The following is a 63,131-nucleotide window of genomic DNA, read 5'->3' on the forward strand; positions in this document are numbered from 1 at the left end:
AGGAGGCGGGGAGAGGCCGCTACGTAGCCACGCACATGGCTACTTTATATTCACTGCACTTGCAGTGTTTACTCTTTGGAGCGGCCGCTGATTGGCTGGCGGGACCACGTGATGCGGAGAGCTCTGCTCACATGGTCTCCGCAGCGCCTCCAACAGAGCAGGCGCACCAAGAGCTGCTTGTAACGTGGCTCTTGGTAGCGTCCTGCTCCAACAACACCAGGCGTTGTGTTAAGAGCACGTTATGTGCCCTATAACGTCCCCTAAACGCAACGTCTTGGTGAGAAAGCAGCCTTAGGGAAACAAATTCTCACCACCTAAATCCAGACAACTGATAAATAATAAATGCAATACAGAATTGGAAGGTGGGGATATCGTCACTAAGGAAGCTCGTTCCGATTCTGTGTAATTGAAATTTCTGCATTTCTGCTCAGAAATCTGCATTTACAATTGGAACTCGGAAATGAGAAATTGAATTTCTGTGCAAATCCAATTTACTACAACTTGGTAATTTTAACCCAATCAACCCAAGAGAATGTAGAGTTTTTCTGTGAAAGTCAGATTGCCGCAGTAATTTTGGACCAAGCACAAGACGCTGATACTACTGTCATAAAATTTGTGCTATTCCAATTACCGCGGTAAAACTCTGCATTCTCTGATTGGTGGGGCCAGATTTACCAGAAGGCACTGTAGGAAAGTGCCTACAGGCGTCTGATGATAGTAAGGCGGCTCACTCCCCTCCCCATGCAGAGTCCTGATGAGAGTGTAAATGAGAAGTTACTCCACCCGGCCTTCCGAATTCCACTGACCAGATCATTATCTCCCTCCAGTCGGGGGCACTTCTAGCTAAATACTGAGGGTACCGCTCGCTACCTTACACCACAAGGCACCTATAGCTTCCTATGACAGGCAAGGGAAGTAAGGGAGAAGTGACAGCTGGGCCAGCACAATTGCGGTGCAGTTTGGTGGGTATTTGTAGGTTCATGGAAGGCGAAGTCTAAGGTGCCAACCAAATAATGCAAAAAAATGACAAAATAAAGCCTCTTTGAGAATCAGTAATCGGCTCTGCCGGAAATTGGAATTGTAGCGGAATCAGAAATCTGCATTTCTGACCATTCCGAATCTTCACAGGGAGCCTCAGGAAATATTAGTAAATTCAGTCCAGATTTAGCAGCCGCTCAGGACTCTGTACTCTGCTGTATCGCTTTAGACTGAGTGCCATTCTTCTCCCCACTGCCAGTTAATTTAACCAAAAAGAACACAAAAGAATCATTGCTCCCAACCTGCCGCGGATGTAAATAGAGGCTGTACATTGAAGCTGCTGTAAAGCGCGTCACCGCCACTAGGGTAGAAATAACACAGACACAATGACGGCAGGAAAAACAGAGAAGTTTCCATTTCCCATAATCCCCTCCTCTCACTCATTTGCTTTCTGTCAAACCCTCCTTTTATTGTACTGTAGCGGCACGTGGATTGCAAATATAATGAAGTTGGCTTGTTCTTGTTGGACTGCAGCACCCTCTGCTGGATTTTTGGTGCAGCTGCACAGCACTTTATGCCAGCCTGCAGCAAGAGGGCGATTTATATACAGATCTGATCATATTTGCAGTATTCTCCCAGCAGGTGGCACATAGCTAGCCATGCAATGTAGGAGAAAGCATAATGAAGCTGTACTTTTATACAAGTAAGCAGGCACAAGGCTGGATTAAATTTATACTTTTATCGCCTCTAGGCCAAGTATGTCGGGGCTCCCCTTCTATGCAGCACCCTCTCCCTGTGTAACATCCATGTACTGCAATCCTCTCCTTCATGTACAGCTCCCTGGGGCATCAGCTTCTATTGTCATGTGTTGCTCCCATTTTGCAGTATCCTCTTTATGTAGCAACCTCTATTTCATGTCCAGGTGCCCCCTTAGGCTGCAGCCGCCCAAGGCCCAAGCCTCTGTGGCCTTTCTAGTTATCCCGCTCTGGGGGCAAGTATAGATTTGTTGGGTCTAATGGTGCACTTTACCGGTACAATATTTTCATCAGATGATTAGATTTGCAGGATCGAAGGTAATTATCGATTGCTCACATAAATCGGGACAATTATGGCACTTTCCCTCTTTAGATAGGATTGCAAAATCCAACATTTTGACCTACAAAATGATCCTTTGCAATCGACCACAGAATCATTTTACATCGATTTTCTTCACACACCATGTGATTTTCTGTACAATTGAATTGTAAAAATCTGATCGAAAGATAACATCTGAGGAAAGTATTGTACTGTAGTAAGTATTGTACTGTTAATGAGCACCTTTAGGCCAGAGACCCACTATAGCAGTGATAGCTAATCTTGGCACTCCAGCTGTGGTGGAACTACAAGTCCCATGAGGCATTGCAATACTCTGACAGCTTTTAGCATAACTCGGGGAGGCAGAGGCATGATGGGATTTGTAGTTTTGTCACAGCTGGAGTGCCAAGGCTAGCCATCACTGCACTATAGATTGCTGATTGATTGCACAAATGCTCAAAGTTTTTGGTAGCGTTTTATACAGCAATATCCATCGCTTAGAAGTGATTTTTTTGAGGGGGCTGGTGATTTGAAGAGCAATTTGTGATTTCCATGTTTGTGTGTGTGTGGTTTAAGCAGTAAAATCTCAGCAAAATCGCTTTTGTACAGCGGAGCCTCTATACTTACCAGTAAATCGCAAACACTCCAAAAATGCTGCAGGAGCTGCGATTGTGACTAAGCCTAATCGCTCCAGTGGGGTCACCTGCATACACTTTCATTTACATAGAGCTTTTTGTGTGTCGCTAAAATCACTCAAGTGGGCAATCCCAAAGCGAAGCTAAAATCACTCAAGTAGGCACTTGGCCTAAGGGCCCTTTTACACTAAAGGTGGCCACACACGATACAATAAAACGATCCAATTTTGTGGCAATTCAATTAAAATGATCGGTTGTACAGAGAAATTGAAAGCTTTTTTTTTTTTTTTCATTCGAGAACTCGAATTTCCCATTTTTCATCAATTAAAAAAAAGGATCGGGAGTGTTGGATTTTTCTGATCAATTTTTACGAAAATGGAATAGTGTGTGGTAGATTGTCGGTTTCTTGATGTACAGACACCAGCAATTTTTTTCAGAGTTTTTAATGAGTTTTTTTTTTACAATTGGGGGAAAAAAATTGAACACAAGTGTGTGTGTGTGGTACATTGGTCGAATTTTTAAAATGTTACGATCAGTCAGAAAAATTGATTGCAATTCTAGAATTGAAAAAATATTTAAAAAAATTGTATACAGTAAGTATTTATTGCATTTATGAAGCGCCATCATAATACGCAGCGCTGAAGGCAGTAGGCATAGGCTGCACCCAGTGTCACACCCCTTTACATTAGATCTGTAGCTAGAGATATACAAAAGAATAGACACTATTAAGTGTAAATTATAAATGCTTTAATAAAAATACTATAGTGAACAAGCACTCATAAGTGAAGCAGAAGGCATTCCCCCATGGAGGGCAAGTGAATGAGGGAGACTCCTAAACACCGCACATTGCATCAGCGGATGTTACAGGCCTGGTTCTTCCCCCACTATTCAGACACATACTGTAGTGATGTAGTGAACGTGCACTATTCATGTATAATGTTTAATGCACTTCCCATCTGTACCTTTTGCAGGGATTGTTGCATTTAAAGTGGTCTGACAGTCAGCATTTCTACATTGCTCTAAAAGATTCCTCACAGCTTGAAAACTACTATCCCAGATTTTTTTCTTTTAGCAGAACATCACTGAAATGGTTAAACAAAGCACGTTATCCTGCTAGTCAGCTTCAAATCCGCATCCAAACTGGAGATAACTGTATTTTTGTTTACATTCCAATGTTGACACAATGTGTGTAAACACGGTGTACTGTAGGCGCTCGCTGTGTGTGCCTGAAGCACAGAGAGCTTCACACAGTTCAGAATAGCTCATTAGAAGATGTTAATAATAAAAATCAGTTTGAATAAAATGCAATGACAGCTTTTAGGGCACAAACTACACTTTGGAAAACTTGTAATTTCAGACCACTTTAATATATGGCTGTAAGAGTCCCAAAGCTTAATTTCCTGTTTAGAGGAGCAGTGCAAAGAAAGCTGTCCAGACTCCTCCTCCACCTATCCCATCTGTCCAGACTCCTCATCCGCCTATCCCATCTATCCAGACTCCTCCTCCACCTATCCCATCTGTCCAGACTCCTCCCCTTCTATCCCACCTGTCCAGTCTCCTCCCCCTTCTATCCCACCTGTCTGGACACAGTTACTGATTGTCTGAATTGTATGCAGCCCAGGACTGGTTGAATCAAAATGAGCAAAGACTGCATCTGACTTTCCCAATTCCAAGCAGCAAGCAGTATATGCCTCAGGGTGTGTATTAAAAATAACTTGTTACAAAATTTAAAAAAAAAAAAAAAAACTTAAGTTACTTACCTCCAGAAGTCAAGAGACTTCCCATGTCCTTCTCGACCCCACTGCTGCTGGCCGGAGCCCGTTTCTTATTCACAGGAGCGCTTTCATCCTTGCACAAGCGGCTTTGTGCTACCGCACAGCACAGGCATGGACCATATTTGCGCATGCACAGTACAGCTGCACTCATACATGGATGGGAGTGCATCCATGGGAACCTATTCAATAAGCTCTTGATGAATATGTTCAGAGGGTCCCTGCGCTGCCACAGCAAGGTGGAGGAGGATTGGGGGGGCCTCTGGAATATCCAGAAACCTCCCTCTACTGATGCATCCCACTTTTATGGTATTTTTCCTGGTTTCAGTCTCAGAATCATTTTCTATAGTGCTGTAAATTGTTATGCAGCCCCGCCCTCCAGTGATGTCACAGCCTAGGCTATTTAGCAAGGTGGAATTCTCCTCCCAGAGCATTCTGGGAGACCAGGTATTAGTTGCACTGGCTTCAGAACTCTCAGTCAACAAACATTTAGGGCTTGTTCACACCTAAGACTTTTTCACCTTTTTTTAAAGAGACTCTGTAACAAAATTTTCAGCCTTATTTCTTCTATCCTATAAGTTCCTATACCTGTTCTAATGTGGTCTGTCTTACTGCAGCCTTTCCTAGTTGCACAGTGGCTGTATTATCTCTGTTATATAATCTAATGTTCTTTCCTCTGACGGCTTTGTGGGGCTCAGGCACTCAGGCAGGAATGTGCTGCTCTCCTTGTGATAGGATAGAAGCTATACACACCCTTTCCACACCCCCTCCAGGCTATGTATGAGTCACAGACTGAGCTCCTCTCAGCCTACCACACTCTGGTTAGCAGCCATGTCTTTTGTTTGTAAACACTGCCTAAAACTGGGAATTACAAGCCAGGTTTGCAGCAGAGAGTGGCAGAAACAGCACAGAGGGGCCCAGGAGAACATAATGAATAGAATGGTATGCATTTTATTGTAAGAATTTTAGAGTACAGATTCTCTTTAAGTGCCGGCGATTTACAAAAACGCCCTAAAGCGATTGTGCAATGATTCCCTATGAGAATGTTCACATCGGAGCGATTCGATTGTGATCCGCTCACCAAACGCTGCCTGTACCATTTTGGGGGCGATTTGCCTCAATGGAAGGTATAGGGAAATCGCAAAGTGCTTGAAAAAGCCCTTTGTATTTGTTTTGTACATTGTACTTATTCATTACCGGGTGAAAGAGTTAACTTCACAACTTCCTGACTGACGTCAGGAGGTGAAAAAATGGAATTGCTCTGCAAAAGTGCTTTACGCAAAATCAAAGCGTGCAGGTAAGCGCCGGGAGGGGGTAAATATGCGCAAATCCCCCAAACCCCCCCCCCCCCCCCCCCCCATCCCCAAAAAGAAAAAAAAACTGCTACCGTCATCGATTTTGCTTTTAGATGTGAACAAAGCCGTACTCAGAGCTGCACCTGACAGGACTAAAGATGATGCCACCTGAGATAAATTTCTGAATGTAAATTAGGGTGAGGAAATAAGTTACAAGCTAATGACTCAATTTATAAATGAATATTGTAAAAAAAAATAAGCAATTTTATTCCTTACATAATTTTTTTTACTACAGGTCCTCTTTAAAGGGGCCCCGAGCTCAGACCAAAAACACAATTTGGACTTACCTTCAATTTTAAATAACCACGCATACGCAGAACTCTCACGGCAGCTGGCAAAATGATGCGCAGCGTGCGGTGGGGGCGTGCAGGCTGAAGTGGTCGATTAACGGAGCTGCCAGCGGGACCAGGAGGACGCCAGGGGACCTTGCGGCTACGGGGGGCTGGAGGAAACCCCAGGTAAGTTCAAATTGCAGTTTTAGCTTGAGCTCAGGGTAACGTTAAGATGTCATGTAAGTAGACAGCAGTGAGTTGCAGTTATGTCTACTTTAAGTTGCCATCCAGGCAGGTTTGCAGTAGATATTATAAGCTCCCTTTTCCTCACACAGCGCACTCATTTGGCTGCGGCGTGCTCATAGTGTCAGCAGTCCTCCACTGTTACTCTATACTGTGCTCTAGAAGTGTAGGATCCCCTATGAAGCCTGACATCTGTTCTCCCTCTGTATAGCTGAGTCAGCTGACTTCCTGCGGCTGTCACGTGACCCCTCCCTCAGGGTGACTCTTCAGTTTATGGAATTTGACGCTATCCGGCTTCTCAAAGAGTTTGCCGCACTGCTCGCAGGAGAAGCTGTACTGGATGGCGGAGCCGTGCTTCTTCATGTGCCAGTTTAGAGATGCTCGCTGCCGACACTGGTACCCGCACACTTCACACCTGCAGGAGGAGGGGGCTTATTAGTGCGCAGCCAGGGACACAAGAAACCTGTACATATCACACCAACGTAAGTCATACAAAATGGTCTGCTGACAAGTAAACCTGCCGCTAGGTCTGAATGATTTTAGGAAAAAATGGAATTGCACGATTTCTATCAGAAATCGCGATTTTCTTCAAATCAAGCTTTAGGACCAATTTCACACTGTACACAGTAACATTTACAAACGTACTGACAGAAAATGACGTCATACTATCAAATTTGATAGTATGAAGTCATTTTCTGTCATGTTTATAAATGTTACTGCATTATGTGAATTTATCAAAACAATGGGTCAGGGCTCATTCACACTAAAGGCGTTTTTGGCCTTTTTTCAAGCACAGGCGATTTTCAAAATCACCCTAAAAACGCTTCGTTTCCGATCCGCTTTCCAAATCGCTGCCTGTACCATTTTTGAGGTGATTTTGCCTCAATGGAAGGTATAGGAAAAACGCAAAACACTCACAAAAATCGCTCTGTGCATCAATTGCGTTCGCGTTTTTAAGACTAAATACATTGCATTTATTCTTTGCCGGGTCAAAGAGTTCACTTCCTGACTTGCATCAGGGAGTGAATGCAAAAACCGCTCTGGAAAATTTTTACAAAAACGCTAAAGCGCAGCCAGACGCTTAAAAAAAAAAAACTTGCACAAAACACTTGCGATTTTAGATGTGAATGAGGCCTTAGTGAGGTGTTCTGACGACGTGGGGTTCTGACGACGTGGGAGGAGGCGGCACTAGGGGGAAGGAAGGAGGAAGTGAGACCCGCCGATTCGCCGCAACTTGTACATGGAGCGGCGAGCGGGAGTGACTGTTACTGCTGCACAGCGGGAGGGTGCAGAATAATATCGCCAAAAAACGGAGCTTTGCGGATCACGGAATCGCCATTTCCGTGAATGCGATTTCGATCTAAAAATGATAAATCGTTCAGGCCTACCTGCCGCTTCCTCCAACACAATAAAAGCTCCGTGACGCATGGAGTAACATGCTCAATTTACAAAGATTTTGATTGGACAATGATCGGCCAATTTTACCACTTCCAGATAACATGAGGCCCAACAGATTTTGAATAATATGAACAGATTGCGTGGGTAAGCTCATGGAGGTGGTAAAATTGGAAAGTCAAAGTTGGATGTGTGTAAAGGCCAATGTTTGTTTGCCTTTCTCATATGTGTACGTCCAACATCACTTAAAATTCAACATGTTGGATCCTTAATCACCGACGCCTGAGCATGCCAGATCCCAATGTTATTTTTACTAGCCACGACCGATAGCTGATCTTCATCCCTCCTCCGCAGTGTGTGGAAGAGGGGGGGGGGGGGGGGGAGGAGAGAGAGAGAAAGAGAGAGAGAGTGTGTGGAGAGAGGGGGGGGGGGGGAAAGAGAGAGAGTGTGTGGAAGAGAGGGGAGAAAGAAAAAGTGTGTGTGGAAGAGAGGGAGGCGAGAGGTGGAGAGGGAGTGGAAGAGAGAGTGTGTGGAAGAGGGAGGGGAAGGTGGAGAAAGAGGGAGGGGAGAGAGAGTGAGGAAGGGGAGGAGGGGGGGAGATCACGCGAGAGAAAGAGAAAAAGAAAAACGGGGAGAGAGATAGAAAGAGGGGAGAGGGAAGAGAGAGGGAGATGGGATAGAGGGAAGAGAGAGGGAGATGGGAGAGAGGGAAGAGAGAGGGAGATGGGGAGAGGGAAGAGAGAGGGAAGAGAGGGAAGAGAGGGGGAGAGGGAAGAGAGGGAGATGGGAGAGAGGGAAGAGAGAGGGAGATGGGAAGAGAGAGAGAGATGGGAGAGAGGGAAGAGAGAGGGAGATGGGAGAGAGGGAGATGGGAGAGAGGGAGATGGGAGAGAGGGAAGAGAGAGGGAGATGGGAGAGAGGGAAGAGAGAGGGAGATGGGAGAGAGGGAAGAGAGAGGGAGATGGGAGAGAGGGAGATGGGGAGAGGGAAGAGAGAGGGAGATGGGGAAAGAGGGATGGGGAGAAAGGGAGAGGAAAGAGAGAGCGCGAGAGAGAGCGAGAGAGAGAGAGAGAGAGCGAGAGAGAGAGAGAGCGCGCAGAGAGAGAGAGAGCGCGAGAGAGAGAGAGCGCGAGAGAGAGAGCGCGAGAGAGAGAGAGCGCGAGAGAGAGAGAGCGCGAGAGAGAGAGAGCGCAGAGAGAGAGAGAGCGCGAGAGAGAGAGCGCGAGAGAGAGAGAGCGCGAGAGAGCGCGAGAGAGAGAGAGCGCGAGAGAGAGAGAGCGCGAGAGAGAGAGAGCGCGAGAGAGAGAGAGCGCGAGAGAGAGAGAGCGCGGAGAGAGAGAGAGCGCGAGAGAGAGAGAGCGCGCGAGAGATATAGATATGGGGAAAGAGGGAGAGGGAGAGAGGGAGAGGGAAGAGAGAGAGAGAGAGAGAGCGCGCAAGAGAGAGAGAGAGGGAGGGAGAGAGAGAGAAAGAAAGAAAGATGGAGAGAGAGAGAGAGAGAGAGAGAGAACAAACAAGATATTTTTACACATGACACCCAAGCCTGGCATACTGCAATTTGTGAAAAATTTGAAAAAAGCATTAAAAGAAATGGTATCACGAATGGGAGACAAATCAGAATAAAAGACAAGGAGGACCCAGATGTTACTACACTTACAGTAACTGTATACCACAATGGCAGTGTCTTGATCCAGGGGGCAGAACGTTACTTAAATATATTTGAAATGCTTTATCCTGATATTGAAAGACTTGCAATTAACTTTAACCACTTGATGACCCACCCTTTACCCCCCCTTAAGGACCAGCGTGGTTTTCAGTGATCTGTGCTGGGTGGGCTCTACAGCCCCCAGCACAGATCAGGGTGCAGGCAGAGAGATCAGATCGCCCCCCTTTTTTCCCCCTATGGGGATGATGTGCAGGGGGGGGTCTGATCTCTTCTGCCTGCGTGTGGCTGGCGGGGGGGGGGGGGGGCACCTCAAAGCCCCCTCCGCGGCGAAATTCCCCCTCCCTCTCCTACCTGCTCCCCCCCCCCGGTGATCGAGGCTGCACAGGACGCTATCCGTCCTGTGCAGCCAGTGACAGGACGTCCCCTGTCACATGGCGACGATCCCCGGCCGCCGATTGGCCGGGGATCGCCGATCTGCCTTGCGGCGCTGCTGCGCAGCAGCGCCGTACAAATGTAAACAAAGCGGATTATTTCCGCTTGTGTTTACATTTAGCCTGCGAGCCGCCATCGGCGGCCCGCAGGCTATTCACGGAGCCCCCCGCCGTGATTTGACAGGAAGCTCGCGCGAGCTGCTGCTTCCTGATTAATCAGCCTGCAGCTGGCGACGCAGTACTGCGTCGCTGGTCCTGCAGCTGCCACTTTGCCGATACGGTATAAGCGTGCGGTCGGCAAGTGGTTAAAGAAAACCAGACAAACTCTGTCAACACAAACAATGGTCGTAAATCATCTGCAAGGACTGTTCCCAGAGAGAAGGCTGAAGACCAATCTCCAAAACAACACAAACAGCTCCTCTCCAGAGACCAAACACCAGGCTTCTCACACCCCTCCCTGGAGACTCTCAGAGACTGTCTGTCCCATTTAGAAAGAGACTTCACCCTTTTCAGGGAAGAAAGGAAAAGCAGCCAAGGTGTGAAAAATGAAAATGATCAACTGAGAGAAGAAATAGCCAGGATGAAAGCTGAGCACACTGCAGCCTTGAATGAGATCAACATTTCCCTACAAAAACTACAGGAGGAAAGCTCACAACTTAAAGAGGAGATCAGGAAATTAAAAATATTAAAACAGCCTCAAAAGTTAGAGGAGACAACAAAAAGCACAAAGGCCCCCACAAAACCTATGCCGACCAAAGACAGTGCTCCGCACAACACACAGGATACAATAATCACCCAAGAGACTAGTGACAATCACAGCCATCCAGCCCCCTCTCCAAATACTGCCAACACAGCCTCATCCAACAACCCACAGCCCAAGCCTAAACACCAAGCAAATCGCTCCTATAAACATCGCAGTCCTGACATTGTGCTGGTTATAGACTCTAATGGAAAATACCTGGACATAAGGAGACTCTTTCCAGGGATGCATGCCATCAAAATCATCACTTCAACTATTGAAAAAGTAACACAGGTCATTAATGATCCTCATTTCACCGACCCAAAACATCTCATCCTGCACACCGGCACCAATTACATTATACAAGAAACCACCACAGACCAAGAAACCATCACATACAAATTGTCACAACTGGTTAAAAGGGCACAGCAGAAATTTCCCAGCGCAAAGATTATCCTCTCTTCCCTGCTCCCAAGAAAAGACATTCCTCACCAGACAATTACACAGATCAATGCAGAGCTGGCCTCCAGTCTCAGATCCTCACCAGACATACAACTGGCACAGCACACCACAATCACAACCGACCATCTGTACAACAACAAGCACCTTGACAAACAAGGAGTCAGCCGCCTAGCAAAGGAACTAAAGGACATGGTGCTAAAAAGACCCCAGAGACTCCAAGAAAGCCCCAACTCAACAATCAGACAGCAAACCACAATGTCCCAACACCAGAGAGAGAGCCCACAAGCATGGCAAACATGTAGGAAACCGCCTGCCCCACAATGGCATCACAAAGCGACAGAGGGTAGCATCATGGCGGAAATCAGAACTTTGCTTATCAATATACAAAGCAGATTGAGGTGACACCCACAACAGTGTCCACCCTCCCCCTGAAAATACTGAGTCCTATGAAAATTTCTGCTCATTACAAGGTAAACCGACTCAAAATGACATCCCTTATCATCAGTAGCTGGAACATCCAAGGGCTGAACGCCTCAGCTTTTGGATCCAAAACAAATGATCCAGACTTTAAAAAGAGACTTGAAAACATTGATATCCAAATCCTCCTGGAGACATGGACCCGGGCAGAGGATGAATCTTTCGTACCCATGGGGTACCGGGAATTTTCCATATCTGCCCAGAAAAACAGGAACATTAAACAGGGCATTAATCTGGTATAATCTGGTATAAGGAGGAGCTTACAGAGCACATTAAAGCAATCAAACGAGGAGACAGCCACATCTGGATCAAAATAAACAGCTCCATCCTCACCTCTCAGCCTGACACGTACCTGTGTGCAGCATATATCCCCCCAACAGAGTCCCCTTACTACAAACCTGACATCCATGAGGTCCTACAAAGAGAAGCCAGCCACTTCCAGTCTCAGGGCAGAGTGCTCATCTATGGAGACCTCAACGCCAGAACAGGCACAGAGAAGGACTATCTGACCTCTGAGGGAAACGCATACATACTTGGAGGAGAGAGCTACTACCAGGAACAAATGCAGACAGCAAGGAATAGCTATGACAAGACAGTAAACAAAAGTGGGAAAGCCCTGCTGAACCTGTGCCGGAGCCTCGGCCTACACATAATGAATGGGCGAACTAGGGGCGACTCTCTTGGGAGATTTACTATGAACTCACATGTAGGCAGCAGTGTGGTAGATTATGCTGTCACAGACACAGACCCCATAAACATCAATGCCCTCATAGTCAACCCTGAAACACACCTGTCAGACCACAACCAAATCTTTCTGTACCTGAAATCCACCGATAAACCAACTGCACAGCAACCTCACCAGACCGGTCTCTACAAGCTGCCACCATCCTTCAAATGGCCCAAAGAGTCTGCCATCAAATGCACCAACATGACCAACGTTGCCAAAATCCAAGAACTGCTGACAAACTTTCATACCAACCTATATGAACCAAACCAACAAGGTGTCAACCATGCAGTGAAGGACTTCAGCTTATCTTATATAACATGGCAGTACTCGCCGGCCTCAAGCAGATCAACTTTAAGAGATCCACAAATAAACAGTCTCAAAAATGGTTTGACAGTGAGTGCAAGGCTCTACGTAATTCTCTAAGGGTAGCCTCTAACCAAAAGCACAGAGACCCCAACAACCAGGACCCCAACAACCAGGGAAGCCCATGAACACCTACAGAGACAATACAAAGACACCCTCAGGCGGAAAAAACAGAGCCACATCTCCCACAAACTCCAACAGCTGGAGGACTCCCTCCAAGACAACTCATTCTGGGAGACCTGGAACCACATTGGGACAAAGCCCAAGAAAAGCCCACATCCAAAATGGCCACATCTGGCTCCACTACTTCAGGGACCTCTACAAAGACATCCCAGAAAATGCCCAAACCCCGGAACAGAAACAAATAGCCGCAAAGCTGATGGACATGGAGGAGACAATCAAGGACTTTCAAAACCCTCTGGATACACCAATCACGATGGAGGAAATAAGAGAAAGAACAAAGCTGATAAAATGTAAGAAGACTAGCGGTACCGATGGCATCCTGCCAGAGATGATCAAATACAGCCCCCAGGAAATACATGAGGCACTCGCAAGACTTTTCAACCTTATCCTGAGGGCGGGCTCCTTTCCTCAGGCCTGGAGTGAAGGCCTCATAACACCCATCTACAAGAATGGAGACAGATATGATCCAGCAAACTACAGAGGAATCTGTGTCAGCAGCACACTGGGGAAACTGTTTAACAGCATCATCAATAAAAGGATCCTCTCCTTCCTCACACAGCAGGACGTACTCAGCAAAAGCCAAGCCGGGTTCATGCCAAACCACCGCACAGCCGACCACATCTACACACTGCACAGCCTCATCAAGACCCATGTCCACAGCTCACGTGGCAAAATACACGCTTGCTTTGTGGATTTTAAGAAGGCGTTTGACTCGGTGTGGCACCCAGGCCTTTTCCTAAAACTCCTAGAAAGTGGAATAGGAGGTAGAATCTATGACATCATCAAGAGTTCATATACTGGGAACCAATGCAGTGTGAAAGTGGACGGGAAGAGAAGCGCGTTCTTCAAGCAGGGTCGAGGAGTCAGGCAGGGCTGCAGTTTGAGCCCAACGCTCTTTAACATATTCATTAACCAACTGGCTGTAGCCCTGGAATCCTCCCCAGCACCAGGCCTCCTCTTGCATGACCACGAGGTGAAGTTCCTGCTGTATGCAGATGATCTCCTGCTGCTCTCCCCAACAGAAAGGGGCCTACAGGACAGCCTGGCAGTACTGGAGAGTTTCTGCACCACATGGGCACTGCCCATCAACCCAAAGAAGACAAAAGTGATGGTGTTCCAGAGAAAAAAAATCTAAAAATGCCCACCTCCTCATTTATATTAAATGGCTGCCCACTGGAGACCACAAACAGTTACACCTACCTGGGGCTGGAAATTAACCAAACGGGGAGCTTTAAACTAGCAGTAGAGGCCCTGAAGGAAAAAGCCTGCAGAACGTTTTATGCCATCAGAAGGCAACTTTACCACCTAAAACCACCGGTGAGAGTCTGGGTAAAGATATTCAACAGCATCATCACCCCAATCCTGCTCTATAGCAGTGAGGTATGGGGCCCGGTCACCTACCCTGACCAATCAAAATGGGACTCCAGCCCAACAGAAATCTTCCATCTAGAGTTCTGCAAGTATCTTCTTCAAGTCCATCGCAGCACTTCGAACTCAGCTTGCCGGGCAGAGCTAGGCAGATTCCCACTATGGCTGACTATCCAGCAGAGGGCGCTCTCATATTGGGCGCATATACAGAGCAGCAACCCCAGCACTTACCACCATAAAGCCTCACTGAGCCAGGGTGGGGAGGTCATACCACGTGCTTTGAAACAAAGCGTCAACAGCCAGCCCAGCCAAGACCACCAACACAGGCTGACAAAAGCCCAAATAAAAGGAATGATAGAAAGCTGCAAGGACCGATACATAGAGGAATGGAGAAGTGACATAAAGAACTCCCAGAAACTCACTATCTACCAATCACTACAGAGGGAGTACACAATGGCTCCATATCTGGAGAGGCTACACCACCACAAAGATAGACAGGCCTTGAGCCTGTACCGTCTGAGCGCCCACAACCTGGAGATAGAGACAGGACACAGACAGACATGGAAGCCCCGGGAGGAGAGACTGTGCAGACAATGTGACCAGGGGGTTTTGGAGGATGAGGCCCACTTCCTTGCTACACTGCAGCAAATACGCATCTGTGAGGACGCCCCACTTCCAGAGACTCTCCGCCCACATCCAGGATTTTACCTCCACAGATGAGGAGAGGAAACTCTATATCCTACTGGGGGAAGAGGAAAAGACTGTGCAAATAGCAGCCCGATATATCACTGCCTGCCACCAACTGAGAAGAACATGATATCACATGGACTGTATACCCCCATACTCCCCTCCCCTATGGACTGTATACCTATACCCCCCTCCCCTATGGACTATATATATCTCATCCCCCCATACCATACATTACATCCTCCACACTCCTATGGACTGCATACCTATATCCTTCCCTTATTCCCAAACCCCCCCCCCCCCCCCCCCACGTTAATGTTTTGTTGTGCTTTGGCAATGCTAAATGTATTTGGTCCTGCCAATAAAGCTTTTTTGGATTTGGAGAGAGAGAGAGAGAGAGAGAGAGAGAGAGAGAGAGAGAGAGAGAGAGAGAGAGAGAGAGAGAGAGAGAGAGGGAGAGAAAGAGGGAGGGAGGGAGAGAAGGAGAGAAAGAGGGAGGGAGGGAGGGAGGGGGAGATAGAGGGAGGGGGAGAGAGCGAGAGAGAGAGAAAGAAAGAAAGAGATGGGGGGAGAGAGAGAGAGAGAGAGAGGGGGGGGGGGGAAGAGAGAGAGAGAGGGGGGAAAGAGAGAGAGAGAGAGAGAGAGAGAGAGAGAGAGAGAGAGAGAGAGAGAAAGGGAGGGGGAGAAAGAGGGAGAGAGGGAGGGAGTGAGACACCCACATTGCATTGGAAGCTTACCCATAGCTTTCTGTCCTCACCCCAGCTCTTGCGTCTCCCCTGCAGCTTCATAACTGACAGAGCTCCAGGACTTCACTGTGGTCAGGTGACAGTGGGCCTGGCTCTCTAATGGTCAGTTACAAAGCTGCAGGGGAGACGTAAGGACTAGTGTTATTCGAACACCCAGTTATTCGGGTTCGGGTTGGCTCGGCTGAACATGTTCGGGATATTCGGCCGAACACCGAGCCTAATTGAAGTCAATGGGACCCGAGCACGCTCGGGTCCCCATTGACTTCAATTAGGCTCGGTGTTCGGCCAAATATCCCGAACATGTTCAGCCGAGCCGACCCGAGCCCGAATAACTGGGTGTTCGATCAACACTAGTAAGGACTAAAATTTGAGCGAGGGATCGTAGCTATGGTTACTGGCATGCTTCCATCCCACAATCTGCAGCAGCAACTCGCTTTCAACGTGCGCTCTGCATGGGAGGCTAGGGTAAGACATAGGAAAGAAGCCAGATACTTACCTAAGAAAAGGGACCCTCTGAGGCGTCTGCATCCTCCTCTAGATCACTGCCGCGACCCTCTGAACATTGCATTCACAAGCATGGCCCTGCTGTAGTTGCATGAGCGGCTCTGGCTTACTATGCTTGGTTGGTGGTCTTACTTGCACAGGCACAGTATGGCCACTCTCGTGCATGAAGAGGGGGACCAAGGGTGGCACTGGCAGGAGGATGAGGGGAACCCATGCAAGACCCAGAGACTTCCCTTAGGCAAGTATCTCTTTTTTTTCCTTTTATTACTGCCTCAGGTACACTTTAAGCGGCACAATATTTTCATGGCAAGCCTTACAAAAGCTTTGAACACTTTAGTACTATATTAAAAAGGTATTGCCGGGTGTATTGTGCATTGCAAATTGATACAAATTAGCTATCATAAGCATTAACCGCTTCCAGACCATGGCGATTCAAATCTACGCCCAGTTGGGCACCAGTTATCCCTGGACGGCGTAGATTTCAACTACTGTGGCGAATGGCCCTGCCTCTACTCCCGTTCTTCCGTTGCTGCAGGCCATTTGCTCTGCAGGCAGAGCTCCGTGAGACGGTCAGGAGCAGATTTCTTTGGCTCCTGACCCCGTAAGCAAACCTCATTGGCTCACATTCATCACAGGGTCAGGAACCAATGAAATTGGCTCCTGACTGCCTCATGGAGCGCTGCCGTCATACCGCCATCAGAGTGCGTGGCCTGCAGCGAGGGGAGAGCGGCGCGATCGGGGTGTCTGTTTAGCCAATGAAATCGGCTCCTGACTGGCTCACAGAGTACTGCTGTCATAGCAATGGGAAAATGGCGCAATCGGCAGTAGTGGCAAATTAGTGCGGCAAGTAATCGTTAAGCCCCCGGGTGAGCTGAACTACGGCTATATGTCCTAGTATCTGGCAGTGTATGGTGTACAAGTATGTCACCTGTTTCCTCTCACTCAGCCAGCCACTTACTGTAGAGGAGTCTCCCCCGTGTGGGTCCTCCGGTGAACCTCCAGGTGACTTTTCCGCTTGAAGGACTTGCCACACGTCTCACAGACAAACTCTCGAGCACCTGAAAAAGAAAGATGAAAGTAGCACCTAAAAAGTGAGGCGTTACCCGTATTTGCACTGGCCTGATCATGTGGTGGCTCCCAGTACATACCTGTGTGTATAACCATGTGGTGGCCACTACATACCTGTGTGTATAATCATGTGGTGGCCACTACATGCCTGTGTGTATAATCATGTGGCTGCCAGTACATACCTGTGTGTATAATCATGTGGCGGCCACTGCATACCTGTGTGTATAATCATGTGGTGGGCACTACATGCCTGTGTGTATAATCATGTGGCTGCCACTACATACCTGTGTGTATAACCATGTGGCTGCCACTACATACCTGTGTGTATAACCATGTGGCGGCCACTACATACCTGTGTGTATAACCATGTGGCGGCCACTACATACCTGTGTGTATAATCAGGTGGCTGCCAGTACATACCTGTGTGTATAATCATGTGGCGGCCACTGCATACCTGTGTGTATAATCATGTGGTGGGCACTACATGCCTGTGTGTATAACCATGTGGCTGCCACTACATACCTGTGTGTATAACCATGTGGCGGCCACTACATACCTGTGTGTATAACCATGTGGCGGCCACTACATACCTGTGTGTATAGTCATGTGGCTCCCAGTACATACCTGTGTGTATAACCATGTGGTGGCCACTACATACCTGTGTGTATAATCATGTGGCGGCCACTACATCCCTGTGTGTATAATCATGTGGTGGGCACTACATACCTGTGTATATAATTATGTGGCGGCCACTACATACCTGTGTGTATAATCATGTGGCGGCCACTACATACCTGTGTGTATAATCATGTGGTGGGCACTACATACCTGTGTGTATAATCATGTGGCGGCCACTACATACCTGTGTGTATAATCATGTGGCGGCCACTACATACCTGTGTGTATAATCATGTGGCAGCCACTACATACCTGTGTGTATAATCATGTGGTGGGCACTACATACCTGTGTGTATAATCATGTGGCAGCCACTACATACCTGTGTGTATAATCATGTGGCGGCCACTACATACCTGTGTGTATAATCATGTGGCGGCCACTGCATACCTGTGTGTATAATCATGTGGCGGCCACTACATACCTGTGTGTATAATCATGTGGCGGCCACTACATACCTGTGTGTATAATTATGTGGCGGCCACTACATACCTGTATGTATAATCATGTGGCGGCCACTACATCCCTGTGTGTATAACCATGTGGCGGCCACTACATACCTGTTTGTATAACCATGTGGCGGCCACTACATACCTGTGTGTATAATCATGTGGCGGCCACTACATACCTGTGTGTATAATCATGTGGCGGCCACTACATCCCTGTGTGTATAATCATGTGGCGGCCACTACATCCCTGTGTGTATAACCATGTGGCGGCCACTACATACCTGTGTGTATAACCATGTGGTGGCCACTACATACCTGTGTGTATAACCATGTGGTGGCCACTACATACCTGTGTGTATAACCATGTGGTGGCCACTAAATACCTGTGTGTATAATCATGTGGCGGTGTAGGTGATTGGACAGGTAGAACTTCTTCCCACAGCCTGGCTCTGGACACACTTTGGTCCTCCCCTTCCTGTGCACCAAGTTGACGTGATTCTGCAGAGGGAAATGGGGATAACTTTACTGATTGTCATTTACTTCCAAGACAGACATCAGCCACTCCACTCAGAGTCCAATGTTACTGACAGTGTGCAGCAGAATGAACAGCCCACTGTTTTCCCAGCCTGAGGCAGATGCAGAGTTGTCTGTTGACTGCACACATAGTCCCTTCTAGATGGCATCATTTAAATAAAGAGCAGGGAACTGGTATATTGCCTTATTACACATCATAGCTCTCTTCTGTATGCCATTTTTTGTTTATTGTTCTTGCTTATTGTCACTATTGCAGTTTTGGCTAGATCGTTAAATGCCTCCAGACAGGTACTTCAGGAGTTAATCACAACAGCACCACTGTCATGATTTGTAGATACCCGAACAAACCTAAGCATCCACATTATTAAATGTAGCAAAAAAGCGTAATTTTATTCATAACTTAGCCTTAACTCAGGAGACATTACAAGCATGAAAAAAAAAAAAAAAAAAAAAAAAAAAAAAGAACCATGTGGATGCAGTCCGATGCAGTCAGTTTAATTTGAGCCAGTGGATAGAGAGAGATGTCACCTTAGGTCAGTGATCTGCAAACTTGGCTCTCCAGCTGTTAAGGAACCCACAATGCATTGCAGGAGTGACAGCCACAGTCATGATTCATAAAGGCAAATGCATTGTGGGACTTGTAGTTCCTAAACAGCTGGAGAGCCAAGTTTGCAGATCACTGCCTTAGGTCATTACCATACAAACCAAAGTGTGGGCTGGAGGAGGAGGATCTGCCGTATAGAGTCCTTATGCATAGCGTGGTCAAACAACCACTTCATCAGAAGGATTGATTGTAGAGAGTTTTAGCACAAGAGGCGATTGCAGCGCTGGCAGCCTCCGAACAGCACACCACAATATTTACAATCTGTGCTGCTGCGCAGTAACAGTACCAGCTTCCTTTTGGGCTCTGGCCGAAATAGTCAAACCCGATCAGGTCTGCTCTACTGCACAGGCGCAAGTCACCTGCACAGTACATCGGACCTGATCAGGCTCAGCTATTTCCATTATCTTTGGTTATTTAAAGAGAAACAAACCGTGACCAAGGATTGAACTTCATCCCAATCAGTAGCTGATACCCCCTTTTACATGAGAAATCTCTTCCTTTTCACAAACGGATCATCAGGGATGTCTGTATGGCTGATACTGTGTTGAAACCCCTCCCACAGTGTGATATCAGAACCATGGTGCTGACATTACACTGTGGGAGCCTTTGTGGGAAATAACAGCTGTTAACAACTGCGTTATTTTCACTTGAGTTCCTCTTTAAATTCAAGTATCATTTTTATCACTGTATATTCTTACTCATCAGCACTATATGATTGTTTAGCACTTGCACTTTATTTTTAATTATCATTAATGTTACTGAGGTACTCCATTACCTGTGTCATATTCCTGTATGGAGTTATTGCTGACCCCCTGCTGGTGGGGAGGGTGTCTGCTCTGCATACAAATGTATTTAAACTGAGTGCATCAATAGGCATGGACCTACATAGTCCTTCTTCTTGTTTTTAAATTGCTTTTATGCTTGTAATGTCTCTTGCGTGGCTAAGTTATGAATAAAGTTATGCTTGTCTGAAACATTTAATGCTGTTGATTGGGTATCAACAAATCGCGGCCGTGGTGCTGTTACAGTAAAATTCAGTTTATGTCTATTGGCTAACGCCTTTCTTTCCTAGTACACTGTACTTAGCCCTCTATAATGAATTAGGTGGAGCACACCTGTGGCTGCATGTATACTTCTCACAGGGCCAGATTTATCAAAGCATTACCCACAGTTGTTTCTTCTTAAACAGTTCTAACCAACAGGGGAACTGTTCTGTATGATAAGATAATAATAATAAGGTTCTTAAATCCTACTTAATAGTGTCAGTTTAGTGTGAATTTCTATAACTGCACTACAGAAAAGTGCAAATCCATTCCTAAACTGCTGCAGATTAAGAAGTGCTTAATAGCAGTTCTACAGATAGTGCAGCAGTGCAGGCTAGACAGGATTTGTGAAGGGCTCCTCCCCCCTGCTGCCAGGTGTCCTGTGAAGCTGTTCTTCCAGTGCTGGGCATTGATGCAATACAGCAGTTGTATTGGTTGGTTACCTCAGCAAAAGCAATTTCTCTCACACACTGCACTGTCTGAGAGACCTTCCGAACCCCTCCTTATTTACAACAGTTATAGAAGAAACTGCACTATCTAGTTATTTCTTAAGATGCCTGAGACAGTTCTGCACGGATTTCAGAAACCCTACCAATATTATTTTTTCTCAGACACTCTTGATAAATGTCCCCCATTGAACACTGCGGCTATGTACAGTATCTACGTCTGGGACAGATGGACATGGGTAGAAATAAGTAAAAGACCACTATTGCTAAAAACTGTAAAATTCAAAATGCATACGTATGTTTGTTCTAGATTGTAATGAACTATAAAGGACTTTTTTTTACTATATCACTGTCATTTACAATAGCTAGTAAAAAATCTCACAGATTTGACAGGTTTTTGGACTAGTCCATCTCTCTATGGTGGATTCTCAGGGTTTTCTTTAATTTTCAAAAGCACTTTTTTTGAACAGCAGCTGATCAGTCCAACTGCCAAAATAGTGTGCAGATGAGGCCACTTGACATCTTTGTATCCTTTCCGTAGAAGGTTTTTTTTTTTTTTTTTATAAAGAATAAAGGAGAGACAGAAAATCCCCCACGAGGAGTTGGGCTAGTCCAAAACCTGTCAAGTGCATTTTAGTCTGGGGGCAATGCACTTCTTATAAGTATGTATACACATGTACTTTAAATTTTACATTTTTTTATGATAGTGGTCTTTTATTGCAAATCACTACATATTGCTATTTATGGTGCCCATACATGGTACAATTTTTTTCATCCAACCTTACCATTTCTATGTAGTAGAAGGGTAAATTCAGTGAATATACTGAAAGAATAATCTAGGCAGTTACCTTATATTACATAGAAATGGTAAGAATGGGTGAAAACAATTGTACCATGCATGGGCACCATTATATATATATATATATATATATATATATATATATATATATATATATATATATATCTTACAGTGTCGTTGGGCATGTTTTCGTGTCTTGGTGAGGTCCATTAGTAGCATGGTGTCATTTAATGTACGGTGTTTGCTCTCTGATCCTTTATCATTTTTAGACCCTGCTATTTTTTTGCCTTCATAACGAGGAATGGTCACGAAAATCTTAAAATCTAAAACACACACAAATAAGAAGTACATTTCTACCAGAGTAAAATGAGCCTTAAATGACTTCTCTCCAATATTGCTGTCACTTACAGTAAGTAGTAGAAATCTGACATTACCGACAGGTTTCAGGCTAGTCTATCTCTTCATGGGGTTCCTCAGTATGGCCTTTATTCTTTAAAGAAGAAGACATTCCCTGAAAATGATTAATACAAAGATGCTGGCCAGCCTCCCTGCTTGCTGCACACTACTTTGGAAGTTGGATGGAGCAACTGCCATTCACTAAGTGCTTTTAAAAATAAAGAAAACCCCGAGAACCCCCCATGCGAAGATGGGCTAGTCCAAAACCTGTCGGTAATGTCAGATTTCTACTACCTACTGTAAGTGACAGCAACATAGGAGAAAAGTAATTTATGTCTTATTTTACTCTGGAAGAAATGTACTTCTCATTGTATGAGTTTTAAATTTTAAGATTTTCGTGACAGTACCTCTTAACCACTTCAGCCTTCAGTCGTTTTCACTTTATGCATCCGAGCAATGTTCACCTCCCATTCATTAGCCTATAACTTTATCACTACTTATCACAATGAACTGATCTATATCTTGTTTTTTCCGCTACCAATTAGGCTTTCTTTGGGGGGTACATTTTGCTAAGAGCCACTTTACTGTAAATGCATTTTAACAGGAAGAATAAGAAAAAAAAACCCTTAGGTAAATATTTACATGTTTTTTTTATTGTGATTTTTTTTTTTTATATTAAACATTTTATGTGGGTATTTTTGGGAGGGTGGGATGTAAACAGTATTTTTATAATGTAAATGTGTGTTGACTTAATTTTTTCACTTTTAGTTGTAGTGTTACTTTTTGGCCACAAGATGGCGGCCATGAGTTTGTTTACATGACGTCACTCTAAGTGTAACGTACGGTTAGACGCATCCCCCATGCAACAGCCAGAAAAAGCGAAGCTTCCGAGAGAAGCTGTCGCTTTTTCTGCGGGGGAGAGGAATCAGTGATCGGGCACCATAGCCCGATTCACTGATTTCCTGGCTAACGAACCACGGGCCGGGAGCGCGCGTGCACACGCGTGATCGGCCGCGGGAGCGCACGGACGCGCACATGGCCTCCTGGGCGTAGCTAGTACGTCCAGGAGGCCGAAGTAGTTAAAGAGACCCAACAAGGTCTCAAAGCATTGGCTTCATGGTTGTATGTCTAAGACTGCATTAAAATCATTAAGGAAGTGCTAGTTAAAATCATTAACGTAAACCAGAGCTATCTTAAAAAGAAGATTTGATACTCCCCCGTGGCTTCCTTCAGCACCATAAACACGCGATTCCCACGCGTCCTCCTGCGGTCTGCCGTAATCAGCCCTGGTGACTGGTTCAGTTGCGTCAGTCAGGGTCTTTTGCCCATGCACAAAACTGCCACGCATGCGCAGAAGACCCAGATTGACGCAACTGAACCAGTTACCAGGGCTGATTGCGGCTGAACGGCAGGACGGCGTTGGACTCAGAGGTGTTTATGGAGCTGAAGGAAGCCACGGGTAATCAAAACTTTTTACGACAGCTCTGGTTCACTTAAAGGGCCTGCCCTACCATGAAGCAGACTGAATCAGTGCAGCAGACTGTAGGGGGCAGCACGAGCTCTACACTCACTCGATCTTTTTCAATCTTTCCCTCTGCTCTGCCGATTCTGTCTCATTGAGCACAGAGCTTGCCTGCTGCGAAAGTCAGAATGTGCTGGCATGCTCAATTAAATATGCACTGCTCTTTGCTTGCCCCACCTCCTCGTCATGTGTCATGAGCTGCAGTTTATTGCTGTGGCACATGAGAGAGAGAGAGTTTTGCACCAGTCAGTCACATTTAGATGTCGGCACCCAGCCACCCACCTACACATCTGCACTCAGCCGTACACCTATCAGGACCCATTCCTTTGCTTATCATCATCCAGCCCAAATCAGAAGTTTGCTGCAGGCAGCAAAAAGTCTACAAACTGTCCTGTGCAAATATGGTTGTTTTTTTTCCCATTGAAACCTGTTGCACTGTAGTACTGTGGTACACGTGATTTACACTATAAGGTCACAATGTAGAGCATACCTGGAAGCTATGGAGAGATGTGTAGACCTGGGCACAGCCCTCGTAGGGACAGTGCAACATCTCCAGCACTCCATCAGCATCTGCCACACGGGGGCGCCGGCTCCTCTTCCTGCAACACAAGAGACATGGAAACAATAAACTATTGCCTCTATCCTCCATTAAGGTAAGAATGGGCCATTCTCTCCTTTTAAAGTTTTAGATTTGTGGAAGGAAACTCAGGACTTCCTCTCTGTTCTAAAAGATTAGCCACAGCATAACTTTTAAGGGAATGGAAATCATCAAAACCCAGAATTTTTACTTGATTTCACTCTTGTAGAAGGCGAACATTGCAAATGCAGCCGGCTCCACCATAGACCGTAATAGGTATTACGGCTATAGCGGCACACAGGGAGTAACTTCGGCGCCGTCAGAAGATGACGTTAGTTTTAAAACACTGTAATTCAGCCGCCAGCAATAGCTGGAAGCCGAATGACATCATTCCCCACTATCCACATGGATCTAGAGGGGGAATAGTAATTAACGCCGCCGGGAACTTGTGCAGCAGCAGGATCAGCCATACCGGCTTTATCCTGCGCCAAAGTCTCCCGGTGGCGATTTCTCTCGGACGCTGTAGAAGGCGCTGACATGGTTAAGCCTCAGTGTTTACTATATGGAGAGCCTCCTTGGCAGACTTGGATCTCTGTGGTCTCAAAGACTTATACTCTATCACATGAACTTGTACATTGCTCCTGGTTGTCTGTCTCCCTATTTATCTATAGCTCAGCACTGGGTAATATGTTGCGGGGATCAGGGCTGGATTTACCATAAGGCTCGTGCCTACAGGTGACTGATGATGGAAAGGCGGCCCAAATCCCTCTCCAAGCGCTTTCCTCTCTCCTTCCCTATGCATGAATACCAAAAGGAGTGTAAATGTGAGGTTACTAACCCAGCTCTAGGCATTCCACTGACGAGATCTCCCTCCAGTCCGGGGAACCTCTAGCTACTTAATATTGAGGGTACCTCTGGCTACAGGGAACCCTGTAGCTACCTATGATGGTCAAGGGAAGTAAGGGAGAAGAGACAGCTGGGACAGCCAGCACACTTGTGGTATGATTCAGCGAAGGTTTGTAGGTTCATGGAGGGCGGAGTCTCGGGTGCCAGGACATCTGTGCCTATAGGCTCCTGTGAGGTAAATCCAGGCCTGCGCTTTATGGATACAGGTAGTTCCCAGTTCACGAACGCCCGACATACGAACGACCCGATCCCGTCGTGATGACATAATTTCCACATTGGGGAAGTTTGAAGAAGCGGCTTCAAACTTCCCCGTGTGCCAGCGCGTGTCCCCAGCAGTGTTGGACTCCCCTCCGAACCGAGTCCAACGCTGTCTGTCCTCCACTCTCCGTCTGCTCCATATAGCCACGTACAGCCACCGCTAGATGCTGCATCCACTTGCTTCCTGTATGTCATGTGACATACAAGAACCTGTATGTCACATGACATACAGGAAGCAAGTGGATGGTAAATCCAGCCCTGATTCCGCCAACATATTACCCAGTGCTGAACTATAGATAAATAGGGAGACGGACAACCAGGAGCAATGTACAAGTTCATGTGATAGAGTATAGAGCAGACGGAGAGCGGAGGAAAGACAGCGTTGGACTCGGGCTGGAAGGTGAGTCCATAGGCAGAGAGCGAGGGGAAAAAGCAGGGTACAAATTTAGGCACATGGGGCAAATAGAGAGAGGCATAAGGGGTAAAAACGGAGGCAGGAGGGGAGGGGGGGGGGGGGGGAGTGACAAAGGTGCAGGGGGTTACAAAAATCCACAGGGGGGTACAAAACAGAGGCACAGAGGGTAAAAATGGAGGCACAGAGGATACAGACAGAGGCACATGGGGGACATAGAGATGCACAGAGAGGGGACAAACGTGCACAGAGAGAGTACAAAGGCACTGAAGGGGACAAACAGGCAGAGAAGGGGACAAACAGGCAGAGAAGGAGACAGAGGGGACCAGAGGGAGGCACTGGATGCAAAGGGGGGGGCACATAGGAGGCAAAGCGGACAGAGATAGCACGGCTTTCCAACTTAACAACGGATTCAGGTTAAGAACTAACCTACAGTCCCTATCTCGTTCGTTAACCGAGGACTACCTGTACAATAAATGATAATCAGTGACTGAGGACGATCGCATCCTCTCCAGATCTCACTCACTTCTCCGGCTCCTTTGGAAGCTGCAGCACTGTCTCTGGCTGGCATTGCAGTCTCTCCATGGGTTGTGCCACAGCTGCTTCCTGTAGGGAGCCGGTGTCCGGTAAACAGGCACTGAGCACCAGTCTTGGGTCTTCGGCTTCCTCTGGGTGCTCCTCCTGCAGTGTGTAGAGGGCGTGCTCCTCTGGGGGTAACACAAGGACAAGCTCAGTTATTCTGACTGATATATAGGTTACGGCCAGAACCTGAAGTCTGGCCACTTCAGGTTGTGGCCGGTCAAAACTAAAAGCGGCCGTCTCACTGCGGCCAATGTGCAAAATGAATTAAATCCTGGTGCTATTTAGTCGGCAGAACTGGTCCTCCCCCCCCGGCTCCTCCCCCTGCCCCCCTCCTATTGGCTTCTGGCAGCCAGGGACACGCGCAATGCAGCCAGAGTCGTTCATTGCGTCAGGAAAGCAGGGATTCGTGTTGCTCACTCCTGCAGAGCCGGTGCTGGCAGAAGCAATGTCTGCAGCGTTCACGCTCTGCTTCCCTGCCGCGATGAACGAACGACTCTGGCTGCATTGCGCGTGTCCCCGGCTGCCAGAAGCCAATAGAAGGGGGGCAGGGGAGGAGCCAGGGCCAGGGGAGAAGAATGGAGCTGCCAGGATTCAATTCATTTTGCACATTTGCCGCAGCGAGACGGCCGCTTTTAATTTTGACCGGCCAGAGCCCGAAGTGGCCAGACTTTGGGTTCTGTCCGTAACATGTACACACTGTCAAGGTACCCATACATTGCTCGAGGCATAAATGATTGAATCTGATCTGAGAGGGATCTGTTGCCTGCCCATACACTGCACACTGATTTTCGATGGATTTAAACTGAACTAGCGCTGCCACCTGCCTGGCCTCCTCCGAATGCATGCTGCCCCCCCGACCATAAAAGCTCACCTCTTCAACAGCAGAGAGGGGAGCTTTACACACTCCATACGGGCGTGGGGGGGTTCGTATATAAGTGCTGTGGTATAGATATGCCGGTCGCTGCAATATTAACGGTGTAGCTGCCTCGCAACCAATCGAGTTCTTGTGACTGAGATTTTACCAGCATTCATGATCCATCCTTCTGACTGATAGCAGCTTGAAATTGATGGAAAAAACGATTGCAGCAATGATTTTCCACGGGTTCAATAAAACGATTGAATCGGCTTGCAAACTCGACTTATGTATAGGTACTTTAAAGAGGAACGCCAGTGAAAATAATGTGAGAAAAAAGTGCTTATCTTTTTACAGTAATTATGTATAAATGATTTAGTCAGTGTTTGCCCTTTGTAAAATCTTTCCTTCCCCTGATTTACATTCGGACATTTATCACATGGTGACATTTTTACTGCTGGCAGGTGATGTCAGTGGAAGGAGATGCTGCTTGCTTTTTGGCAGTTGGAAACAGCCATTATTTCCCACAATGTGAAGTCAGAACCATGGTCCTGACATCACACTGTGGGAGGGGTTTCACCACAATATCAGCCATATAGAGCCCCCTGATGATCCGTTTGAGAAAAAAGGAAGAGATTTCTCAAGGGAAAGGGGGTATCAGCTACTGATTGGGACAAAGTTCAATTCTTGGTTACGGTTTCTCTTTAAAGGGAACCAGAGAAGAAGGAGTCCCTGTGGATGCGTACCAACCCGGAGGGAGCCCCTGCGCATGCGTACAACTAGCCGCGTCCGGCGGAAGTGACGGGACCCGGTACCAACAATATAGGCATCAGAGGACGGCGGCATGGGAGCGATCCATGCTGATGGGGCTGGAGGAAGCCCCAGGTATGTGTAAAATCTTTTTTTCATTGATCTCTGGTTCTCTTTAAGCCTAATATTTGTCTCTTTCAGTGACACAGGGAACCAGCCATATTTAGAAAAGTGGCATTATATAGTACACTTGAAGGCTACCTGACATGGTCATGCTGGCATTGTGCTTCCCCTCTTGGTCCTCAATCTCTGTGAATGCAGGCACCGCCTCCATGACCGTATCAGCGGGCTCCTCCCTGCTGCTCCCATCTGCCATATCCAGCTGAATCCCCTCCGCTGCCAGCGCCTCGTACCCGGGTCCAGCGATGATTATTACCTGTGAGGGGCAGCCAGCTGCCACCACCTGTCCCAGAGCTTCCTGAGTCATCCCTTCAAAGAGACCCCCACCTCTCGCTGCCATGGGAACACACACCACTGTCTCTGTATCCTCTGTGCATGGGGTACCCCCCTCTGCAGTGTTCTCCATAGACTCTGGGTACAGGGTGGGATCTGGAGGCTCCATGCTTCCTCCGATAGGCTGGCCCAACAAGGCAGACCTGGAGGAGGAGGAGTCAGACTCTGCTTCATCCTCACAAGCTGTGCAAATACAAGAAAAGAAAGAATGAGGGTAAAGTAAAAAATGAAATCTACATAATATGTTATAATATGAAAAAGTAAAGGTTTCATCTGCTTATGAACTACAAAAACGTGTAGGTAGGAATGCCAAAGACCCCAAGGGGTGCCCATTACCAGTTCACACTACTGAGAGACAGTTTGAGAAATATGTATTTTTCACACTATAAGATACACCTGACCATAAGACACACCCATGTTTATAGGAGGAAAACAAGAAAAAAAATAATATTCTGAACTTTAATCCCTTAAAGTGACACTGAAGCGAAAAACAAAATGATATAATGAATTGGTTGTATAGTACGAATAATTAATAGACCATTAGTAGCAAAGTAAATACTGTATTCTCATTTTTATTTTCAGTTATATAGTTTTGTTTTTTTTAATAGCGTATCATTCTCTAATATTTGCAGTTTACACACCACTCAGCATTCTAAATGATTTAACAGAGCAGGCTAAACCTTTTAAACTTTCCTCTGCAGAAAATAAACAACATACAGCGCCACTTGAGATAATAAGCGTCAGAAGACAGAGCTCTCTGCCACTTTGAAAGTCGTGGAGCTCAGAGAAGCTCTTTTGCATAGAAAACAACTGGAGTTTCTTAACTCTTCCTGTACTGGAAACAATATTAGACACATATCTCTGCTGCTAATGTTTTATTTCTTAGCTGTACTACACATACAAAGCATTATATCATAAGTTAATTTACACTTCAGATTCCCTTTAACCTGTCCTTAGGAAATACAGATCGGTTTTATCGACAGCGGTATTATTCTTGGTAAACTTTCGATAAATATTCAGTATTTCTGTCAAAAACTGACATCACAAAGAAAAAGGGTGCGAGTGCGTTCAATAATTAAATATATTTGCTCAGCTGCGCGCAGGAGATGAACACGCAGCTTGGCGCTCTCACCGCTCTGGTTCAGCGTCTTCAGGGGGCAGCGCAGCTCCTGCAGGAAGTGATGACCCTCCTGGCACTGCCATGATGCAGTAATGCACAGGCTGTGCCCAGTGCTGACCTCTGCCAGGCCAGGCTCATGGGGGCAGTGGTTCCGGTGGTCGCAATACCACATCACCAGGCTCAGCAAATTGTCCACGCTGCCTCGTTGCTCTGCGGAGGGGGGAATACAAACATGTCATTCACATGATGGTGCTGGTGTTACACAGCAGATATCATTATTGATTTATAAAGCGCCAACATATTCCATGGTGCTGTACAAAGTAAGAAAAACAAACATGGGATACATAATGATACAGACAATGGTAGACACCAAATATAGACACTGGTACAAAATACAGAATTCGTAATTACAGTGAAAAATGTAACATGAGGAATAAAATGTATAGAGGGTTGCAAGATACAAAATGTATAGCAACTTCCAAGACACAAAAAGTAGGAGTACAACTTGGCCAGAGGTTGACGGGGTTATGGACTAAGCTAGAGCATATGCTTGTCTGAAAAAGTTAGTTTTGAGGGAGCGTTTAAAGGGGCACTACATCGAAAAATTGTAAAATATGTGCAAACATATACAAATAAGAAGTACACTTTTTCCAGAGTAAAATGAGCCATAAATTACTTTTTTCCTATAATGCTGTCACTTACAGTAAGTAGTAAAAATCTGACAGAAGTGACAGGTTTTGGACTAGTCCATCTCTTTATAGGGGATTCTGAGGTATATATTTATTTTCAAAAGCACTTAGTGAATGGCAGTTGCTCTGTCCAACTGCCAAAAAAACTGTGTAGGGAGCAGGGAAGCTGGCCAGCATCATTGCTTAAATCCTTTTTAGGAAATATCTTTGTAAAGAATAAAAGCCTTGCTGAGAATCCCCTATGAAGAGATGGACTAGTCCAAAACCTGTCACTTCTGTCAGATTTCTACTGCCTACTGTAAGTGACAGCATTATAGGAGAAAATACATTTATGGCTCATTTTACTCTGGAAAAAAACGTACTTATTTGTTTATGTTTGCACATATTTTACAATTTTTCGCCATAGTGCCCCTTTAAAGATTTCACACGCATCAGCTCAAAGTTTTTGCCTTCACTTAACTGCGTGTTACGGAAACAATACACACAATAGCAGAATTAGTCAAACAGGTGAGCGAGTAGGTTTTACCTGAATACAGCCTACAGAGTACGTGAATAAAGCAGACCTGATCTCAGAACTTCCTGTCTGCTCTAAAAGCATAATAACCTTTGATGAAAAACATTTCCTCGTTACAGCTTATACAGAGATGCTGCAGTGTATTTACTTTGTGGTTTGCTGGGAGCACAGAAATGGTTAACCTCTTGTGTTTACATATTAGCTCACAACATCAGATAGCTGGGAGCTCAAATTACACTGGCTCATTACTTGCTGAGAAGGGAGAATTAGACAGGCTGTTCCCTATAAACACACACAGGGTGGATTTCTGTGCGTTTTCCATTGCTCTTGTGCAGTTCAGGTTCGCTTGAAAGAAAATCTGTATTAAGAAAAAACACCCCCGGTGGGGGGGTACTCATCTCAGGAAGCCGATAGGATCCAGAGGCCTCCCTCGTCCTCCTCCGTCCCACGGCGGCAGCTATATAGCTCCCCAAATGATGTAAAAATTTACCTTCCCGGCTCCAGCGCAGGCACGGTAGTGGCTTTCGGCTCCGAAATAGGCGGAAATAGCCTATCCCAGCCGGGTCCGCTCTACTGCGCAGGCACAAGTCTCCTTCGCCTTGCGCAGTAGAGCGGACCCGTCTCGGATCGGCTATTTCCGTCTATTTCTGAGCGGAGGGCCGCAACAACGCCACCCCTGGAGCCAGGGAAGGTAAATATTGCACAGCCTGACAAATTGTCAGCTGTGCCTTCCGAAGGGCAGGTAGAGACCACCGTGGGACGGGCAGAGACCACCGTGGGATGGAGGAGGACGGGGGAAGCAGTGATAGGATCCAGAGACTTCCCCCTCCCGCGGCGAGTACCCGCCAGGGAAATTTTTTTTTTTCTGTAGAGTCTCCTTAAAGTGATCCTCCGGACTAAAAATCGACTCAGCAGCACAGAAAAGGCCTGGTGTTTCTATAACAGTTTCACAGCATCAGAACTTTGTTTCTCTTATACAAGCCTCATTTTTAGCTGCACAGAAGAAAACTGCCCGGGCTTTTTTCCCCTGATGCTGTGCAAAGCATGATGGAATTTCGGATGTTGTTGCTCTCGTTCTGCTGTTTTGGGGCAAATTTTTTTTTTTTACATTTTGAATTTGACATTTGAAGCCTAGCGTGTGCAGCTGGGAGGAGTTATCAGGACACAGGATAGTTGGAACTGTGTCTCCTGCTCCCTGTCACCTCCTTTCAACCAAAAAGATGGCTGCCCCCATGACAAAGATGGCAGCCCCCATGAATCACAAACATTTGCCTGTTCTTTTAAAACAGGGTGGGTAAAAAATTATATTACCTACCGTATCTATTCTAATTAACATAACTAATGTAACATTATGACAGTATGTTTGTTTAGGCTGAAGTTCCCCTTTAAGAAAAAAAAAACAACAAAAAAAACCCACCTCTCTACTCACTTCAAGCATTTTAGCTATCTCCATTACACCAAGATACCAGTGATTACGCTGGTGTTGCCCCAGATATTTGTCTCCATATGTATTGCTGGGAATGCTGATCATGAAATAGGACTGAGTATGCTTTGTTACTGTGTGTGCATGCAGCAATCCTTTAAGATGCGACAATCCTTCCACCCTGTACAGTGAATGCATCAGTGCAATAAGGCACCTCTAGCCACTGGTTTTCAAAGGGAGCTTTGGACAAATGAGACAGAGGGAGTAGAATACTGAGTGTCCATTACAACAACCCACATACTGTTGCCATGGTTTCCAGCAAGTTTCCTCAGAAATGTATGGCTGTTGCAGGAAGCTGACTTGTGACTAGTGCACACCGAGCGGTTTTTGGAGCGATCCGCCGGCCGCATCCGCCTGTAAAAACGCGTGGCTAATGTATTGCAATGGGATGGTGCATACCGGCGGTTTGAGGTTTTTGCCCGCCCTGCCGCAAACGTGCCTCCTGCTGCATGTTTGCGGTTTGCAGAAGTGTTTCGTCCTCAATGTAAAGTATAGGAAAAACGCAAACCGCTCTGAAAAACGCTACTTCAGAGCGGTTTGCCAGGCGTTTTTGTTACAGAAGCTGTTCAGTAACAGCTTTTACTGTAACAATATGTGTAATCTGCTACAGGAGATCTAATTAACATATAATAGCTTGGCGGATGAGCTTTTTGTCCCTAGGCCTTCTCAAAGGACTAGATGACATGATCTGCGCATGGAGGAAAAACGTTTTAGCCATTTATTTAGGAAAGGGTTCTTTACAGTAAGAGTGATTAAGATGTGGAATGCATTGCCACAGGAAGTCGTTATGGCAAACTCTATACCTGCATTTAAAGGGGGCTTAGATGCTTTCCTTGCGTAGAAAGACATCCATGGCTACAATTAATAGGTTATGCCTAATGATGTTGATCCAGGGATTTTATCTGATTGCCATCTGGTGTCGGGAAGGAATTTTTCCCTTTTGGGGCTAATTGGACCATGCCTTGTAAGGGTTTTTTCGCCTTCCTCTGGATCAACAGGGATATGTGAGGGAGCAGGCTGGAGTTGTACTTTGTACTGGTTGAACTCTATGGACGCATGTCTTTTTTCAACCAAAATAACTATGTAACAAAAACGCACCCAAAACCGCTAGGTATCTAAACATACCTAGAATCGCTCTGAAATCAGCTCCCAAAACCGCTAGCGTATTGCGGATCTGCTAGCGGTTTTGGTGTGCACTGGGCCTTAGTACCTTGTCTGATGTCTGGTGTGCTGTAATATAAATGATCAGCGGGTGACAGAACAATGTGCTGTGCGCGATACGTACGCTTCTTGTGCTGCGCGCTGCTCCGCAGGTCCTCACTGGGCCTCCTGCAACATAAGGTAAGAATTCAAAGTGTAATCATTATCTAATATGCATCTGCTTTTGTAAAGATAGTGGTTGTTTATAACTTACAAAAAGTTACAAACAACCAACTGTATACACAGGCTAGTAATAATATTCACTTATCAGCGACATTTTACATAGGATTTCACCTGGCAATGGAATTCATTTTTTTTCTTCTTTTAAAACACATAAAAACAAAAAGGAAGCAAGCTGATATACTGTTTGACATACATATGGGTACATACATTCAATTTTGGTTGGTCAGTTTTACCCCCTTCATATAGTATGAGGGCTAACAAATTTTGAATACCATGAGCAGATTGTGAAGGTAAGCTCTTATACTACATGGAGATGGTAAGATTGGCCAATCAAAATTGGATGTGTGTTCGCAGCCTAAAGCCTGGTACACACTTTCAATTATGATTGGCCAATCGCTGACCAATTTTACCACCTTGATGTAGTATGAGGGTTTTACACTTGGGGCTAACGTTACGATGCACCATCCCGCTAGCATTGCATTGTAAAATTAAAATGAATAAATAAATGATATGACCATGCGGCAGAGTGCGTCGCCAAGTATTGACTTCTATGCATTCTGCCGCTGCTGCTTTGCCGCGGAAGTCGCCCGGTAACGTGCTGTTGACTTTGTGGCGGGTTGTCGTGAATCGGAAGCTTCCAATGCAACGGGATGCAATGATTGTACCGGGCCCCATACGCTTTCATTGCTGTTGCATAACGCAATGCAAAAAAAAGTGTATAAATGTAAAAGGGGTCTGAGGGTTCACCTACACATCCTGCTAACAGGATTCGATATCTGTCAGCGTTCATATTACATGCACGGGGTAAAATTGGTCAGCGATTGGTCAATCAGAATTGATAGTGTGCACCAGAGTTAATCCTTGCCAATATACCGAGTCGCACTGAAAGCACAGAGTTTTAAAACAAATGTTTGGGTCAGTTCACACTTCTTTCAAAACCGTATTCATGGCTCAGTTTTTTTGCCCTGGACAAAAACAGAGCCATGGATCCCAATATTAAAATTAGCGTCAGTCTTCACACACTTCAAAAAACAGATCCGTGGGCTCCGTTTTAGAAAACTGAAAAGGAGAGTCTGGATGTGCCACATTTTCATGGACCCCGGATATCTGCGGAGGCAATGAAGGGCAACACAAAAACGGATCTCCCTCTACACAGAGAACTTTAGCACACAAAGCGGATGCCAAAGCAGATTGCCTACTGCCTGCTCCTCCCCTCAGCGTCATCTTTGCGGACCTCTTTATCCAATAGAAACACACAGGAAGGAAGGACACGTTTTTGACATATGTTTAAAGAGACACTGAAGCGAAAAAAAAATTATGATATTATGATTTGTATGTGTAGCACAGCTAAAGGCCCATACACACGTCGGATTTTAGCGAACGACCCGTCGTTTGAACGTTCCGTTGTTCGGACGTTTTCGCGTCAAATCCGACGTGTGTACAGACTATCGTTCGGGTGATAAGACTGGTTACCAACGATCCGCCGGGCGGATCGCTGGTAACCAGTCTTATCACCCGAACGATAGTCTGTACACACGTCGGATTTGACGCGAAAACGTCCGAACGACGGAACGTTCAAACGACGGGTCGTTCGCTAAAATCCGACGTGTGTATGGGCTTTAAGAAATAAAACATTAAGATCAGATACATCAGTGTAATGGTTTCCAGTACAGGAAGAGTTGAGAAATTCCAGTTGTTATCTCTATGCAAACAAGCCATTAAGCTCTCCGACTAAGTTAGGGATGGTTCAGACGGACGTTTGTGCAGCGTTTACCGCCAGCGTTCGGGGCTTGGCGTTAAACGCTCCCATTCAAGTGAATGGGAGCGTTTGTACCAAGCTTTTACGCGCGTTTACACGAACGCGGCGTTCGGGTCCCGATTTTCACTGGCGTTCAAGGAGCCCCTGGAAGCTACATGTTGCATCCAGGGGCGGTTAACCGCGACGGGTAATGTTCCCCTAGGGGAAGAAAAAAACGTGACCGCATCCGAACGCTGCTGAAAGCCTGAACGCATTGCCGCCGCGACGCCAACGAACGCGATGCCTCCAAACGTCCGTCTGAACCAGCCCTTAGTCCTGGAGAGGGCTGTTATCTGACTTTTATCATCTCAACTGTTCCTGGACTATTTACTTTTCCTCTGCTAGAGGAGAGGTCATTACTTCACAGACTGCTCTGAAAGACTCATTTTGAATGCTGAGTGTTGTGTAATATGCACATATTATAGAATGATGCAATGTTAGAAAAAACACTATATACCTGAAAATAAAAGTATGAGAATATTTTCTTTGCTGCTAATCTTCTAGTAATTATTCATAGTACACAACCAATTCACTATATCATATATTTTTTTTTCGCTTCAGTGTCTCTTTAAATGCACTGGAAACGTATGCTGCAAAAGCACAACGTTTTGAAAAACGGATCAGTTGTTTAAAACGCATTCCAATCTGCAACCTGACAAGTGTTTGTTTGTGTTTCTCCTATACTTTCCCTTGAGGCGGAATCACCTCAAAAATGGTCCACACACCGCTTTACTGTACGGACAGCGCACGACCCGCGCTGATATGAATCTTCTCATGAAAATCGCCCATGTGTAACAATGTAAAAAAAAAAAAAAAAAAAAATGAAACCGCTTACATTGTGAACGAGCCCTAAATCTAATTAACCTCACAGTCTTCATCATTATGAGGACTCGCGTCTGTGGGTCCGGTGGAGAGATAGAGTGGTAACTCTAAACAGACGGAACATACAAGTGTATTGTATATATACACAATAATACAAACAACAATAATAAATATTTCTACTTCTGCCGTCCTCATCACTATAATTAGCTGTTATGACAAATAAGTAACCTGTGCTGGCAAAGGCATCATCATCATAATTATAGTTGATTTTATACTTTAGCATGTTCCTGCACTAGTGAGAGGATAACGGCACATCTGGCTGTACAGATTACCTGCACGCTGTATAACTATCATTGTTATTCGCCGCAGGCAATCAGCGGCTATAGAGAAACCACAGTCTTATTATTATTTTGGATGACGCCCCTGCAAGCAGAGGGGATACGTATTTTCCTCAGCAGATAATTACAGTGCCAGTAGATGCAGGAGTGACTGGCAATAGCTATAATTATAACCATTGCTATTATTTTTCTAATTAATTAAAAGGTGCCACCTCATTGCCTTGAAATATCAGGCATTTTAATGAAAATGAGGTCTACTTACCTGGGGCTTCCTCCAGCCTCTGGAAGGCTATGTGTCCCTCGCCACAGCAGCGTACCCCGAGGTCCCCTCCCATGCAGATGCTGACCCGGCCAGGTCGGTATTGCCTGCACGAGTGTGCTCATGTGGCCGGGAGCGCCTGCGCACAAATCTGCCAGGACTGATCGCTGGCTGTGCGGTCGGTGGCTGCCATACACATGCTATAATCTCAGCAGAGGCGGCCGTTATTGTCCACCACCAAGTTTCATCTGGTGTGTTCACACCTCTGCCAGGACATGGAGTTTGTATGTTCTCCCTATGTCTGAGCATTCCCCCCCCCCCCCCCCCACATACTGTGAGGGAAAGCATCCTTCACCACAAGAAAACCTGGCTTCAGACGATCTTTGAGCACCAGCGATGACGTGACTACAGATTCTGTAAAGTGCTGCAGAAGAGGTCAGCACTAGGTAAGATCAATTTTTATGCTTTGAGACAAATTTATGCAGCTTGGAAATGGACAAATGAAATGCTGCTGCTGCATTCAACTGGTCGATTTGTAAAGGGAACTAAGCACCATTTATAAAAACAAGGAACACCAAGAGCCCCAATAGTGTAATATGTACTGGTAAATGGTTACTAGATAGAGTAAATATTAATACTCACAAACCAGGGTTACCATTAGGCAACCACTGTGGGGAGATTTTCCTGACCCCACTCAGGAATAAGAAGTCGCTCTCTGTAGATGAGAAAAAAGGGGGATCAACCCTCCACTCAGGGTGGACTCAATATTATGCAGGAGAACAGAGGCGCCAAAAGGATAAAAGGAAACTAAATAAGCTTAAAAATCTAATTCTTGGTAAATAGAGGAGGCAGTGGTGGACTTCCCTCCTCCAAGTAGACACACAACGACTGTAGTAAAGACAAGTCAATATATTTTATTTATGAACTCCAAATATGCAATGTGTTTCGCAGGTTTGATCCCGCTTCATCAGGCAATAACGGAGCAATAGCATATGTGGTCAGTAGAAGAGCCAGGCACCTCTGTTAGCAGAGGTGCCTGGCTCTTCTACTGACCACATACGCTATTGCTCCGTTGTTATTGCCTGATGAAGCGGGATCAAACCTGTGAAACGCATTGCATATTTGGAGTTCATAAATAAAATATATTGACTGTCTTTACTACAGTCGTGTGTCTACTTGGAGGAGGCAAGTCCACCACTTCCTCCTCTATTTACCAAGAATTTGTTTTTTTAAGCTCATTTAGCTTCCTTTTATCCTTTTGGCGCCTCTGTTCTCCTGCATAAGCACCATTTATAAATAACTTGTTGAACTAAACTCCCGCTAAGGGAAATTTGTAAACAGTGTGGGGTATGGGGATGAAGTAGTTATTTACCTACGGTGGGCTGCTCTGTAGCCCCCACTTTCTAGCCCCTCCATGCCGCAGATTTGTCCTATGTCCCTGGCTGCCACAATGCATGCTGGGAAATGCAGTCCCCCTTCTTTGATTACATATCCTGGCTGGGAAAAAGTACAAGGCACCTTTTCCTGTGATTCACTATAATCTGGTGTACCTGTTCATGTGTGCAAAATGCTCCAAAGGAATTTATGTTTGGAGAAACAGGACACTTTACCTGAGCGTATAAACCACCATAGGTTCACTATTAACAGCAGAAAAAAACCCAACAAGAATAAATATACTGATCTCCCATTGCCCACACACTTCTGTTTACATGGACACAGCTTAAAGAGACTCTGTAACAACAAAAACCTCCCCTGGGGGGTACTCACCTCGGGTGGGGGAAGCCTCCGGATCCTAATGAGGCTTCCCACGCCGTCCTCTGTCCCACAGGGGTCTCGCCGCAGCCCTCCGAACAGCCGGCGACTGAGCCGACTGTCAGTTCAATATTTACCTTTGCTGGCTCCAGCGGGGGCGCTGTGGCGACTTTCGGCACGGAAATAGACCGAAATACCCGATCTCCGTCGGGTCCGCTCTACTGCACAGGCGCCGGAAACTTGCGCCTGCGCAGTAGAGCAGACCCGACGGCGATCGGGTATTTCCGCCTACTTCGGCGCCGAGAGGCATCAGAGCGCCTGCGCAGGAGCCAGGAAGGTAAATATTGCGTCACCGCTGCACGGAGGGCTACAGCGAGACCCCCGAGGGACGCAGGACGGCGTGGGAAGCCTGATTAGGATCCTGAGGCTTCCCCCACCCGAGGTGAGTACCCCCCAGGGGCCGTTTTGTCGTTACAGTTCCTCTTTAAGTGATCTTTTCATCACTGTATTGGGTGGCTTCAAATCGCATAAAGAAAGACTAATGAAAGAGACAACATTTATACATTGGCTCAAATCTGTAGATGTAGGTTTACACAAAGATTGTAACTTCTTGGGCTGGTACGTTGGATTGTAAACGCAACAATTCTTGTTCGTTTTTTATTTCTTGTATTTGATGGGCTGGTAGAATGGGTTTTAAATGTCACAATTCTTTTTAGCTTATAACAATTAGTGTATGTACTCTATATAAGTCTGAGGAAGGCTTACTTGCCGAAAGTTTACTTTTTTATTTCCTCTAAGTTAGCCAATAAATGGTATCATCCTGATTCAAAACTTCTATCATATATAGAAAGGGTAGAGGCCTTTTTCTGGAAGGTGGCAGTGCTACCTACTGAAACCCAGCTGATATGGGGTTCTTATCCTCTTCATGCCCATAGGGTTATACCCCCTTAGTGACCAGGCTATTTTTTACAACTTTGGGCTCTGCAGCTTTAAAAGCTCGCTGCAGAGCCATACCACGCAGCACACAAATTAATCCGCTACTTTTTCTGCCCACCAATAGAGATTTCAGTTGGTGATAGCTCCCCCAATGTTTTTTTTGTGTGTATTTGTTTATATATATATTTACATATTTTTTTTCCCCTCCCTCTCCCCGGCAGCCAATGACAGTGATCTGCTGTCATAGGCATTAGCCTATGAGAGCCGATCGCTCCTGAGCCTCCCAGGGGGACAACCTAGTGACACGGCTGTCACTAGGTTTTTGAACACCGGTACCCTCTAAATATACAGACCACATGCTGGGGCATTCATGTTGGCAATGACAGGCTGGGAGGACTGACAGGATACGGTGTCAACTTCCTGGCCGGGAGCTTTTTTCGTTCCCAAAAGCAGATGCCATCTTAATATAGCTTTACAATTTCTAAGCTTTGGCAGTGGTGACATGACTTTTATGTTACATACTTTCATTCAGCAAGATTATTATATGCAAATTACAGAAGTCGGTGGAATCATAAACTGAGAAGTTGGATGATTTTTGTACCGACACCATAGCCCTGCTTTGAGCCTATTTGATGAAGGCTCGGTGAATAGGTTCACAGTGCTGCACCCCCATCCGAGAACAAACACAAACGGTGCTTGCGCATGGCTTTTTCCTCTGTCCCCGAGCTGCTCCATGCTAATGTGCAGGCCGTCAGTGCGCCTACGCAGGATGGCCACACTCATTCACTGATGGGAGCATGGCCACGCAGAAGTTCTCAGTAAGCAAGGGTCAGCTCAAGAAAGATCAGAGAAGCCCCTGGAGGTCCTAGAGGCTTTGTCCTACTGGGGAAAATACCTTAAAATGTACCCGAGCAAAAGCTTGGTTAGACAAAATCAGATACCTTAAGAGAAGCCTCAGGATCCTAATGAGGCTTCCCTCGCTACTGCGTGGTCCCCCATCACTGAGCACGTACTGCACATGCGTAGAACATCCACACAATGGGAGCACAATCAAGGCCGTGCGCGACTTCTGGAATTTCAGACTTCAAAGTCTGAAAACCACTGCGCCTGTGTTGCTGTGTCCTCTCTCCCACTTATGTCCCCAGGAGCGTACTGCGCAGGCCCAGCATGGTCTGAGCCTGCGCAGTACGCTCCTGGTGGCATCAGCGAGAGCGAGGACACGGCGGAGCATCAGTGTGTGGCTGCGCAGGCACAGGATGTCTGCGAGGGACCATTAGAAGCCCCGGGTTTCAAGCACAAGCCTGCCCCCTTCTGGCTCTGCTTTAAAGGGACACTGTAGGGGGTCAGGGGAAAATGAATTGAAGTTACCCGGGGCTTCTAATGGTCCCCTGCAGGCATCCTGTGCCCGCGCAGCCACTCCCCAATGCTCCGGCCCCGCCTCCGGTTCACTTCTAGAATTTCAGACTTTAAAGTCTGAAAACCACTGCGCCTGCATTGCCGTCCTCACTCCCGCTGATGGCACCAGGTGCGTACTGTGCAGGCCCAGTATGGTCTGTGCCTGCACCGTGCGCTCCTGGAGACATCAGGGGCAGCAAGGACACGGCAACGCAGGCGCAGTGGTTTTCAGACTTTAAAGTCTGAAATTCCAGAAGTGAACCGGAGGCGGGGCCGGAGCATTGGGGAGTGGCTGCGCGGGCACAGGATGCCTGCGGGGGACCATTAGAAGCCCCAGGTAACTTCAACTCATTTTCCCCGACCCTCCTACAGTAATCCTTTAAGGAAACATGAACGAGAAAAAAAAAAGTTAGAGAATAGGGAAGGCTTTGGATCCCATAGACCCTTCCCGATCCTCTCTCCATCCCTGCGTTCCACCGCTGCAACCCCCATTGAAGTTATCCGACAAGCATACTCCTCGAAAGCACCTGCACTACCAAGTACTTCTGAAAATGAGCAGGTCTGGACTTGCACATGCGCAATATGAATGTGCCCAACTTCTGAATCACTCGCGGGCACAAGTGCTCCCGAAGACGTGAAATTTGAACGGGATAGCGCTGGAACAAGGGGTTGGAGAAGGCTCATCCAGAGCCATCCATCTTCTTAGGTGAGCGAGTTGATTTTTTTCAGGTCTGCCCTTTCCGGACGGGCTGCCTAAGGGGGGCTTCAGCAGCAGGCGATTTTGCATGGGGGGGGGGGGGGAAGGTTGTCACGCAGCCGGATCCCTGCTAGGGCTTAGGTGGGCATGGTGTCCTCAGTGTGGTTAGGTGTCCCCCGTATTGCAGGCAGCCTTTACTCACCTCCCAGGATCCAGCAATAAGCCTCTGCTCTAGCCGGCATCCCCACTCATACTGCCGCTAAGTTCCGGGTCGCGCCTTGATGACGTCATCAAGCCAGGACCCGATACTTACGTCAAAGCAAGCGGGGATGCCGGCCAGAGCGGAGGGGAGCAACGATCGCCGGGGGAACTAAGGAAGCGGTGTAGATCCTCTTCTTTCCCCTCTACCGCTGCAACTCTTAGGGTGCCCATACATGGTACAATTTTTCATTTTTTTTTCGATTACATAATTTAGTTTGATTATTCCGTTAGATCGAAATATAAAGATTTTTCCAGCATGTCCGATCTGATTTTTCTCGAAAAAAACGGGATAATCGTTCGAATTTCTTGATTGAAAAAAAAATATTTTTAACTTTCATTCGATCATTTAGATCGAATAAAAGGGATAAACAAACGTTTTTATTGTACCATGTATGGCCACCATTACAGTGATCACTACGATCTGCCGGTGATCGTAGTGATCAGGAGCCAAGCGCGATGGCTCCTGATCACTGAGGGGAGATGTCATATGACACCCTCTCAGATGCGCACAACTGCATCGGAAGCGGAAACAGCAGGTGAAAATCCTACGCCAATTTAATATGGGTGGTCCCTAAAAGGTTCATTTTTTTTCCTTTGATAAAGTTACAAACTTGCTTTGAATAATTTGTACTGCCATTCTACTTGTATCCACTCTTCTCTCCCCAGGTAGGTTAGAGCAGCATTGCTTGCGCAGTGCATGCTGGGATGGGACAGGAGACTCACCCTCGCGCCTCCAGCTCCAGCAGGTGGGCGGCCAGCTTGGCGTCAGTCCAGGCCCCGCCCCCGCTCTCCGTCCCCCTCTCTCTCCGCTGCAGCCAGGCTTCGTGCGCCTCTCCCAGGTACACGCGGCGGCAGTCATACTTCTTCCGGGATTCCAGCCTCCGCCGCACCCGGTCCATGTCTGCGAGCCGCGGCCTCCCCCGCACCTTCCTCCCGCCGCCGTCCTCCTCCTCATCCTCCTCCGAACAGGGGACCTTCGCCACCACCGGCGCCGCCATCTTACTACACCCGCCTTGACGTCACCACAACAAAAAAGCTTTATTCACAGCAGGGCGAACCTCGGGGTTCTTTAGACTCCTAGCGCGCATGTGCGTGCTTCTGTAGTTTGCGCCTGCGCAGTACAAACACAGCGAGTGCTGCACGGGAGGTCATGCAGTGTATCTGCAGCTGCACCCACCGATGGCTCTACAAGTAAGCAGAGAGCTGAGTATATGGACAGGGCTGAGGAGTGGCAGGGCAGTGAGGGGGTGTTGGAACATATGGGGGTGTGTCATAGTGGCAAGCAGGCAGGAAAGGGGGGTGGGTTTGAATAAACAAATGGCTGCTACAGACGCAGTGGGTACTTACTATTTTTTCTTTATTATCCAGGATGTATGCAGACCTGACATCTTCTGCAGGGCCTTTACGTAGTGTACATAGTCCTGTCACTAACCGTCCTCAAAGGAGCTCACAATGTAACCCCTGCCATAGGCAGTCACTATACATATTTATGTTACTAACTGTCCTCAGAAGAGCTCACAATCTAATCCCAGCCATAGGCAGTAATTGTTTTATGCTCCTACCTACAGTAACTATTGCAGGAGTGTAACTATAGGGGGTCCCAGAGCTTGGTGGAGCTCCCAACTGCTAACCTTACCTACCTCTTATACAGGGGACTAGACTTCAGATCAACTTTAGAATTCACACCTCCACACCCTTGTATCAGCCCAGGACTCCTGGAACTGAGTGCCGGTGCTGGTCTCTCACATGTACACCACTCCTGTGCTCTGCCAATGCCAAGAAACAAACACACAGACCGAACTCAGAAGGCTTGTTCAATCACTGTTTTGACAGAAATCAGAGCAAACAGAGGCACACAACGTTTCGGGCGTAGCCCTTCCTCAGGTGTCACACCTGAGGAAGGGCTACGCCCGAAATGTTGTGTGCCTCTGTTTGCTCTGATTTCTGTCAATACAGTGATTGAACAAGCCTTCTGAGTGCGGTCTCTGTGTTTGTTTCTATACTTCAGATCAGGTGTTTTGTGGCTACACTTGTTATGGGTGTGAAGATCACAATGGCAACACTTGTCTTATGATACTTGTGAGATGGGCCCCAAGCCTGTGAAGGGCAACAAGGGGAGGTAAGGGAAGGGGTGTGAAGATTGGGGGAGGCCCATGAATTGAAGTAACGCTTCTGAACTAATGAGCAAAATGAAGCACACTAGGCTACTTTAGGGGAACCAGCAGGATAATCATAGGGAACAGCTTATCCAATCACAGTACGCTCTTCAACATGAAGCGTTGTGATTGGCCAAATAGTGTGGGTGTAGTTTATTACAGCCTGTTGGAAACCTAGCCGTTCGAGAGGGTGTCGTCAATCCAATAATGTTAGCTGAATTTCCCTATGGGTCATCTAAAGTAGACTAGCAGCCACAAATTGAAAGTAAATCTTGGAGCTCATAAAGTTAAAAGTGTAGATGCCTATGGATCCTAAAGATCCATCCCTTCGTTCCAGCTCTAGGACTCCCGGAGTTCCACTGTGTAAGGCCGCGTTGTGAATTCGCAGTAACACAGAGCTGACACTCGGGAAAAAGCCAAGCCTGCTCAGCTCCATGCCAATGCGCAGGTGAGCTCTGTCTGCAAGGGCTTGCAGGGGTTCCCAGTGCTGGAACAGTGAGGAGGAGGGTGTCTGGGAAGCCTCTGGAGGTAGGTACCCAAATTAGGACTTTTTTTCCCCTTCAGGGTTCCTTTAAATTCATAAATACTGAGGATTTCTTTTGCTCTGGTCCAGTTCCCAAAGTGGATATACTGCAGAGACTATACTATAATGCTTTTGAAACTGCTTCTGGTCGGATAGGATCTGATCTCAAGGAATGTCTGGTATGGAATCTGGTTTCCTTGGTTGAGGCTGTCATACTATAGAGTGGCTTTCAAAACATGCAGCCAAGGAAGAACTGTAATTTGGCTTAGTCATGTTGAAGTGGAACTCTATCTAGACCTACTACAATCTGAACCTTAAAGAGACTCTGTAACAAAATTTTGAGCCTTATTTCTTCTATCCTATATGTTCCTATATCTGTTCTAATGTGGTCTGTCTTACTGCAGCCTTTCCTACTTGCACAGTGGCTGTGTTATCTCTGTTATATGATCTAATCTTCTCTCTTCTGTCAGCTGAGGATGGAATGTGCTGTGCCTCTTGTCATTGGATAGAAGCTATACACACCCTCTCCAGGCCCCCTGCACACTCTGTATGACTCACACACTAAGCTACTCTCAGCGCATCAAATTGCTATGCCGTTTGTTTGTAAACACTGCATAAAAATGGCAATTACAAGCCAGGATTGCAGCAGAGAGTGGCATAAACAGCACAGAGGGGCCCAGGAGAACATAATGAATAGAATGGTATGCTTTTTATTGTAAGAATTTAACAGTACAGATTCTCTTTAAAGTGGTCTGAAAGCCAGCATTTCTACTTTGCTCTAAAAGATTCCTCACAGCTTGAAAGCTACTATCCCAGATTTTTTTTTTTTTTTGCAGAACATCACTGAAATGGTTAAACAAAAGCACATTGTCTTGATATTCAGCTTCAATCCCAATCCAAACTGTAGATAACAGTATCTTTGTTTACATTCCAATGTTGTTACAGTGTGTGTAAACACAGTCTAACAAGTGAAATGGAACTCTCTGTGCTTCAGACACACACACAGTTCAGAAAAGCTCATTAGAAGATGTTAATATATAATAAAAAGCAGTTCGAATAAAATGCAATGCCAGCTTTCAGGGTACGATAAACTACACTTCGGAAACTTGTAATTTGTAAACAGACAATATTACTTATGCACAAAAGCAAATATGATAACTGTATGAGTAATAAAAAGTAGGAAAACACATTTTAATTGAATGTTATGTCAGAGTTTCAGACTACTTTAAAGAAAACGATTTTTATCTTCCCGGCTCCAAAATAGGCGGAAATACCCAATCGCCGTCGGGTCTGCTCTACTGCACAGGCACAAGTCTCCGGCACCTGCGCGGACCTGAATAAGCGGACCTGACTGAGATCGGGTATTTCCGTCTACTTCAGAGCCGAAAGCCACAACAGCGCCCCCGCTGGAGCCTGGAAAGGTAAATATTGAACAAGCTGTTGGATCTGTCGGGCCGCTGTTCGGAGGGCTGCAGCGAGACCCCCTTGGGACAGAGGACGGTGTGTGGGAAGCCTTATTGGGACACTGAGGCTTCCCCCTCCCGAGGTGAGTACCCCCCAGGGGAACTTTTTGATGTTACAGTGTCTTTAAAGGAGAGCTCCATGATGTGATAAACAAATCACCCACGTTACCAATTATTGCAATTATTCTTGGAATATCGTTTTCCTTTCTTATAAAATGCTTATGTAATTGAGAACACTGTATATAATGGAAAAAGCTTCACTTTCAGAAGCTTTTCTCACTTTTTGCTTTGTAAAACACTGAAAAGCTGCTTCTGACTGGCAGAGTTCTTGCCTTTGCAATTGTCCTTGCAGCTGTCATTTATATAATCAGTCTCTTGTCTAATCTCATAAATCAATTTAAAGGATACCTAAACTGGCAAGTGGCATGCTGAAAACATCAGTCCCAAGCCTACATAGAACTAGCCTGTGCTCATGGGCCTCATTTTATGTGGCTCTTGAGAGCTTCAATGCACCATTGTGAACAGTAAAAGAACAACAGCCTTCCCATCCAGAGGAGCACACTGGTCAGTGGTTCTGGTTGAAACACTGTAAGTTTAAGTTGGGTGTGCAGCAACAACCCACTGAACGCCCCCCAGGTGTCTGGTAAGCCACGCATTTTTTCCCCTGGGCACTCTCTCCCCACATTACAGAGTAGTGCAGCAGAGCAGGGTAACAATTACCTGCTCCAGCACTGTGGATCTATTCTGTTCTTCCTGGCGGCTGCATGCTCTATGCTTCCATAGCTTTACCTTCTGCTAACGTGATACATTGGGAGCCAGAGCTATGCAACCACAGAGCATGTAGCTGTCAGGAAGAACAGAGGAAACGTGGAGCAGGTTAATATTACAGTGCTCCACTGGGCTAATCTGCAGAAGGGGAGGAGCTGGCTCCCATAGCCCCACCCTCATGGACACTTTAGTCATGCCACTTAGTTTTAGACTGTTCAATAAACTGGGCCGATTTGCACAATTTTTTGTTATTACACGCAGCTAGGACTTTGCTAGCTGCGTGCAGTGCCTGATCGCCTCCGCTCTGCGCCGATTCGCTGCTATCCGCTGCGCAATGCCACCCCCTCCCCAGACCCCATGCGCAGCCTGGCCAATCAGTGCCAGGCAGCGCTGAGAGGTGGATCGGGACTCCCTTTGACGTCATGACGTCGGTGACGTCATCCCGCCCTGGCGACGGGGAAGCCCTAATGGAAATCCCGTTTAGATTGGGATTTCCTGAGGGGTAGGGGGATGCCGCAGCTCAGCGGCTGTCATGTAGCTAGCGCTAGGCTAGCTACATGATTAAAAAATTATTTTTTTTTAAATAGTGCTGCTCTGCCCCCTGGTGGTTTTAATTGACCGCCAGGAGGGTTAACCCTTAACCTCCTTATCGGTAGCCCCGAGTCAGGCTCGGGTGGAAATCCGCAGCTCAGGGTGGTAACCCCGAGCCTGACTCATGGCAGCTGCCGGGAGGTATGTGTAGCGCCTGTGAACAGCAGGCATTTGTAACTCACCTCCCCAGGATCCAGATGCCGGCAACCATTCCTCCGGTCCTCTGAGGCTCTCGATCCCTCTGGTGAGATCGCCGTTTGTCACATGACGACAGACCGCAATCTCACTATAGAGTTACAGCGCCATCCGGTAGACGGAGAGAGTTACAAGGCTGGATCCAGGGGAGGTGAGTTATATGCAGGGCTGTAGCAGATCTATTAAGTGGTATGATTTTTTCCCCTCCTGCTTTTAGAGTCAAAAGCTTGAGAAAAAATTGCACCGCTTTTAGACCCTAAAATCTGGAAGTAATCATAGCGCCAGGTAGGGAAGATGAAACATATGCAAATGTTTCCGCATTTATGTAAATTTATGCAAATTTGTATGCAAATATATGCCGTTTGAAAATGGACCAATCAATTTAAACCTGTTATGTATGAGGGTTGTGGGGTCTTTGATCCACCACGGGTTGGCGGTTTTAAAAATATTTTTGTATTTTTGGAATAGAGAATTAAAGTTATGATATTTTAACAATTCATAATGGGTTTTTGGTGATTTCATTGGGATATATGCCCTCCTAGTCTTTCCTCTTGAAATTTTGTATTGCTGGGTTTAAATTGATTGGTCCATTTTCAAACTGAATATATTTGCATACATATTTGCATAATTTAAGAAGCATTTGCATCTCATTCATTCATTCATTCATTAGACTATGCTTTAGATTTTTGCCTGAAGGGGGACATGGTACTGAGAACATAGTGACTTCTTTATTTTCACTGATGCAGTGTGCTTTCCAGAGATAATGTGGTGAGAGCATTGGGTGACAGAGCTGCTGAGTTTCTTGTATATGGAAAGCAATTTGGATACACAGGATGATTAAGAATTATGTAAATAATAACTGTTGTGCACAGTCGCTAATGACATTGTTTGAAGGCAGAGTGGAAAGTGTAGGTGATGGCGAATATAGTGGTTATTACTGTATGTATTTAAAGGGAACCAGAGACGAAGCACCCTCATGTATTTTACCATATATATCAGTGGGAACATTAGAGAAAACACCTACCCTGCTCTCTGTTTCATTCTTCACTGCTCAGCCTGCTTGTTAGCAGCCCTGATGAAATTCCCGACTGAGCATTCAGTCTGGCTTTGCTCAGGAGTCATTATAGCTGAGTCATTAAAGGGATACTGTAGGGGGGTCAGGGGAAAATGAGTTGAAGTTACCCGGGGCTTCTAATGGTCCCCCGCAGGCATCCTGTGCCCGCGCAGCCACTCCCCAATGCTCCGGCCCCGCCTCCGGTTCACTTCTGGAATTTCAGACTTTAAAGTCTGAAAACCACTGTGCCTGCGTTGCCGTGTCCTCGCTGCCCCTGATGTCTCCAGGAGCGCACGGTGCAGGCACAGACCATACTGGGCCTGCGCAGTACGCACCTGGTGCCATCAGCGGGAGTGAGGACAGGGCAATGCAGGCGCAGTGGTTTTCAGACTTTAAAGTCTGAAATTCTAGAAGTGAACCGGAGGCGGGGCCGGAGCATTGGGGAGTGGCTGCGCGGGCACAGGATGTCTGCAGGGGACCATTAGAAGCCCCGGGTAACTTCAATTCATTTTCCCCTGACCCCCCTACAGTGTCCCTTTAAAGCAGAGCCAGAAGGGGGCAGGCTTGTGCTTGAAAAGACATCACAGAAGACACACTCAGCTATAATGATTCCTGAGCAAAGCCAGGCTAAATGCTCAGTTGGGTATTTTATCAGAGCTGTTAACAAGCACGCTGAGCAGTGAAGGATGAAACAAAGAGCAGGGTAGGTGCTTTCTCTAATGTTCCCACTGATCTATGTGGTAATATACATGAGGGTGCTTCGTCTCTGGTTCACTTTAAGTTATTGATTTACAATATATATATTTCTATATAATAAAAACATATTTTTTACTTTTTAGGTATGTGACATTCTAAGGAGCAGCCAATCAGAAGACTCGATCAGCCCAGCTTATTTCCGCTGTCTCTACATTCTCCAGAGCCATTCGCCACATAAGATCTACCACTGCCAACAGTTGTGGTGAATTATGCACTAGTCGGCTTCTTGCAAGTTTGACAACAGGTCAACAACCAATCAGTTTACTTGTTTGGTGTAGGTGAGACATAGAGTTGTTCTTCTGTTGGCTGGCAGCTGCAGGGTTGTCATGGGATTGTAGATGCGTCGACTGCTACTGCTGCTCATCTGTCCTGGTGTGTTGGGACTCCTCCTGCAACTGTGGCTCCGCGCCTCCCAGCACCATCGGCTGGTGATCGGTGTCCTGTCAGCCCGCCAAAACCGGCCACTGAGGGACACAATTCGGAACACCTGGGGCTCCCAGGGACCGTACCAGCCTCTTCTGCGGTTCATTGTCGGCTCTGAGCCCTGCGGAGTGCCACCTGCAGATCGTGAAGACCTATATTCATGCCAGCTGCTGAACATAACCTCCCCCATACTTCACCGTGAGATTTCCGCATTCACAGGACCACCACCTGCCAACTCCAGCCATCACCAACTCAGTGTCACCTTCAGAGTGCTCCACCCTATCATTATCACTCGGTTGGGAGCCTGGTGTCCAGGGGCCTCCAGGAACTTCAGCGTCCGTCTCTTCCAGGCTGAACACGAGGAGCCACTGTGTGGAGCACGACTTACCCCACTCAGCCCAGGAGCGCCCGCCCAGCTTGTCCCAAATAGCCCTGTTGGTGCCGTCCATTTGTCATCACATGGTTCAGACTCTTCTAGTGAAATATGCTACAAGCCGGTGGAACAGTTCATCCTGCCAGAAGGCTTCCATGGTACCATACGATGGGACAGTCATGACCCAGAGGGATTGCCCACATGGAATGTCCACCGTGTCACCCTGAACAGTGGTGGTGGGGTACTGAATCTAGTAACAGCAGAGGAAGGGTTACTGCCATATGACTTTTCCCAGGGTGTAGAGGGCATTGCAGGGGGTTTTATCTATACCATCCATGATGGTGAGACCCTTCTTCAGCATCTCCACAACCGACCACAGCGCCTAGAGGAGTTCCAGGCCTCCCTGGTGGAAGAGGAGGTTTCCTTGCAGGAGGAGAGCTATGCCCATGGAGACATCACTTTTGTGAACGTGGTTGACACATATCGAAATGTTCCTCGCAAGCTGCTGCTTTTCTACCGCTGGCTGGTGGGTTCCGTAGACTTTGATTTCCTGCTGAAGACAGATGATGACTGCTTTGTGGACCTAGATAATGTCTTCCAGGCCCTGGAGGCGCGCCAGCTGAAAGGGCCCAATGCTTGGTGGGGTAACTTTCGCCTGAACTGGGGGGTGGACCGCACAGGAAAATGGCAGGAGCTGGAGTACCTCAGTCCAGCCTACCCACCCTTCACCTGTGGATCCGGATACGTCCTATCGCAAGATATCGTTCACTGGCTTGCTGAAAATGCCAAACGACTGAAGACCTACCAGGGCGAGGATGTCAGCATGGGCATCTGGATGTCTGCCATCGGGCCCCGGCGTTACCAGGATGAGAACTGGTTGTGTGATAAGGTGTGTGAGAGCGGCATGCTGTCCTCACCGCAGTATTCACCTCAGGAACTGTCCCAGCTCTGGCAGCAGAAGGAACGCTGTGGCAAGCCGTGTGGCTGTGCCAACAGATAACCAAAGAAATATGTTCTATCAGGGTTCTCTCAATTCTCTGTATGCCCAGTGGTACTAGACACTTGCAAAGGGCCAATACAGCTTTCTAAGAAGTGTTTACAGTCTTAAACGGAGCCTGAGCAGACATTAAAATTGGCAAATGAACTTACCTGGGGCTTTCTCCAGACTGCCGTATTTGATGAAGTCCCTCGGCTCCCTCTGTTCTGTCCCCAGTGGTTCTGTTAAGCTGCAACTTCGGCCAAAGTCGTGGGCCAGTGCGCACCTGTCTCACTCGCGTGCCTGTCGGCGTAAGCGTTATGCGCATGCACAGTTCACTCTTTCAAGCACTGCACATGCACAGAAAGCTTGCAGAGACGGGCACGCGGGCGAGATGGGTGCCCGGAGGGGCCGCGCATGCGCACTGGCCCACGACTTTGGCCGAAGTCACCGCTTAACAAAGCCGCTAGGGGCAGAACGGAGGGAGCCCATAGGATGCCGAGGCACTTCATCAACTACTAGGGGCTGGAGGAAGCCCCAGGTAAGTTCATTTGCCAATTTTAATTTCTCTCTTGGAAGCAAACTTGACATGTCTGAGAAGGCGACTGAGCCATCAATATTGTCAGAGGGAGTCACCATGGAAAAGTAGACCCCACATTTCATATCATCTCTTTCCTTTTAAATGTTAAAATGGAAATCAAGCCAAAATTTTTCCCAAGGACTACTGTCATGAAAAATTGTACAATTAAAATACAACTATACACATACATTTCTCCCAGATTAAATTAAAATGTACTATGAATTACTTTCTAATTAATTTCTCCTGTGTGGCCGTCACATACAGTAGGCAATAAAAATCTGGCATGTTTTGGACTAGTCCATCTCCACATGAGGCATTCTCAGTATCTCCTTTACTCTTAAAGTGGACCTGAACTCTTCCACAGGACACAAAGAAAACACAAAAAAATGCACCCTGTATGTTTTTAGACAGGAAAGCCTGTCTAATTACCCCTCATCTTCAAGTAATCATACGTGTAATTTGATCTCTCAGCTGTATCAGCACAGTCCTTGGCAGACACAGCTAATATGTAAACACAGGATGTTAACCCTTTGCTTCCATGAAAGCAGGACACACTGTATATTTATTGCAGGAAAGCTGTAACAAAAATGTTTTTTTCTTTAAAGGTTATTATGCTGTTGCTTATCGTTTAGAGCAGAGAGGGAGTTCTGAGTTCAGGCCCCTAGTGAAAAAGTTGCCCCTAGGGGTACTTGTCTCGGGAGGGGGAAGCCTCTGGATCCTTTGTCCTGTACCAGAGGGGATCCAGCCCTGGGACCCCCGAAAATCTGCTTGTCGGGGGCCTCATGCAGACGCAGTAGTGGCTTTCCCTTGGACTCCAGTGGAAATAGCGGAGCTTGATCGGGTCCGTTCCACCGTGCAGGGGCAAGCGGACCCGATCGGGCTCGGTTATTTCCGCCTGAGGAGAAAGCCACTACTGCACCTGCCCCCGGTGCCCGGGAGTCCCAGCAATGGAAGGGGTATGCGAGAGAAGCCTCTTAAAGCGGACCCAAACCAAACATTTTTTTAAATTAAAAATATTTAGTTGCACCACTCTGACACATACAAAGATAAATAAACACTCCTTCAAGCCTATGAGCATTTCAGTGCATGCTTTTCACCCCTCTCTTTTCATTACTAGGATTATACTGGGGGCAGCCATTAGCAATTCCTCCATTGCCGGACACCATCTACTCCACCAGTTTGCCGGATTCTGTCCTGGCAATATGAAAGGAAGGGAGGGGTTCCTCCAATAAATGTAAAATATTTTATATTTGTCATCATGCAGCTGAAAAAAGGCTGCTATTTATTATTATAATTTAGAAAATTTAGATAGGGGAGGTTTCTCTCCTTACAGGTTTCCTTTAGCAAAAACACTCTCTGGAAAGGATCTACACAAAGATGCTGGCCAGTCTGCCTACTCCGTTGCACAGTATTTTGGCAGTTGGACTGAGCAACTACACTTCAGTAAGTGCTTTTGAAAATAAAGAAAACCCTGAGAATCCCCCAGGAGGAGATGGCCTACTCCAAAACATTTCAGATTTGTACTGCTTGCTGGAAGCAACAGGAACATAGGAGATAAGTGATTTAGAGTGCAATTTAGCCTGGGAGAAATGTGCTTCTTATGTGTACAAATATATTTTGAATTTTATATTTTTTGTGATAGTGGTCCTTCAATAGCCAAGAAGTTGATTTTGAAGAAGTCATAGCTCGCTAATGACAGGTGCACTTTATAGGGGAATGTACGGTACATGAAGGAGGGTCGGGCAGTCGGGTCGCTGTGGACTCCATGGTGTAGCTGCAGAGGACAGGTTATTGTGGCCATGCTGTGACGATTGTGGAAGAGGACAGTCACAGCCCCGCCCCCGGTTTCCTCAGTCATTGCAGCAGGTGGGTCCTCACAGCCATGATTTGAAGAATGCAGAAATTCAGGGAAACTGTGGATGAGGTTTGGGGGGTTTTGTCAGATGTTGCATTAAAGACACTAACAAGTGAAATGCTGTATACTTTTCTTTGTGACGTGTTGGGTGGAGACACTCTTTTACTTACTTACTCTTGTTTTTAAATCATGTAGCGAGCCCAGGGCTTGCTACATGATAGCCTCTGCGCAGCGGCATCCCCCCACCCACTCCGATCGCCTTTGGCGATCAGAGTAAGCAGGAAATCCCGTTCAGAACGGGATTTCCTGCTGGGCTTCCCCGGTCGCCATGGCGACGGGGCGGGATGACGTCACCGACGTCGTGACGTCAGAGGGAGTCCCGATCCACCCCTCAGCGCTGCCTGGCACTGATTGGCCAGGCTGCGCAAGGGGTCGGGGAGGGGGGGTCTGCGCGGCACGGCGGGTAGCGGTGGATCGGCGGCGATCAGAAGTTACACGCAGCTAGCAAAGTGCTAGCTGCGTGTAACAAAAAAAAATTATGCAAATCGGCCCATCAGGGCCTGAGAACTCCTTCTGCACGACATACCCCAAGCTCAGCTCGGGATTATCGCCCAGGAGGTTAAAGGATACCCGAGGTGACGTGACTAGATGCGATAGACGTGTATGTAATAATAATTTCAGTATTTGTATAGCGCCTTTCTCCTGTCTGACTCAAAGCGCTGGCAAGGCAGCCACTAGAGCGCACTCAGTAGGCAGTAGCAGTGTTAAGGAGACTTGCCCAAGAAACTCCTTACTGAAATAGTTGCTGGCTTACTGAACAGGCAGAGCTGAGATTTGGACCCAGGTCTCCTGTGTCAGAGGCAGAGCCCTTAACCATTACACTATCCAGCCATATAACTAGGCTGTGCTGTTTTTGTTTTTTTGCTTGAAAGAGTTACCCTTCAGGTATGCAAGTTAGAGTTTTTCTCTTGTCGGATTACCGCATTGCCCATATTGATAACTACAGCCATAAATAGCAATACCAATTAGGAAGGAAAAGAAACGTGGATTGTACACACCAAGAATGCACAAAGATTTTTTACTGAAAATTGTATACATTTTATTTATCAAAAAAATATATTTTTAAAAATTGTCCACAAAAGCCTTTACCGTATCACCACCCCCGCACTCACCAGTCCCCCAAGAGGACCCCTCTCACATGAGCACCGCATACATCACACCGAACATGCACAGCCGATGGAACAAGTGCACTTATTGAAGCGACAAGTTCAATGGCCTTGAATCATCGAATAGTATAATCCACTTGTCAGCAGCCCCTTGCAAAGAAACATGACTGTCTCTATGAAGCAGCAGAAAGCAACATGGAGCAGCAATGCAGCAAGCTTGAATCAGCAAAGTCCATGCAAGGCAAGCAACTCAGTTCTTTAGGTGCAGTATAAGCATTCTAGGGAGGCATCTATGGAACAAAGTATTCTCACACAGCGACACAGAGCAGTAGAAGCAAGAGCCAGCAGGGTCCATGGATAAACAGGTAGCTTAATCCTTTAAATCTGGTATAAATTGCATTCAGACAGACCATAGAGAGCAGTTGAGTTCCTCAAGTACAGGTAATAATGCCTTCAACCAATGTCTCTCAGTGTGTATTAGGGATGGTTGCTGGATTCTGCGGAATTGTAAATTCCGTGATTCCGGACGGAATTTGGTGATTCCGGTTCAGATATGATGGAACGGAATTGCTATAGCTCTAAAACGTAATTCCGCGGAAAATTTTAAAATTCCGAGGAATTTTACGGAATTCAAATTTATTTCTTCACCTAACTAATTTTCTACCTGATTCCCTGCTCCTCCATTCCTCATCTTCCAGGGAATTGTACTATTTTAAAAGCCAGCTTACATACCGTGGCTGGGAATTGAACCCAGGTCTGAGTGTGTGGTAGGTAACTCACTTCACCACTATACCACCACCAACACTACATGCTGAAGCCAGCCTAGCATGTACCATTATGATATATCCAAGAGAAAAATTAGTTTGCTTAAGGATTTGTAGCATGTCAAAAGCCAACTCACATTGGCTGGGAATAAAACCCAGGTCTGAGTGTGTGGTAGGTAGCTCACTTCACCACTATACCACCACCAACACTACATGCTGAAGCCAGCCTAGCATGTACCATTATGATATATCCAAGAGAAAAATGAGCTTGCTTAAGGATTTGTAGCATGTCAAAAGCCAACTCACATTGGCTGGGAATAGAACCCAGGGCTACCGCTCTGTAGGCTGCTATCCTAACCATTATACCACCAACACAACACACTACAATGCTACATGCTGAAGCTAGCCTAGCATGTACCATTATGATATACCCAAGAGAAAAATGAGCTCGCTCTCTCTCTAGGACTTGATGCCATTGAAGTGAATTTTCAGCTTAAAATCATCAACGGATACTGGTAGAATTTCACAGGCAATTTCGGAATTCCGCCAGATTGAAAAAGCAATTCCGTTCCGACCAAACAGAACGGAATGACCAATTTTCGCCTAAAATTGCGGGCAGGGGGAATGCCCTGGTGGGGGCAGAGCTGACAGGAGGCCGGACAAGCATGCGGTAACGCCAGCAGTAGACCCGACATGTTTCACGAGCTACCTTGCTAGTTTCCTCAGGGGGCGTGGCTCACTGCAATCTCCTGCCATTCGGCTGAAATCCATTGTATCCACCAATCGCAGCGCCGGGGGGCGGGACCCCCCAGACACGTCATCCGCCCAATAGGGGAGACGCGCGTCATCTCCCAAGCAGCTCCGCCTCCCCGCTGCAGCAATCAGGCAGACGGAAGAAGCGAAGGGGGATGCACGTCCCCACAGGGAGCACCAGCCCATGCCACACTGACCAGGAAACAAAACCACGGCCATAGTGACATACTGCGTGCACTCCAAGGGGGCGAGAGACCCAAGCCAAACAGGACCGCCCCCCAGCGTAAGCACACATAGTACACATTACACTCATACCTAAATAAGCATAATGAGCCATATGTTAATTCCTGCAGCAGAAATGATCAAATGAACATGTGGCAAATTATCAGACTACATCAAATTTATTGTAGCCGGATCATAGGGGGACAGGCCAAAACTGCAGTAATTCCTCATTACAAAGTAAGTTCTATTTCTAAAAAGAGTATCCTCGCATGGTGTCTGTCGGAGTAGGGCACAGCAGGGGCCCTGGCATCTCCAAGCAGAGCTTGATTAGAGTGCCAAAGGACGTAAACGGACACCAGCCAGCAATGGAATACAGGAACGACTAGACTGGAAGGAAGGACGCAAAGCCCTCCATCTCATTCAACCCGGGAGTGGAGGTGGCATTTAGATCAAAGATCCATCGACATTCCCTTTGTTTAATCTGTCCTGGTTGTCCCCTCTGATCGACCCATGTATGCGGTCTATATCCACAAACCTAAGTCTGCTGTAGTCGCCATCATGACGTTGCCTGAAGTGCAACCCGACGGGAGCAGTGGAGTTCACACTTTTTATACTCCATGTGCTCAGACATACGTTTGCATAGTTCACGTGTAGTTTTACCGATGTAAAAAGCCCCACAGGGGCACATTAGCAAATAAACAACAAACTTAGTTGCACAATTAACATAATGCGATAATCTCCACTGTCTCCCGTCCGGAAGCGCGACAGACCCGCCAGTGTGCATATACCTGCACAGTCTACAGCCACCACAAGTATAGGTACCTAGGACCCGACAATGCGGTCGGGAGGCGTCAATCCCGTCAAAGTGGCTTCTCACCAAAGAGTCCCTCAAAGAGGGCGCTCTCTTGAACGTTATAGTGGGTCTGGATGGAACAAAAGGGGACAACTGCGAATCATTGCACAAGATGTACCAGTATTTGTCCAAAATACCGGCAATCTCACCATACTCAGAACAATATCGGGTACAGAACCTTGTTTGCGGTTTAGTAGATCTCGGCATTTTATTGGAATTGAGCAGTCCATCTCGATCGCTATTGTATGCTCTCTTGTAAGCCTAAGCGTTTTGTCATTGTATCTGCGTTCTTGAAAGCGTGTGCACAGTGCCCCGCCTCCTGTACGAACTACTCATTATTGGTACAATTGCGGCGCACCCTCAGATATTGGCAGACATTCCTTTGATTGTGTGTGCAGGATGACAACTACCAGCCTGTAGAAAGGATGTCTCCTTTCTATATAAATCTTTGTAGATAGAGTCTGTTTCGTCACAGCCAACCAGGAGATTTAGAAAAGGGATCTCACGTTGATGAAAGTTAACCGTGAACTATAGGTTAAAACGGTTCCTGTTGATACTCTCCACAAAAGCATTCAAATAGTCTGGCTGCCAGACCACAGTATGAAGATTTCGTCTATGTACCTGTGCCAGACCAAAATCCGGCACAGGTAGACGGAGAGACCCTCATCTGCAAATAAATCACGTTCCCAATCCCCCAGGTACAGGTTGGCGTACGACGGAGCACAGGTCGTACCCATCGCCGCCCACTGCACCTGGAGGTAGTGTTCATCAAAAACAAAAATATTAGCCCGAGCTTTTTTTTCTGTTGCACAACACAACTACCTCAGTCAAAAGCTACAAAAAATCCTTGACAATACATCTGGTGAACGCAGCGAGAGCCCTTATCCCCTTGCATTGGAAGTCCCAGACCCCCCCCACCACCAGGGCCTGGCTACAGAAGGTTGACACAATTGATACGATGGAAAGATTGATCCTTCTTGCAACAGATCGGTCAGACCAATACGCCATTACCTGGTCGGTGTGGACAGAGTTCCAATGCTCAGATGAATACAAGGAGCTGATGGCTCAATAATCGCTTTCGTCCTTCCCCCTTGCCCCTTTTTCCCCCTCCCATACCCCTTTTTCTCTCTTCTCTTGCGTTATGGCACATGGGAGATGCATACATGGACATAGCTCTGCATATTGTCTAGTCATCCATGCCTTAGCAAGGCATGTGAGTTACCCCAATCTTTATTATAACGTTATTATGATCTGAATTTTTGATTCTGTACTGTACTACTTTCGCCTCACTGCCTTGTTTTAATAGGTTATAAGTACATCAAGGTGCTAGCTACATCCTGTATTGTAAGCTCCTTTTTCTCAGATACTCTGTTTCGCTCCAAATGTTTGTAACTTTCTTGTCTTTGCAAATAAAAGATTTAATAGTGAAAAAAAAAATAAAAAAATATTAGTACGGAAAAATTGTAGGAGAGTCAACAGGAACCTATTGTGATTGGCAGATTCCAATCCCAATTCACCCAAAAAGTGCTGACTGCAGCAATGCCCAAATTGTGTAGTATAGATGAATAGAGGGCCTCGACGTTCAGAGTGACCAACAGTACACCAGGCCGAACCTGCACACCATCTATTGATCTTAAAAAATGGGTGGTATCTCTGATATAGGATGGGATGTACTGCACATGCGGTTGGAGGTGTTTGTCTATATAGACACTTATTTTCTCAGTTAAAGAGCCACAGCCCGATACAATCGGGCGACCTGGTGGCTTTTCAAGCTTCTTATGGACTTTTAGAAGTGCATAAAAAGTTGGTATTACAGGATGTGCACACATATAGTTGTAAAATCTCCCTCTCAACAGATGCAACGAAAGTTTGCAAACTGGAATTCAAAGAAAGTGGGGGGTATTTCTGAGATTTATTTTTGAACAAATCAATACTTACCTCCGTGGAGAGGGAGGGGCGGACACCACAAAGGGGGGCGTACGCCGCCGCACAAGGGGCCAGATACTGGTCCCGGTCATCACCAGCAAATTCATTATACAGATTATACAGATCACACAGATCTTGAAACGCCTGCTGATCAGTCTCAGTAATATTACTCCGGGTAGAACCAAATCTCCCAGAGGCTGACTTGCCACCCATCTGCGTGCATAGTGTTTGTAATAAAATCTTACGACCAAAAAGGTGAAGATCTTTAATTACCTCAAACGTGTCCATATTATAGGTGGGGCAAAACCCCAAGCCTCGACCAAGGACCTTTATCATTGCATCAGGGATAACTTCACCTGTTAAATTGATCACCTGCAAGTCAGACGGGCGTGTAGCCTCAAAGGAGACAGAATCTCTCAACTCTGAGGAGATCACTCTAAAAAAAGTGCCAGAGGAGGATGACGGTGCAGAGGCGCAGGCCCCCGAGCATCGTCCGCCCCCACCTCCCCCTGCTCCTCCAAATGCAGATCGTCCTGACATTGTGTCGAGTGGGCACCTTTCTTCCTATTGTTAGTCTGCTTAGTACCCCTCTCACCCTTGGGCACCTCTGGGGTATCAGTCTTTGGGCGTAGATTATAGATTTTAGGTTGGCTTTAAGTGGACGCAGAGCTCAGAGAAACTTAGCTCACCGTACCACTACTTGCTACCGAGCCCTCTGATTCATCCCCAGCACTTGATAAAACGGGCAGATCCGGTTTCTTAGGTTGACAAGGTTTTTTCTCACCTGGTCGAGAATATTTAAATTCCCATTTATATGCAGTGCCCAATCTGTAGGCAAGTCTATCCCTAAGGATTTTTTGGTCCCTCTTAAAGAGGAACTTCAGCCTAAACAAACATACTGTCATTAAAGGGAAGGTTCAGTTGGGAAAAAAATAAAAATCCATATCCACTTACCTGGGGCTTCCTCCTGACAGGCAGGAGGTGCCCTCGCCACCGCCGCTCCGCAGGTTCCCGGTGGCTGACCCGACCTGGCCAGGCCGGCTGCTAGGTCGGGCTCTTCTGCGTTTCACGTGGGCGCACTGACGTCATCGGACGTCCTCCGGGCTGTACTGCGCAGGCGCAGAACTACTGTGCCTGCGCAGTACAGCCCGGAGGACGTCCAATGACGTCAGCGCGCCCCCGTGAGGCACAGATTGGAGCGCAGAAGAGCCAGACCTGGCAGCCGGGCCTGGCCAGGTCGAGTCGGCCACCGGAGATGACCGGGAGCCTCCGGAGCGGTGGCGAGGGCACCTCCTGCCTGCCACGGGCTGAAAGAAGCCCCAGATAAGTGGATATGGATTTTTTTTTCCCACTCCCTGAACCTTCCCTTTAAGTTACATTAGTTATGTTAATTAAAATAGATAGGTAATATAATCTCTTACCCACCCTGTTTTAAAAGAACAGGTTAATGTTTGATTTCATGAGGGCAGCCATCTTTTTGGTTGAAAGGAGGTGACAGGGAGCATGAAACACAGTTCCAACTGTCCTGTGTGCTGATCACCCCTCCCAGTTGCTAGGCAACGTGAATAACAACATAGGAAATCCCATCATGCTTTGCACAGCATCAGGGGAAAAAAAGTTTTCTTTGATGGGTGGAGCTTAGCTAAAAATGCAGCTAAAAATGATGCTTTTGTAAGAAAAACAAAGTTCTGATGCTGTGAAACTGTTAAAGAAACACCAAGCCTTTTCAGTTCTGCTGAGTAGATATTTAGTCCGGAGGTTCACTTTAACAACTAAATCCTGATTGAATTTTTTAATATGAGATGAAAGTTCATTATGCCTTTTCTCATATAAGGGGTCATCACTACAAGCAATCAAGGAATCTGATACTTTTACAATGTCTCTCTCCATATTTTTCAGCTCTTCTTTATCCAATTCATTCATCAAAGTCAGGCACCCATTAGCACGTCTGGAAGTTCTTTTCCCATTTAGCCTTAAATTCGGGGGAAAGATTTCTTCTATGTGGAAAAATCTGAATACGCAACCATAATGGCGCATAATGATCATCAAAATAGTCATGGTTGTACTCAATTTTCCACCACAGTCGTGACTTCTGTTCATAGTCGATTCAATTTTCTAAAACCGCCATTAACCGGTGAGCGTCCCTGCTCGCCTGAGTCCATGAGCACTCCTGCTCTACCTGGGTAACCAGTCCAGAGCGTCCCACTGCAACATGCTCCTCAGACAGACACCAGTAGGAAAATTGCAGGAAAAAATGCTGAATCTGTTCTGCTGGACTAATGTCCTTAATAAACCGGGTATACCTCCTAGAGCAGAAATGAAAAAAGCGTTCCAGTCTTTATTGAAATACTGGTTTTGCCCATCCACAAATTAAATAGCAATACCAATTAGGAAGGAAAAGAAATGTGGATGGTACACACCAAGAATGCACAAAGATTTTTTACTAAAATTGTATACATTTTATTTATTAAAAAATATATAACTACATCCATAAAACTTGTGGGTCCAGAATGCACCTGCATCTCATCGGGTTCATTTTAAGTGGGGTTAAAATTACTTAAAGAGACTCTGAAGCGAGAATAAAACTCGCTTCAGAGCTTATATTCAGCAGGGGTATGTGTGCCCCTGCTAAAACGCCGCTATCTCGCGGTTGAACAGGGGTCCCTTACCCCCCAAATCCCCCCTTGCAAAGTGAGTGAAGGAAGACTGAGAGGGGCGGGCGAGAGGCAGGGCTGTGGCCATTAGCCCTGCCTCACCAGGAAGAGATCCCCGCAAAGAACAGGGGATTTGTGAGGTAAGGGACCCCCATTCAGCCGCAGGATAGCTGCGTTTTAGCAGGGGCACACATGCCCCTGCTGAATATAAGAGCTGAAGCGAGTTTTTATTCTTGCTTCAGACTCTCTTTAAAGAAAACCTGTAACTAAAAAAAGTTCCCCTGGGGGGTACTCACCTCGGGAGGGGGAAGCCTCCTTATCCTATTGAGGCTTCCCCTGTCCTCCTGTGTCCCACGGCGATCTCGCTGTGCCCCTCCAAACAGCGGGGATGTAAATATTTACCTTCCCGGCTCCAGCGCAGGCGCAGTATCGGCTCTCCACTCGGAGATAAGCGGAAATAGCCTATCGCTGTCGGCCTGCTCTACTGTGCCTGCTCAGTAGAGCGGACCTGACAGAGATCGGCTATTTTTGCCTATCTCCGTGCTGAGAGCCACAACAGCGCCCCCGCTGGAGCCAGGGAAGGTAAATATATCAAGCCTTATCAGGCTTGTCGAGCCAGGATTGCGGGTCGCTTCGGGGGAGCCAGCACTGGACTGCCTGCAGCTACAGGGGAGGGGAAAGCCTCATTGGGACCCTGAGGCTTCCCCCTCCCGAGGTAAGTACCTCCCAGGGGAACTTTTTTTTTTGGTTACAGTCTTTTTAAAGAGAACATGAGATGGGGTATTAAAAATAAAATATACATACCTGGGGCTTCCTCCAGGCTCATCAGCCCCTTGCAGTCCTCCTCCGCCTCTTCGTTCTTTTGCTATTGGCCCCAGAAAGTCCTCCGGTCCGGGGCCAACTGCGCATGCATGGCCGTGCACACAATCTCTGTGATGAGAGCGTAGCATGGTAACGCCTGTGTCTGGAATGCACCTGCACCACCTGGCCCCGACTGAACGACCTACCAGGGCCAGTTGCGGATGAACAAGGAGGCAGAGGACAGTGTGGGAGCGATAAGCCTGGGGGGAGGATGGAGGAAGCCCCAGGTATGTAGATTTACTTTTTAATCCCCCATCCCAGGTACACTCTAAAGGGACCCTGTCAATATGGACCTCAATACACAAAG

General features: G+C 46.7%; 2 protein-coding genes across 4 annotated transcripts; one reads left to right on the plus strand and one right to left on the minus strand.

The window, feature by feature from the left end:
• Positions 1-5,995: 5,995 nt before the first annotated feature.
• Positions 5,996-42,943, minus strand: ZNF653 (zinc finger protein 653). Its single transcript, XM_068274275.1, has 9 exons — positions 42,636-42,943; positions 33,557-33,600; positions 29,598-29,795; positions 28,214-28,648; positions 26,294-26,474; positions 24,105-24,213; positions 18,654-18,768; positions 17,036-17,135; positions 5,996-6,744 (listed from the first exon to the last, which is right to left on the minus strand). Exons 1-9 carry the CDS (start codon positions 42,908-42,910, stop codon positions 6,567-6,569), a joined length of 1,635 nt encoding a protein of 544 aa, XP_068130376.1. The 5' UTR covers positions 42,911-42,943; the 3' UTR covers positions 5,996-6,566.
• Positions 33,499-51,643, plus strand: B3GALNT2 (beta-1,3-N-acetylgalactosaminyltransferase 2). Of its 3 annotated transcripts, none has more exons than XM_068274277.1 (2): positions 33,499-33,612; positions 49,502-51,643. In XM_068274277.1, the coding sequence occupies exon 2, from the start codon at positions 49,757-49,759 to the stop codon at positions 51,212-51,214; it is 1,458 nt and encodes a 485-aa protein (XP_068130378.1). In that variant the 5' UTR covers positions 33,499-33,612; positions 49,502-49,756; the 3' UTR covers positions 51,215-51,643. The 3 variants fall into 3 exon arrangements, with proteins under 3 accessions (XP_068130378.1, XP_068130379.1, XP_068130377.1); XM_068274278.1 differs by lacking the exon at positions 33,499-33,612 and adding an exon at positions 42,681-42,751; XM_068274276.1 differs by lacking the exon at positions 33,499-33,612 and adding an exon at positions 42,994-43,103.
• Positions 51,644-63,131: the final 11,488 nt, after the last annotated feature.

The sequence above is a fragment of the Hyperolius riggenbachi genome, chromosome 3, assembly GCF_040937935.1.
Source record: "Hyperolius riggenbachi isolate aHypRig1 chromosome 3, aHypRig1.pri, whole genome shotgun sequence".
In the NCBI taxonomy this organism is placed as follows: domain Eukaryota; kingdom Metazoa; phylum Chordata; class Amphibia; order Anura; family Hyperoliidae; genus Hyperolius; species Hyperolius riggenbachi.

Coding starts and splice junctions, on each gene's coding strand:
- ZNF653 (XM_068274275.1), bottom strand. CDS start 42,910: ATGGCGGCGCCGGTGGTGGCGAAGGTCCCCTGTTCGGAGGAGGATGAG. Junction 26,475..28,213: donor TGCCAGCATGACCATGTCAG/GTAGCCTTCAAG, acceptor TGTTACCCCCAG/AGGAGCACGCCCTCTACACA. Junction 24,214..26,293: donor CTTCCAAAGGAGCCGGAGAA/GTGAGTGAGATC, acceptor CTTGTGTTGCAG/GAAGAGGAGCCGGCGCCCCC.
- B3GALNT2 (XM_068274277.1), top strand. CDS start 49,757: ATGCGTCGACTGCTACTGCTGCTCATCTGTCCTGGTGTGTTGGGACTC.